At 44.8% G+C, this 71,699-nt stretch overlaps 1 protein-coding gene across 1 annotated transcript; it reads right to left on the bottom strand.

Annotated features, from left to right (window-relative positions):
• Positions 1–32,572: 32,572 nt before the first annotated feature.
• CASP10 (caspase 10) lies at positions 32,573–66,588 on the bottom strand. The gene is made up of 8 exons (XM_044241300.1): positions 66,379–66,588; positions 64,382–64,735; positions 62,542–62,635; positions 55,170–55,305; positions 51,390–51,502; positions 43,417–43,525; positions 40,785–41,277; positions 32,573–37,034 (listed from the first exon to the last, which is right to left on the bottom strand). The coding sequence occupies exons 2-8, from the start codon at positions 64,726–64,728 to the stop codon at positions 36,887–36,889; spliced, it is 1,440 nt and encodes a 479-aa protein (XP_044097235.1). The 5' UTR covers positions 64,729–64,735; positions 66,379–66,588; the 3' UTR covers positions 32,573–36,886.
• Between the last annotated feature and the right edge of the window lie 5,111 nt (positions 66,589–71,699).

The following is a 71,699-nucleotide window of genomic DNA, read 5'->3' as shown; positions in this document are numbered from 1 at the left end:
GAAGACTAAAACCCTTTGCCTACACTTCTGTACATATTGTTCTTTGCAAAGATTTTACAAAAGCCCTGGTTTCAACCACCCTTTTGAGTTACCAATCACTCAGCTTTCTCCTACTTGATGTGTTCTCCTGCATTTATAAACTGTTTTTCTCTTGTTCATCTGTCTTTTGTTGGTCTAGTTTTCTGGGCCCCAGACGGAGAACCTAGTAGGGTAGAGGGAAAAAGTTTCCCCTTCTCTACAGTGTCAACAATCATCTCACCGACAGAGCAGAGGAGAGGCAAAGTATCACGGCCAGGCCTGTTGTCTCTCCATCTTGTTTCTTTCTTTTATGCAAGGGCAGTAAAGGAAATTTTCCTGGTGGTTCAGACTGAAAGATCCCCCCGGGGCTCCAAGCACCCCGGAATGGACCCCTTCTCAGGAGGAGACCCCCGGACCCAAAAACCGAGCCGAGTCCACTGGTCAGATGCAAACAGCACGAGGTTTATTGAGTAGTCACAGGTACCTGCGGGCGATCAAGTCTTAGGAGGACTCGCGCGCCAGCCCTTTGTTCAGGGCCTTTTTATGGGGTTTGGGGAAGCGAAAGCATATGTACAGAAGCAGAAGCATGGTTACAAAGTTTTCATTGGCTGGTTTGAATGGAAAGGCATACTTGGTGCGCGGGAATACCCCTGATTGGTTTGCTCAGCATCCTTCATTTACATAGTGGGAAGTTACTTTTATTGGTCGTTAACAAAAGGGAAACAGACAGTATTGGCTAGATTTCAATCCTTCATTAGCATGTAGACTGACCATCGGCATTGGCCAAACTACAATCCCTTATTAGCATGTAGACTGACCTTTCAACATTCCTTGTAGTATCTTATCACTTTTTACAACATGGGAGGATTGTTTAAGGGAGTGGGAGAAGGGGGTGTTGGCTAAGCAAAGAGAAGGGGGAAGGAAGGAGAAAGGGAGGGAGAAAACCCTTTTCATTCCCCCATTTTCTTTTTGGCCCGAGTAAAATCTTTTACTTTACTAGGGGCTAATCTCCCGCTGCCCTATTGCATGATATTGTTGGGTTAATACCATGGTTTGGACAAGCGACAATCTATCTTTTATAAATTGGGTTAACCTGTTAATGATGCATGGGCCGAATGTTAGAATTAACATTAAGAGCATTAAAGGTCCTATTAAGGAGGTTATTAGGGAAGTAAACCAGGGTGAACGATTCCAAACTCCTTCATACCAAGACTGTTGAGATTCAAAGTCTCTTTTACGCTTATCTAGACTTTCCTTCAATTTGTCTAGCGTTTCTGTTACTACTCCAGTCTGGTCGGCAAAAAAAACAGCATTCTTCTCTGAGAGCAGCACAAAGGCCACCCTCTTTTAGGAACAGTAGGTCTAAGCCTCTTCTGTTTTGTAAGGTAACTTCTTTGTTGCAAATCTCAAGGACATTTGCAAACAAAGGGAGACTTCTGCCTTACAAGACTGTGATCTCTGCAATATAAACATTTGTTCTTCTTTCAGGGCAGTCAGGGGTGCCTGTGAAATGTCATACATATTACCAAGAGGAGTGGGTGGAGAGGGGGTGCAAGGCGCCAGCCCCTGCTCCTTCCTCAGCCAGCCTCCTGAACAATTTTGACCCTTAAATCTCTAAGGTGGTTGAAGGTGGAAGGTCTTATCTTCTGTAACTTCTTCCTGCTGAATAGGGGCGTAGAGCTGTCCCTACCTACTCGGGTCAACATTGATCAGTGGAGGAATGTATAGGGGAGTTATGAAAGGTGGAGGCAGCTGAATCCAGCGCTGACAGTGAAGAAGTATCCTTGCGCGTGGTAAGGATCATCTGCCGTGGTGAAGTCATTGCAGCAATGGAGTCTCGGCACCAAGTAGAGAAACATTGAACAAAGCAACATGTTAAGGTTAATAAGGCGATAAGAATGAGAAGCCCGAAAAGGAGAGTTGGCCATAGCCCTCCTCCAAGCCAGGAACTTAACCAATCACTAAAAGAGAGAGAGGGATCTTGTAGAGCCTTAATCTGGGCATTTATATTCTTTATTAATCCTGTGACATTTTTGTGATAGTCTGGGATGTACACACAACATTCTGTCTTGATAATTGCACATATGCCACATGACATCCTCTAGTCCCAAAGATGGAACAAAAATGGATGCTAAGTGATCATACCATTTAAAAAATAGATCGCATCCATCTTTGTTTTAAGTTGGGGAGATTAGCTGGAGTTGTAATGGTTTTAGTAATGCGCCCATGAATCCAGGCAAATCCTAAGGTACAGCGACCTATCCACCCTGGAAGAAGCCAGGGCCACAGGTTTGTTTCACATATCCACTGGGTTCCATTTGGAGCTGGCCATCTAATGCCAGGTCGCCTTGCCCAGTCAGTAGCAAACCAGTCAGTAGCCTGGAGTACTGTTACTTGGGAACACATTTCTAGTGATAGCCATCCTAGATATCGTGCGTTCTTTGCCCAAGTATCACTCGTATGATTTCTTTGTTCCCAGCATAAAACTGCCTTTTGACTGAGCCATCCAATCGTGGGTGTAAGCCACAGATATGTATCCCAGATTTGATATACACCATCTTTAGTATAGCGATAAGGAGGGTTTTGTAACTTAGGCCTATATTTGATTGGGGAGTTATGGCTTGATAGCAATCTCCTTTCCTTCCAAATAGCTCCATGGGCATGTAGTACCAGGAAAGCATATTTGGAGTCAGTATAAATATTAATTCTTAGGCTTTGGCAATTGGAAAGTGCTAGTGAGCACTACAGTATACCTAGCTTTTCTTATTCTTTCTATGAAAACTACTGTTATCAGAAAACCAAGTGTCATTCCTATTTTTAACAGGGGCATCTTAAATCTGGCCAAATAGAGTAAGCAAGATCAATACCTCTGAACAGTTTTGCTCTATAGAGAAAGAAGAACAGTGGTCAGGTTCAGGCATACAGGTAACTAGGTTTAAACTTTGACAAGTTTTAAGTATTATTTCTGGCATATCTGTAAGTATAGCCCAGTATTTAATAAGTCGGCCTCCATCATCCATTAGTGGCCTTTGGCTTCTAAGACAAATCTGGGCCTGATGTAAAGTCATCACTGTCAGGGACTGTCCCATCGTGAGCTTTGAGGCTCTTTTATGAGGGCTGTTCTAGGTTTCACTAAAGCATCTACTTGCAATTGCCCCTCAACAGAGGTGGCCTCTAGGATAAATATGACTAAGGGATGAAACCAATAAGAAAACCTTTGAGTGGGCCAGCCTTAACAATATCCTGACTACAGAGGATCACTGGCAAGTGAGAAAACTTGTCAAGAGATAAGGGGAGTTCCCCATGCATCATTCAATCCACTCATAAAGAAAGTGGGGTCATCCATTATCTCCATAAGTCCATAGTTAATCCTATGGGGTGTGGTATGCTGGCTTTTAGGCAATTTCATTATTCTAGCCACACACAAGGTGTTAGTTAAGTTATACAATTGCAGGGGAATCAATCCCATTTTTCCAGTTGTTTAATCATGTGCCGTGGGGTCTGCTAATATCCCCACAAAATAAGATCGACTATTGTGCAACTTCTCTGAAGCTTACCTCAAATTGTTTAGCTTAGGTAAACATTTAAAGACAATCAAATCTAGAATTTAACATCCATAAAGGTGTGTTACTGAAACAGAATTTTTCTCTCTAAAATAACCCTCATTTCCAGAGATAGCCAAATCAGGACTAATTCACTTGTGAAACAAGTCCAGTTTTAACAAACTTGGCCCATTATTTACATAAGCTCAGCAAGAACAGTGAGTGTGATCAATAGATCTTTTAGAATCTGCTTTGCTGGAACTTTTTGTAAGGAATCTCTAGGTTGAACTTTTAGTAGCCTCTCCCGGCCAGAAGCCAAGCCCTGTACTTGCCATCAGGTGTGCCTGCAATACCTGTCGATTTGGGCGAATTCCTCTTCTGAGACTGCACCTACCAAGGAGTGACATTCTTTACTCACCTGGTGAGGCTGCTGGGAACTCTGTAAGCAAGGTATCAGGCCAACTGTCCCAAGGGGCTTTATGGCTCCAGGTTTCATAAAGTCAACCTTAGTTCCTTTAAACTGTCTGGTCATATCTGAATCTTTTCAAATATGACATCCCAGTCAAAGCCTTGGTAAAATAACCAGTTTCCAATACTGTCCTGTTACAAGGAGAACAGATTCTTATTGAACTTATGCAAATGACTGATAGCCATGGAAGAAAGAATACTTAACTGAGACCTTTTGGTTTCAGAGGGTTCAGATAGAGAGAAAAGTTGAATGCTTTGAGCACTTTTACAAATGAGCACTTTTACATCTCTATAAGTTACAGATAACTAAGAGGAAGTATCCCTAGTCTGGAAGAGCAAACATTAGAGAGAACCAGCAATGTCTAAAATAAGAGACACAACACTATAATCTTTTAGTTCATTTAGTTCCATGTTACTAATTCTGGTGAATGCACCTTTAGTTAGTTTTGGAAATTCTTACCCATTTCAGTTTTAGGATTTTCAAGTATATCAAATATCTGTATTTGTCCTGGAAGTCCTTTATATAAATCTCCTTGAAGATAAAACTCATTTTACAGAAGAATTAAAACAATTATAAATGACAAAAACTCGGAATGTATATGGTTAGAGCTGAAGAGACGGGAGTTTACAATTTAGCTGCAAGGAAATCAGGTTACTTCTGTGACACATAACATTTCCATAATTACAATATCAAGCGATGATCTCTCAAAACCTTAAAACTTTAGGGAGTGCATAGAATCTCTAGAATAGTTATAGTATTTTCCCAAATGTAACCCAAGGTTTATCATTGGTTCAGTAGTACTTCATGAGCAACTTCGCATATCAAGGAAAAGCCTGAGTTAAAGAGATTTACAACTTAAATTTTGTCAACATTTATTAAAATCTTAGAAAGTTTTGAAGCACATGCCTAAATATAATTAGGGATGTTAAACACCTGATAAAACAAAATATAGGAACTGAGTTTTCTGGGCAGGCAAAGAGAAAACCATTTACATTTTCTTATCTGATCAATTAATCTAAGAAAACTTTGTCCTTTTAAACAAAGAAAACCAGCTTTTTTTTTTTTTTTATACCAGTGTCTTTCCCTTTTTAATTTTATTTTTAAGTGTGCAGTCTTAAGATAGGAGTTTTCTGGGTTTTTCTCCCATCATGAATGATGTCGCAGACAAAGGAGGGGGATCTTTCCCCTGCTGTCCTGCTCGCATCCCTCACAGGAACTTAGGAGCGTTTTAGCTAAGGCCTGTCCGAATAAACCCCAGACCAGGCTACTCCGTGGAGTAGATGACCGTTCTGCCATATGACGCCCTGCGAGACTCAGGGTGCAGCCCACTCAGACTCCGTAGCTGAAGCAGTGAAGCCATACAGACAGATTTACACAGTCAGGCACTCTTCAGATTCAAACAGGTTGGATACCCTCCCTTTTGGGTATCTCTGGCTAATGGGAGGTGATCAATCTCCCTTTTCATTCTTTACAGATTAGAGTGAATTTCTATGGTTACAGGCAATGGAGGATGACAACCGGGTGTTTTCGCAGTCTCTCAAGGTTGGGCTGCTTCCTTAATCTCTCAAGGCCAAATGGCCCTTATACTTTACTTGGAAGTATAATCTATGTGGAGGCAGGTCAGGAGAGTATTAAATCACCTTGGAGGCTGTTTTTCTTCCTTTTTAGTCTGTCCTGACCATATCTAAAATTCCTTTTCTGAAGATTTCCCTTCACAAACCTTTTACATCTTTCCTTTGCATTCAGGTTTTGTCCCAAGCCATTTTCTTCCAAACAACCATCTTATTAGGACCAAATTACCTTTTATTTTTAATAAAATGCATTTCCTTTCTTTAAATCTTTTTTACATATTACCTACTTTCCTACAGAGTTTCCCTTATTTTCATCAGTCTTAGTTACACTAAGCAGAATTTGATAGTCTTAGAAACCCCTTAATCTCTAGTTAAGACTAAGTATTAACCAACTGTGAACTGTTACAACAGAATTCTTCAGATGTCAAATTTATGAAACAGTTAAGTGCAAAACACGTTTACCAACAGATTTAAATACTCTTAGTTTCTTTGCAGTAAGAAGTCAAAAGCACAAACCTACATCCAGTAATTAACGACTTAGCATTTTATCCTTTAAGACCTAGATGTCCACAATTTAATTCCATTTGTCACCCAAGCAAAACTTTAAAACTTTTAGGTTACCAAAGACTTTGAAAGCTACTTCAGCAATTACCCATTAGAACTTTGAGACAGACAATTAACCATTAGTTTAGTCATTTCTTTGCTAACATATTTTAACAAGTAACACAAGCTTATTTGACCTTCAGTAAACTTCCAAGTTTCACATTTACTTAAAAGACAGGTCTTATCTTAATTAAACCAACAAACTTAACTTAGTTCCAATAGTGATTTACGTTCCACCTGGGCCCACTCCACTTTGAATGTTTACCTGAGACATGCATGGGAAGATCTGGAGTGGGGGTTTTAGGTCCAGGGGGTGTTCTTCTTGCTCCTTGACAGTGGAGAGAGGAGCCATGGTGCATGATCTAGAGGCTAGTCATGCAGGCTGCACGCACGTTGGTGCAGAAACACGATAAGGGGGAAACAGAGGAAAACAAAGTGCTGCCAGGAGGCAGAGAAAGGATTCCCGGTTTTGGAGCTCATAAGCCCCAACAGAGGAGCAGATGCCATGCTTGCCCACCAGCAAGGGGGGAGGGGTTAAGCAGTCCAAGTCGGGCCAGAGAACACAGGGAAACTTCCCCGAAACAAAGAGAGTTTCGGCAGCTGCTTGGGAATATTCCTTATGGTCTCTGTCTCGAGTTAGACCAACCCCAGTTGGTTCCAGTTATAGCCATTAACATGGGAAGTGAGTGGGGGAGAAACCCCCACATCTATTAGGAGAAACTCAGAATCTCTCCAGTGACCTAAAGTGAAACTTAAGGGGGTGGTAAGTGTTTGCCCCATTTTAGAGTCAAAGAAAACACCAAGGACAATAAGACACACAAAACAGTTAACAAGAAGGACGCTGCGCGATTTCGGTACAAAACCGAAAGCAAAAACTCAAGCGGAGATCCTGGGGGTCCGGATTCCCCCTCTCCAACCAAGGCCACGTATCTCTCTGATACAGGCTGAGCTCCAAATGCCCCGCTGCACCGGGGCCCAAATGTCCCGAAGGACCCAAATGTCCCGCCCGGCGGGACTACAAACGCCTCTGGAACGTCTTCCAGGGCTGCGAGGGAGAAGTCCGAGCCCGTCAGCTCCTTCTGGCCCTCGCCAAATACAAATGGATCCGCTCGAACCCCAAACCAAACGCATGCGCAAATTCACAAGTAACAGGTTCAGACGCAGCCACAGACGCAACGAACAGACACAACGAATAAAGTGCTGGCCAGCTTACCTCCTGACAGTGGGTCGGTGGTCCTTGGGTGGGGGGGTCTCGTATCCCGGGACGAGCCCCCAAATGAAAGATCCCCCCGGGGCTCCAAGCACCCCGGAATGGACCCCTTCTCAGGAGGAGACCCCCGGACCCAAAAACCGAGCCGAGTCCACTGGTCAGATGCAAACAGCACGAGGTTTATTGAGTAGTCACAGGTACCTGCGGGCGATCAAGTCTTAGGAGGACTCGCGCGCCAGCCCTTTGTTCAGGGCCTTTTTATGGGGTTTGGGGAAGCGAAAGCATATGTACAGAAGCAGAAGCATGGTTACAAAGTTTTCATTGGCTGGTTTGAATGGAAAGGCATACTTGGTGGGCGGGAATACCCCTGATTGGTTCGCTCAGCATCCTTCATTTACATAGTGGGAAGTTACTTTTATTGGTCGTTAACAAAAGGGAAACAGACAGTATTGGCTAGATTTCAATCCTTCATTAGCATGTAGACTGACCATCGGCATTGGCCAAACTACAATCCCTTATTAGCATGTAGACTGACCTTTCAACATTCCTTGTAGTATCTTATCACTTTTTACAACATGGGAGGATTGTTTAAGGGAGTGGGAGAAGGGGGTGTTGGCTAAGCAAAGAGAAGGGGGAAGGAAGGAGAAAGGGAGGGAGAAAACCCTTTTCAAGACTTTCATCTAAATGTCCCTAGGTAAGGACAGCTGTATCCCCAAATACTAGAGGATATGCTAGACATAGGCTCATAGTAATAATAAAAGACAGTGTGTTAGTCATGTCTTCTATTTTGCATTTTTGATGCTTTAACAGTTTGAGGCTTGGCTGATCCTAGAGAGACTACCCTTCCCAGAGTTAGTCAATTCCTAGAGAAAGCTTGCCTGTGAGCATATCTTTCATATGCAAATCAACTAATCCAAAGTCCTTATCCCCCAGTCACTTCTTTTATGAGACCTCTTACTCCAGGCCACTATTCCTCTGCCCCAGTCACTGGAGGCCAGGTACCAGATGACTGGGGACAGCCCCTCCATCCTGAAGGGACAACCCCTACATCCAGCCCTACATCCCCTTTCAGTTCGCTGAGATTATGCAAACTAACCCACCGGAAGCCTGATTGGCCTGTCTTACCCACTCCTTCCTATAAAAGCTCTTGCCCACATTTTCCCCTCACTCCCTCTGCCTCCCCAGCAGACTGGTGCTTTCCGATGTGGACCTGCATGGTATGCCCCTCCTCCTGGGATCTGTGAATAAAAACTCCTTCCTCGAGATAGTCATTTTCACGTCTGCTTGTCTTCCCATACCTGACTAAAACAAATCCCAGGTGCCCTTACCACAGACAGCCACACTGGTTTAACATTTTCAACCCCACTCTGTATAGTCTACAGGAGCAGAAGATGAAGTTCCTTGAGAGAGAATCATGGCAGAAGTTGTGAAAACTAATAAAAGGAAACCTCATGTAGAATGGAGTCAGGAGGCTGGAAGGGAATGCTCTCAGCCCTGCCACTCATCGGAGGCAAATCCTACAACAAGAGAAAGATCTTATACAAGGGTACTACGTTATTATCCCAGCATGAGGAAGGAAGGCTTTCCTCCTCCAGCAACAGTCCAGCCAGTGGGAGACTGTCACACTCAGCCAATGAGAAGTCATACTCCGAACTCCCAAGTTACTGCAATGGATTTTTCTGTTGAAACTGTCCTTCCTAACTCCTCTCCCTTCTTTCTTCTTTGAAAGAGTGGGCCTCTCCTTTGTTCTGTGGACTTGCCTATGGACTTGTCACAGCTTTGCTTGTTCTAGATTGCAATTCTCTGCTGAAAAGGGTTTTCTCCCTCCCTTTCCCCCTCCTTCCCCCTTCTCTTTGCTTAGCCAACACCCCCTTCTCCCACTCCCTTAAACATTCCTCCCAAGTTGTAAAAAGTGATAAGATACTACAAGGAATGTTGAAAGGTCAGTCTACATGCAAATAAGGGATTGTAGTCTGACCAATGCCGATGGTCAGTCTACATGCTAATAAGGGATTGTGGTCTGGCCAATGCCGATGGTCAGTCTACATGCTAATGAAGGATTGAAATCTAGCCAATACTATCTGTTTCCCTTTTGTTAACGACCAATGAAAGTAACTTCCCACTATGTAAGTGAAGGATGCTGAGCGAACCAATCAGGGGTATTCCCGCGCACCAAGTATGCCTTTCCATTCAAACCAGCCAATGAAAACTTTGTAACCGTGCTTCTGCTTCTGTACGTATGCTTTCACTTCCCCAAACCCCATAAAAAGGCCCTGAACTAAGGGCTGGCGCGCGAGTCCTCCTAAGACTTGACCGCCCGCAGGTACCTGTGTCTACTCAATAAACCTCGTGCTGTTTGCATCTGACCAGTGGACTCGGCTCGGTTTTTGGGTCCGGGGGTCTCCTCCTGAGAAGGGGTCCATTCCGGGGTGCTTGGAGCCCCGGGGGGATCTTTCACTGCTATTCCCAAATAAACGCATCTTTTGCTGGTAAAATAACTGGCAGTTTTGCTTTTAAGGTTAACAAAGGACAACTGAGGTGTGGGTAAAAAGGGGTCCAGTGGAAGAGAAAGGACTTGCACTTGTCCACAGTGTCCTAGTGAGGAGGGAGATGGGGGAAAATACTTAGTGTAAAGTTAATGTGATGTTGTGATTTACAATAAATATATGGTTTGGTCTTCATTCAGTGTTCCTGGCTCACAACTCCCAAAACTCCCAAAACATAAGAGCAATAAGAGCTTATTTTGTTATAATATTTGGGCCTTTGTTCTGAAATTACTTCAGAGCCATGAAGGTGAAAGGGTTGTCTTGTTATTCATAACAAGCCCCTTTCCACCACAACTGAGTTTATGTTAATCAGGTGACTTTTGGAAATCCCCTAAGGAATTTCCCCTAAGGAAGTTTCCCTTATATGAGGATGGGGTTGCTGGTTGCCAGGGGATCCAACCATGAATACAAGGTTGGAATTTTGAGTGCCATCTCTTGACCTCTGAGGAGGGGAGAGAGGCTAGAGTTTGGCTCAATCACCAATGGTCAATGATCTAATCATGTATACCTATGTAATAGATCCTCCTTAAAAACCAAAAGGACAGGGTTAAGATAGCTGTCAGGTTGGTGACCAGAATTCTATCCATATGCCAGGCCCCAAACTCTGCAGAGACAGAAGCGCTGGTGTTTAGGACCCTTCTGGACCTCACCCTGTGTATCTCTATATCTGACTGTTCATTTATTTCCTTTAATATCCTATGGAATAAACTGGCAATCTAGTGAGCAAAAATGTTTCTCTGAGTTTCATAAGCTGCTCTAATATGTCAGTTGAACCTAAAGAAGGGATTATAGGAACTTCCAGTTTATAACCAGTCAGAAGCACAGGTAAACAACCAAAACTTGCTATCGGCATTTGAAGTGGGGGGTGGAAGGAGCAGTCTTGTGGAACTGAGCCCTCTTAACCTGTGGGATCTGACTGTATTTCCAGGTAGTGTCAGAATTGAGTTAAATTTGTGGGACATCCAGTCAGTATCCATAGAAAACTGAGTTAATAGCTTGGTGGTGTGGAGAAACACACACACACACACACACACACACACACACAACAGAGTTAGGGAACTGTCCACAAACTACCCTTACTTCTGACACTAATTGCTAGTTGAGAGGGTTCCCCAAAACACCCTCAGTTTTGATCATTGAAAGCTGTTATACTTGTGATTGTGTTATTACATGGTTATGGCTGTGTGTATCTTATAGGAGATACAGATTAAAACTGACCAAGGGAACAGATAGATGGGGCCGAGTCCAGAAAGATTCCAAAAACGGAGCTTCAGTTGTCCCCTCCCAATTAGGAACATGCTTGAGGCAAATGAATTGATGTAAAGACTTAGAAAAAGCAAGACAGGAGACTCTACAGGAAATGAAGGTATAAAGAAGAGACAAATGAAAATTTTAGAACTAAAAAATACAGCAACTAGAATAAAAATCTCAGTGTTTCAGGCACCAAGCAAAGGTATTTGCAAACATTATCTTACTTTCTCTTCATAACACCATGAGGTGGAGAAGTGAAGTCTGTTGTTTGAGTTCACACAGCTGCTAAGAAGTGGAGTGAGGCCTCAGATTCAAGTGGATTTGTCTAAAAGCACTTGCTGTAGCCCCTACATTGTACAACTTGACTCCTGAAGAAACCATCTAAAATTCAAAGCATAAAAAATTATGTACAAGGATATTCACGGCAACATTGTTCAGAGTGGAGAGAAAGAAAAAAAAATGCCCATCATCAGGGTAATGACGGGGTGAATTACAGAGTGCATTAAAGTGAACTTTAAAAAAGTTCAACTCTTTATTACATACTTAAGTGGATCAGGGTGCTTGAAAGAAGATAAGATTGTGCCTCACTCCCCAGCAGGATGCTTGATGAATCACAGAATCTCAGAGGACCATTCTAGTAAGTCCACTGAAGTGGACTGCTCTGAGGAAGTTGCCGGAAGACCCCCTCTTGCAATTCCTGGTTTTGGGGGGAATGTGAATGTGAAGACTGGTGCCTGAATCCCATTTGCAACACAAAGAAGGTAAGACAATTATTGATGTTATCACTACTCAGCAGAGGGAAGCCAGGGAGGAAATGAGGTACAATTGAGGATTTTCTTATGGGACAAAAGTTGTGTGGCTCAAAATCTCTGGTTGGATCGCAACAGAATAACTTCTTCCCAGGGCCTTGATGTTGTGGAGTTCATCCCCAGGGCTGAGAGCTTGGGTAGGATGAGCACGATTCTGTGTTCCCTCTCAAAAGCTCCATCATAACTGGGGAGAGCTAGAATTCCTCACACATCTGTGCGTGACATTGTCACAAGTCAGATACCTGTCATGACAGTAGACTTGGACTGATGAGAGAGATCTACAGCTAAGTGGAAGGACTCCTGCCTGCTTACCTTCTTCCCATGCACTGCTCTGAGGGTGCGAGAGACCACAGCATGGGTGGAGAGTGAAATGACAAAGAAAATAGTCCCCTCCCCAACTGAAGGTCCCCTAGCTAGGATTCGCCCCTGAGGGTAATGGAGATCCTTTGACTTCTACTGAGATAAAAATCTTGAAATAGCGAAACTGAATTTCTAGTGGGTGAAAATGAGTCATAATTATGAAGTATTACTAAATAATATCCTTCTTAGAACCAGAAGAAAACCGAAAGCTGTGGGATCAGCCCAGTGTCAGGGCTGTCACAGAAGGTATCTCATACCAACACTGAAAGTAATGACAGGACACATAACGTTGTGTGTCAACTATCCTTTGATTAAAAGTGAATAAATCAATAGATAAATTGATAGATAAAGTGATGGGAGAAAAATAAAGGCAGTTCCTCTTGGTACACCAGTGAGTTCAGGCCAATCAATAAAATAAACATTAGTTTTGGAGAATAGGGGTTGGTGTAAAAAGATAGCATCTACTAGAGCTTAAGGGAAGGAGGGCAAGTAGGTGGGGTACAGGGGATTTTCAGGGCAGTGAAACTGAATGATACTGTGATGTAATTGACATTTTGCATTTGACACAACCACTGGAAGTGTACAATGAAAATGCATAGACTAAACCCTAATGTAAAATATGGACTTTAGTTAATAATAAGAGTAATAGTAATAATGTGTCGATACTGGTTTATCAGTGTAACAAATGTACCACATGGCAGATATTACTAATAGAAGAAAGTATGTGGAGAGAGAAAGGCTGGGGAAAGATATATAGGAATCCCGTACTTTCTGCTCAGTTTTTCTGTAAATCTAAAATTTTTAATTTTTTTTATTTTTAAAGATTTATTTATTTGACAGAAAGAGAGATCACAAGTAGGCAGAGCAGCAGGCAGAGAGTGGGAAGCAGGCTCCCCACTGAGCAGAGACCCCCCCGAAGCAGAGACCCCTGAGCTGAAGACAGAGGCTTAGCCCACTGAGCCACCCAAGCACCCCTAAAAAAAATTTTTTTTAAAGCCTCAGGGCACCTGCGTAGTTCAGTTGGCTCAGTATCTGACTCTTGATCTCAGCACAGGTCTTGATGATCACAATGTCGTGAGTTCGAGCCCCACATTGAGCTCCATGCTGAGTTTGGAGACTACTTAAAAAAAATAAAAATGAAAAAATTAAATTTATTCCTTAATTTAAAAAAAAAGTCTCACAGATTCATGATTCCTGGATTCATAGATAAAGATGACGCTGCAGTGAAGTGAAAAAAAAGATTGTCTTTATAATAAATAAGGACAGATCAACTGGATTCAGCCATATAAAAATAAAAGGAGCCTTTATCTCCTACCTACAGAAAACTCACATCCACATGGATCATAAACCTAAATAAGAAACACTAAGAGAAGGTCTTCATGATACTGAAGTAAAGGAAGGCTCTTAAATAGGATCCAGAAAGTACTGCACCATAAAGGACAGCCAGGTCAGCAAGAGTGTTTAGAATTACAAGCTTCTGTTTGGAAGCATGAAGGCCGGCCAATGCTAGGGGAAGAAATGTTGGGAAAGGGAGCGATCTTCCAGACACTTCTATAAGTGAAAGCGGTGTTGCAGAGCCGTGTAGCTAGAACAAGCTGATCACCAGAAAACACATAATGACGTCTCCCCTGCCTTCCAGCCCCTTTGATGTCATAGCTCAGAAGTGTAAAACTCTTCAAATGATTTTCTGAGGGGAAATTTGCATCCTGCCTCGAGGTGAGGATTCACTGACAGATTTGCTCAAGCTGAAAACCTGAGCCGATCATGTTGCCACTTGTGGTCATTTAGCAGCCACCTCAGTCAGCCGTGTCCCCGTCTGTGAAATGACAGAAATAGACATGCTGGTCTCTACCTCGGTTTTGGGCACAGAGCCCCTAAGCCCTTATCGATCCCAAGGCCTATGAGCATTAGGAGCGTCTTTCGTTCTAATGAGGTGACCTTAGGTGGGCTGCTGGGTGAAAGCTGGTCACCAGAAAGACTAAGCTGTGATTAGAAGCTTGGAGTTTTCAGCTTCACCTCCTCCCCCACCCTCCAGAAAAGGGTGGGGGGGGAGGGGCTGGAAGTGGAGTAACAATTGAGCATGACCTGAGGAAGCCTCCATAAAATCCCGATACGTGGGGGTTCTGGAAACTTCCAGGCTGGCAAACACATCCAGCCGAGGAGTGTGACGCACCCTAGTGCCGTGAGGACGGAAGCTCCAGGGCCTGGGACCCTCCCAGATGTCACTCTATGATCTCTTCATCTCACGTCGTTTGCATCCTCTAGCATATCCTTTAACTAACTGGTAAACCAGTTGAAAGTCCTTCCCTGAGGTCTGCAAGCTAGTCTAGCAAATTAATTGAACCCAATTGTTCTGGATATATGTCTTTATCTTGTTAATTATTTAAATAGTGGGGAAAGAGAAAAATAATTACTATGACTCAGGAAGTAGGGCATTTGGACCTCAAAAATTGAAGCTGTTATTCATTAATTGATTGTGCAAGGGAATTCTGAGAAATCCAGCAGCCGCTGGGGAAAGTAGAGCTGAGGGTAAAGGACAGAACCAGGAAGAAGGACGTCCAACCTGAGACCAGCAAGGACTCAGCTGGGTTCTCAGTTGTTTCCAAAAGCAACTCGCACTTAACATACTCAGTTTAGAAGAAAGTATCATCTGGACGTCCCAGTGGCCTAGAAAATTCTAGAATAAATTAGCTCTTTCCTAAAATCCTAAATAAGGGGCACCTGGGTAGCTCAGTGGGTTAAGTGTCTGATCCCAGTACTGGGATCGAGTCCCACATCGGGCTCCCTACTCAGTGAGAAGGCTGCTTCTCCCTCTGTCTCTACCTACCCCTCCCTCTGCTCGTGTCCAAGCTCTCTCTATCTCTGTCAAATAAATAAATAAAATCTTTAAAAAAAAAAAAAAAAAAAACACCCTTGCCAGAGGGCAAAGACCAGTGCTTCTTTCTGGGATGTGTTCCAAGAAACGCCTCCAAAAATGTAATGAAAGTCTAATAAAGAACATTTGACCAGTGTTCCCTGTGAACACAACTTCTGGAATTTCTGCAGGCAGAACAGACCCAGCAAATCAACATGAGAGGGTGAGAATCTGAACAGAAAATGAGACACTCCTTTTTCCATGTCATGGTGGCAGGAGGGGAGAGAGCACAGGCCGGCAAGTGAGGTACCCGAACTGCACAATTGAGCTCTCAGTCCAATGTCTAGCTTCCCAAATAAGGGAGTGAGGGAGTTAGACTAGACAATCTTTAAGGATACTTTCAATCCAAACATTTAATGAATACATAACAATATGCTTTTTTCTCATTTAGTGTCTTAATTTTCTTCTAGGATTCATCCCCTCCCCACCTCCCCTCTGGTAACCCTCCGTTCTCCACAGTTAAGTCTTTTTCTTGATTTCCTTCTCTGTCTCTTTTTCCTTTGTTCATTTGTTTTATTTCTTAAATTCCACATATGAGTGAAATCACATGATATTTGTCTATTTCTGACTGACTTATTTCACTTAGCATAATACCCTTTAGAGTGTTACAGATTCGTGTTGTTGCAAATGGCAAAATTTCATTTTTTTTTATGAATGACTAATATTCCATTGTGTATATATACCACATCTTCTTTGACCATTCATCAATCAACGGACCCTGGAGCTGTTTCTAATTTAGCTGTTGTAAATAACGCTACTGTAAACATCGGAGTGCATGTATCCCTTTGAACTTATATTTTTGTATCTTTTGGGTAAATACCCAGTAGTGCAATTACTGGGTCAAAGGGTAGTTCTATTTTTAAGTTTCTGAGGAAACTCCATACTACTTTGCTCAGTGGCCGTACCAGCTTGCATTCCCAGCAACGGTGCACGAGGGCTCCCCTTTCTCCACATCCTCGCCGACACCTGTGGCTTCTTGCGTTGTTGATTTTGGCCATTCTGACAGGTGTGAAGTGATGCCTCATTGTGGTTTTGATTTGTTTCCCTGATGATGAGTGATGTTGAGCATCTTTTTCTTGTGTCTGCTGGTCATCTGGATTTGACAATTATTTTTCAAGTTAGGGAATCTTCCTTCCAACGGAAGCTTCCTGGCATTTTTTTTTTTTAATTAAATCAGGAAGGGGTGTTAAATTATCAAGAAAAAATTTTTCAGGATGTTTGATGTTGAAATATAGGATTTTCCGGGGCGCCTGGGTGGCTCAGTGGGTTAAAGCCTCGGCCTTCGGCTCAGGTCATGATTTCAGGGTCCTGGGATCGAGTTCCGCATCAGGCTCTCTGCTCAGGAGGGAGCCTGCTTCCCTCTCTCTCACTCTCTGCCTGCCTCTCTGTCTGCTTGTGATCTCTGTCTGTCAAATAAACAAATAAAATCTTTAAAAAAAAAAAAAAGAAATATAGGATTTTCCTACCTCGGTTTCCTATTAATAAATTGCTTGTATTGGGTTTATAGATTCAGGGCTATGTGTACCTTACAAAATGAGTTGAAAAAAATCTTCTTTTTCCATATCCTGTGATTACTTCAACAACAGAAATTTTCTTATATATAAATTCACTGTTTATCTACTTTTATCACTTATTAAATGGATGTGAGGTATTGGCTTTGTTAGGCATATGAAATCTTTTTTTTTTTCTTTTAAAGATTTTATTTATTTATTTGACAGAGACAGAGAGCACAAGTAGGCCGAGAGGCAGGCAGAGAGTGAGGGAGAAGCAGGCTCTCCGCTGAGCAGAAAGCCTGATGCGGAGCTTGATCCCAGGACCCTGAGATCATGACCTGAGCCGAAGGCAGATGCTTAACAACTGGGCCACCCAGGTGCCCCTCATATGAATTCTTAATATGGATTTATTAAGCTTTTCTTTTCATTATCATATTTTTCCAATTTTGTTGTTTTCTTTTGCTTTATTTGTGAGAGGGAGAGAGTTTTTGTTTTTTTAAGATTTTATTTATTTATTTGACAGACAGACATCACAAGCAGGCAGAGAGGCAGGCAGAGAGAGAGTAAGGGAAGCAGACTCCCTGCTGAGCAGAGAGCCCAATGCAGGCTCGATCCCAGGATCCTGAGATCATGACTTGAGCCGAAGGCTGAGGCTTTAACCCACTGAGCCACCCAGGCGCCCCGAGAGGGAGAGAGTTTAAATTTTTAGCTATTGAAACCTGTTTACTTTATCTCTGGTACTGATCTCTAATTGGTGGCTCATGAAGATTTTTAGGGATACCAAAATGCTTTGTGTTTATGAAATTATAGCTATTATAAGTTCAGAAAACCTTTCCCTTTCTCCCTTCCAGGTTCTTTGACTGGCCTAATAATTAAACTGACATAAGATAGATTAACAGTAAAAGAGCACATTTCTTTTTTCTTTTTCCAAGATTTTATTTATTCATTGGAGAGAGAGGGAGAGCTATCGAGAGAGCACAAGTAGGGGAAGAAGGAGCGGGAGCAGCGGACTCCCTGTTGAGGAAGGAGCCCATTGAGGAGCTAGATCTCAGGCTCGGAGCCCATGAGCTGAGCTGAAGGCAGACGTTCAACCTACTGAGCCACCCAGACACCCTGAGAAGAGCCCATTTCTTACATATGGGCGCCCATAGAAACATGAGACTCCTAGGCAATCAGGTAAGTGAGGTTTATATATCATCCTGAGCTAAGGAGAACCAGGAAAGGGGTCTGGAGCTTCAAAGTGGAGGAAGACCGTTCCCAAGAAAATGAGCAGAGCAAATGTTTGGTAAAGAAATATTTGCTGACCATGCAGGTAAGTCTTTCTGATAGAAAAAGCTATTTCTGGTATTAGCTCTCTTCCCGGTACAGGCTCCCTCTCTAACATCTTTTAGGCAGTTAAGGAGGAGGTGAAAAAGAACAAAACAAAATGAAACAGAAGAAAGCCTCCTCTTGAGTCCCCTGGGCCCTGGCTGTCTTCCGCTGGAAACAATCCGCAAGCCAGAGGGGCACATTTTGGAATGGCTTATTCCATTCTCCTCAGTACATTCCGTTGTCAATTTCTCTAGCTGCGTGCAAGCCTAGGTAGATCTTACTACACAGAGATAAGAAATTCAATCAAAATTTTAATTGATTTTTTTATTTTAAATTTTTTTTTATTTTATTTATTTGTCAGAGAGAGAGAGCACAGTAGGGGAGCAGCAGGCAGAGGAAGAAACAGGCTCTCCACTGAGTAGGGAGCCCGATTCGGGAATCGATCCCAGCACCCCGAGATCATGACCTGAGCCAAAGGCAGACACTTAACTGACTGAGCCACCCAGGTGCCCTTGTATTTAAAATTTAAATATCCAGTTCAGTGATTTGATTTTGATATACAATGGAAAGCGAGAGTCTAGCTTGACTTTTTGTTCAAGTGGTTAACTAGTCGTCTAATACCACTTACTTAGTATTCATCATATTCACCGTGGATTTGTGCTACCCCTTTGCCTTTATGATACCTTTGCATATTTTAGGGATTATTTCTGGACTATCTACTCTGTTCCATTTTTCTCTTCATGTAGTTCTTCTCTTAGCCTTTTCATTACTATAAGTCTCTATTTCATCTGGTCAACGGAGAGTGTAAGTTTACTTTTTTCCCTATGTTGTTTTTCTTTTTTTTTCTCTTACATGGCCAGCATATGCTGTTTCACAGGGTGAAATAAGACGGAGGACAGGAGGCATCATTTCACGTCTGTCCTTCTCAGGGAGAATGACTGATGTTTCTCTGGGAGTAGAGGAGGAAAGGAAGAAGCAGGAAAATAACAGATCATGTGAGATGGTAAACAGGCTTTAAAATTCTTCTCTGTTCTTGAAGGCGATGGGTCTGAAGGAGAAGAGTAGGATTTCAGATCCACTTGTTTACGGCAAAAAAAAAAAAAAAAAGAGAGAGAGAGAGAGAGAAGTAAGCTGTATCAGGATATCCTATCTTATCTGTTGCTGTTGATAAGGACTCAATAGCTCAGCTCCCACGGGGTGCTGCTGGGGACTTATCAATAAAAACAGGGAAGGAGAGGCACTTGGATGGCCCAGTTAATTTAGCAACTGACTTGATTTTGGCTCAGGTCGTGATTTCACAGTCATGGTGACATCAAGCCCCATGTCGGGCGCCACATGTCGAGCGTGGAGCCTGCTTCATTAAGATTCTCAGTCTCAGGGAGCCTGGGTGGCTCAGTCGTTAAGTGTCTGCCTTTGGCTCAGGTCATGATCCCAGGGTCCTAGGATCGAGTCCCACGTCAGGCTCCTCGCTCTGTGGGGAGCCCTCTTCTCTCCTTCCCTCTGCCTGCCACTCTGCCTGCTTGTGTTCTTTCTCTCTGTCAGATAAATAAATAAAATCTTAAAAAATAAGATAAATAAAGATTCTCAATCTCCCTCTGCCTCTCCCCTGCCCCACCCTGCACACACTCGTTCTCTCTTCTAAAAAAAAAAAAAATTAGAGGAATTAACTATGGCCAGGGGACATTGAGACTTTAAATACTGAGAGTTTTGGGGGCACCTGGGTGGCTCAGTGGGTTAAGCCGCTGCCTTAGGCTCAGGTCATGATCCCAGGGTCCTGGGATCGAGTCCCACATCGGGCTCTCTGCTCAGCAGGGAGCCTGCTTCCCTCTCTCTCTCTCTCTGCCTGCCTCTCCATCTACTTGTGATTTCTCTCTGTCAAATAAATAAATAAAATCTTAAAAAAAAAATACTGAGAGTTTTTGAGGTCTGAGAGTGTTTAGTTTATGTGAGGCGATTCTGCTAATCTAGACAGTGCTCCAAAAACCTTGGGGCATTAGATCCTGCCACAGAAAAGGCAACTTTTATCTGCAGGGGTGAGAACCTTGCAGGGGTGAGAACCTTGCAGCAGCCCAGCAGCACAAGGCACATTCTATCTCTCTTTCAACTCCTCTTGACTGAAGCAATAGTGTGACCAAGCTATTAATTTGGAGTACGTTGTTTCCTTTTTGGCTTATTAAGAGATATCATCCTGTATGATATATCGGCTTGTAAAATTTCCACAGGAAACCTATTTAAATGAACTATTGACAAAGACAGTGTCCGTCTCTGATCTTTAGGTTTGGAGAAGAAAAAAGTAAGTGGGCAAAAAAGAAAACCCATGTAAAGATCAAAATGATTTAAGCTGTAGTTTATGACTCTTGGGCCTCTTCACTATGGACAGAATATTTCCATTAAAGGTTTACGTTAAAAAAAAAAAAAACGGCATGACTCATTTCTAGTCCCCTGATTCTCTGTTTTGCCTCCTAGGCCCTGCTAGATGTTTTCATAAAGCTAGAGAAAGGGATTCTACCGGAGAAAAGAAATCAGACACACTGAAAAGACTCCAAATAGTTAAGAACCTGACGATGAGGAGTGCCTGGGTGGCTCAGTGGGTTAAAGCCTCTGCCTTCGGCTCAGGTCATGATCCCAGGGTCCTGGGATCGAACCCCACATCGGGCTCTTTGCCCAGCAGGAAGCCTGCTTCCCCCCCTCTCTCTCTGCCTGCTTCTCTGCCTACTTGTGATCTCTCTCTGTCAAATAAATAAATAAAATCTTAAAAAAAAAAAAAAAAAAGAACCTGATGATGGAAGTTGAAGACTATCAAGATTTAAGTAGAGACTGGAAATAACTGACACTTTTTCAACTAAATTCATTCTTTCATTGAAAAATCATGTCACTATTTTTACTTATTTTATGTTGTTTTCATGCTTCGATTCAGAGGGTAGAATGTGCCTTGAAAGAGATCCAGGTGAGTGTTTAAAATCTTTGTTTTCTTCATTCCCTCATTTCTATCCCTCCTCATTCCACATTCACTTCTTTTTAACTGAGATATAACTGACTTGTAATAACTAATGTTAGTTCTTGTAATAACTTGTAATAACTAATGTTAGTTGTAACAACTAATGTTATTGTAATAACTAATGTTAGTTCTGAGTGTATGACATAATGATTCAATATCTGCATAGATTGTGAAATGATCACAATAAGTCTAGTTTACATCATTCACTTTTGCTAGACATGCCTTACAAAGGAGAAGCTCAGTAGTTATTTTTTATATTTTTGCCATGTGAAGGAAAGCTTGGGAGTTGTTGAAAAGCGAAGACCCACCAGCGTAATTTAGGTTAATTTAAATAGTCATTCCTCAGGGTGATGGGTACTAGGAGGACAGTGATGTGCCCTGGCTGTTCCGTAACTAATGAATCATTGAGCACTACATCGAAAACTAATGCTATACTATACACTGGCTAGCTGAATGTAATAAAAAATAAAAATAAAGAAAGTAAATAAATAGGTATTCCTCCCTTCCCATATAGGGGCTTGCTAAATTCCTTTATGTTGTCAAGTAATTAAAACTCAGAGGGTTGTTTTGGTCATGAGTGTCCTTATTCTGCTCCGCATCGCTTGCATTTATGAACCAAATATGCCAGTTCAAAATATAATTCAAAATGACTAGTTAACTCAGAAAAAAAAAAAAAATCTGCCATTTGGATCTGAGTCCCTTTGACTAGGGTGCATAATTCTTCCCTGGCCCCCTTACCAAATAAGGGGGGGTTGGGTGCTCCTCACTTCCCCTGGATCTCAGCTCCCCATCGGTCTGCCTACCCCATGTCTGATGCTCCAGTCAAACCAAAGGCAGTCACTGTCCCCGCCTGAGAACTGTCCAGATTCCTTCCCTTTTCCCACCCGCTATAGACAATTAAATTTTAAGAACCTCATTCAAAATTCTGATCAGTGAAGATTTTTTTTTCCTGACTATCAAAGTATTATGTACTCACCACTGATGATTTTGAAAATGCCCAATAAATAAATAACATAAGAGTTCAGCAGCCATCCCTTTACCCATAGGTATCAACTTTGTGTGGCTGTATAGGTGTAAAGTCTAATGGATCATATTGAGTATAGCTTTTTGGTCAACTTTCTCCCTGAATTTCACCCCAGCCTCCTTTCCCTCTGCTCTCCTTGAAAAGACTAACCCTGACCAGAGTCTGTTCCCCAAGTTTCTTCCTTCTCTCCTCACATGCTTGGTTCCCATCTGCTTGACTGGATCACAGGCCATGTCTGAATGGAATTCTCATGTTGACTTGCTGCCCTCTGGTGAGTTGATTAAAGCATTTATCACAAACACTGGGACGTTCACTCTGGCAATGAACACTGACATGAGACGCCTGCGTTTCTTGGATATAATTCTTCTGAGGAATAGGATCTCTGATTTCAAGTGCCAGGAATTTGTTATTGGCCTGGACAACAGGAAAATACTGGGGAAATTCCCAAATACTTGGAAACTGAGTAACATATTTCTAAATAATCCATGGGTCAAAAAAGAAATCAAAAGGAAATTAGGTCATATTTCTGAATTGAATTAAAATAAAAACAAAATGTATCAAAATTTGTGGGATGCTGCTAAAGCAGTACTTAGGGGAAATTTATAGCACCAAATGCATATAGTACCAAATGCATATAGGAAGCAGGGGTGGGGAGGAGCAGGGCAGGATGAAAAGGAGCACATAGAATAGTTTGGAGGTGATGAATATGTTCACTCTCTTACCGTGGCAGTGATGTCACATATATGCATAGATATGTTAAAATTTATCAAATAATATACTTCAAGTATGTGCTATTTGTTATTTATCAATACATCTCAGTAAAACTGTTTTAAACAGAGGTGGGGAGGGTGACTGGGTGGCTTAGTCGCTTAAGCATGCAACTCTTGATTTTGGCTCGGTCATGTCTCAAGGTCATGAGTTTGAGTCCTGCTTGAGACTATCCACTTGGTGTGGTGTCTGCTTGAGATTCTCTCCTCCTCTCTCTGCTGATCTCCCTGCACATGCTCTCTCTATATATAATAAATAAAATCTTAAAAAAAACAACATGTGGGGCCCCTGGGTGGCTCAGTGGGTTGAGCCGCTGCCTTAGGCTCAGGTCCTGATCTCGGGGTCCTGGGATCGAGTCCTGCATCAGGCTCTCTGCTCAGCGGGGAGCCTGCTTCCCTCTCTCTCTCTCTCTCTGTCTGCCTCTCTGTCTGCTTGTGATCTCTCTGTCAAATAAATAAATAAAATCTTTAAAAAAAAAATGTGCGTAGTGCCTACACTATCGGACAGTGCAGATGAAAAGCAACCACTAAAAGAAAACCAAAAGAAGGGGCGCCTGGGTGGCTCAGTGGGTTGAGCCGCTGCATTCGGCTCAGGTCATGATCTCGGGGTCTTGGGATCGAGCCCCGCATCGGGCTCTCTGCTCAGCAGGGAGCCTGCTTCCTCCTCTCTCTCTGCCTGCCCCTCTGCCTGCTTGTGATCTCTCTCAATAAATCTCTCTCAAATAAATAAATAAAATCTTAAAAAAAAAAAAAAAGAAAAGAAAAGAAAACCAAAAGAATAGATAATTAACAAGCTAGTAAAAGGGTAGTTTAGACTTTCCAAAAAATTACTTAAGTTACCTAAAGGAAGTCAAGAAAGTAGAGAAAAGTGAACTGGTGACACAAATAGAAAACAACTAGAAAAATAGGAGATTTAAAGCCAATTATATCAATAATTACAATAAATGAAAACTCCTAACACTGTCCCCTGTACCCGCCCTCTCTGGGGAAGGATCTAAGGTTGCTAGTTGGCCACCAGGGTCAGGGTTCCCGAAGCAGGTGGTTAGGGAAAGGAGCCTCGTCTTTCACCATCTGGGAAGCAGCTGGGTGTGGTGGACTCAGCCAGGACTTTGGAATCAGACCTGGATCTGGAATCCAACCTTGACTTTGTCTTGCTGAGGATCCTGATATGTTCTTTTTTTTTCTTTTTCTTTTTTTTTTAAGATTTTTATTTATTTATTTGATAGAGAGAGATCACAAGTAGGCAGAGAGGCAGGCAGAGAGAGAGGAGGAAACAGGCTCCCGCTGAGCAGAGAGCCCGATGTGGAGCTCGATCCCAGGACCCCGAGATCATGACCTGAGCTGAAGGCAGAGGCTTAAACCACTGAGCCACCCAGGCGCCCCTGGATGTGTTCTTTTGCTACACTCTGCCTCATTCTTTTCCTGTGGAAAATGGAGATTAATGGGGCACCTGGGTTGTCCCACTGGTTAAGCATCTGCGTCCAGCTGGGGTCATGAGCCCAGGATGCCAGGATGGAGCCCCGCCTCGGGCTCCCAGCTCAGCAAGGAATCTGCTGCTTCTCTCCCCCGCCTCTCCCCCAGCTTGTGCTCTCTCTCTCTCTCTCTCTCAAATGAATAAATAAAATCTTTTTTAAAGAATAACAGGGGCGCCTGGGTGGCTCAGTGGGTTAAGCCGCTGCCTTGGGCTCAGGTCATGATCTCAGGGTCCTGGGATCGAGCCCCGCATCGGGCTCTCTGCTCAGCAGGGAGCCTGCTTCCTCCTGTCTGTCTGCCTGCCTCTCTGCCTACTTGTGATTTCTGTCTGTCAAATAAGTAAATAAAATCTTTTAAAAAAAAAATAGGAATAACAATGACTTCTCCGCGAGGTTGCTGCGTGTTGGGGAGGGCGTGGTGAGAAAAGCAGCGTCTGTGGCGTTTGCATATATTGCCTCTCAGAGAGCAGATGCCCCAGACATGCTCATTCCTTTGCCCTCCGGCATCCTGCAGGCAGCTACTAGCCACCTTTTCCCCCAGAAGCTGTGGAGAGGAGGAGGGCAGAGAGCTCGGGGTGGGTAACCAGCCCGGATCAGACCTGACGTCACGTGGCTGGAACCGTGTGACTTGGCTCAGGCCGTGCCAGGAATGCCCTCCTCCCACCGAGAGTTCTCTCTGCTTGCGGGCACAGTTGTCGTTTATCAGTTATTTTTGTTTCTTTGGAAAATAACCCACTCCCCGAAGAAGCCCACTCACATATACAGAAAGAAAAAGCAGTCATTTATCACTGTAGTTATGTACTGAAGCACTGACAAAAATAAATGAGTAAATAAGTAAATGAACGAATGAATGAATGAATGAATAAATAAAAGCATCTTCCCTTGACCTCTTCAATACGGACTTGAGAGCTCACACTGTTACTCTGATTCTCTGCATCTGTATCTCTCCCTCTAAAGCCAATACGATTCTTTTTTTTTTTTAATTTTTTTAATTAGCATATAATGTATTATTAGCCCCAGGGGTACAGGTCTGTGAATCACCGGGTTTACACACTTCACAGCACTCACCATAGCACATACCGTCCCCAATGTCCATAACCCCACCCCCCTCTCCCTACCCCCCTCCCCCCAGCAGCCCTCAGTTTGTTTTGTGAGATTAAGAGTCTCTTAGGGTTTGTCTCCCTCCCGATCCCATCTTGTTTCATTTATTTATTCTTTTCCTACCACCCCAACCCCTCTATGTTGCCTCTCCACTTCCTCATATCAGGGAGATCATATGTTAGTTGTCTTTCTCCGATTGACTTATTTCTCTCAGCGTAATACCCTCTGGTTCCAACCACGTTGTCACAAAAGCCATCACGATTCTTGGTCAGCCACATACCAGTCGCGTGACCTTGGGCAGGTCACATTCACAGCTTGGCACTTCCATGTCCTGACATTAACATTAATGTTACTATTAATTCCTTTGAGGAATTTGAGGGTTATTGCAAAAATCAAATGAGTTAATACATGCAAAGGACTTAGAACAACCCCTGGTGTACAGAGTAAATACATAAGAAGTGTGAACAGGCGCACAAATCATATATGCTATTTTGTTGGCAAAAGCAGGGTCAGTATACCATGCCACAATCACTCCATGCACTGCCTCTCAGCTCCAAAGCCATTCTCCTGCCACCTGCTTGGTGACCCTGCAGCCACACCCGGTGAAAATGGCTCCTTCGCCGGCCGGAACAAGCTTCGGTGTTGCTCCTAGAGAACACTAGAGAGCAGAGGAAGGGCTTCTTTTCCAAGTTCAGCATGATTTTCTTCCTGCTTTTCAGGCACAGTTGCAGCAGCTTGCAGAAGACCTAGAGGGGCTCGCTCCCGGGCATTTTGTCAGTGCGCCAGCAGGAAGCCTGCTCACCAGCCTCCGTCTGCACGCGACTGAGGACCCCTGGCCCACGTGGGAATGGCCACGTCCTCAACCAGTTCTGACTCCCAGCCTTAGTGGGGTGGGGAGGAGTCTCCCAAATGTGTTCCTTCCAACGGTACTCTCCCGCAGCCCTAAAGGGATTTTACTTTCGGTAGTTGACTTTCTTTTACTGGTTAATAATGCTTCCTATTAAATTTTTTATTTTAAATTACAAGTGTGGTTTCTGTCTCTGAACTCTGAATATTTATGTCAGAATATATATGGCTTATAGTTTATAAGCCATAAACTATATAGCTTATAGTATCCTTTTTAGTTATTCGGATACAATGGGCAGCTTTCTCGTCTTCCCGAAGGTTATTGTTTCTCTTTTAAAGAAGTTTTTGTGGCTTTGATTATACAAAAGATTTACACTTTGATGTAGTCAAATGTATGTCTTTTCCTTTGTGACTTCCAGCTTCTGCGTATTGCTTAGAGAAACCTCTGGTCTTTTTTTGCCTATATGTCTCTTAATGCCTTTATAGTTTTATTTTAACATTTATATTTTTGGAGTTTTGTGTATTTCGAGTTTCATGTATGGTCTGAGGTATGCATCTAATTTCATTTTCTGGATGATGGAGAATCCATTGTCCTAATACAGTTTTTTAAATGTATGTATCCTTTCTTGGTCATTTTGTTATGTCATTTTTGCCAAAAAGTTGCCTTTCTTCTCTCCCCAACCAGATTACAATTTCCCAGAGGGCAGGGACATTCCTTGCCTCTGCACGTTCTCTAACCACCTGAGACCAGGCAGAGCCGGGTACCTGTTCGTTGACTGTGTGGCCAGTGAGAAAGCTGAACGGGAACTAGCGTATTTCTAGTGCAGCAAAGCTGCAAATGCAGAGCTCAGAGCTAAGAATTAATAAGGGCTGTTCCCCCAGTTTCAGGAATGAATGTGTTTGTGGTCTGTGTTTTAATTACTGAAGAATTCTGGCAGAGCACTATTTTAGGGTGGAGCATAGGAAACAAAGGAAGGGTAAGATCCCGTTCCCACCCTCACGAAGTCTGCGATCCCTAAAAGCCCGTCAGCAGGGGGCTCTTTAGATGGCCCTGCCGTGCGTGTAATGGCACACAGGCAGCCATAAAAAGGAACAAGGAGACCTATGTGTTCGGATATAGAATAGGCTCTCTGAGCTACCTTAAATTTAAAAACCCAAGCGCAGAACAGTCTGCTAGCATTTGGGAAGGGTGAAATGAGAGAAGGACACAGACACATATGTGTTCGTGTAAGAAAAAAATATCTCTGTAGGATACTCCACACACTGGAAACAGTATCGGGGGCACCTGGCTGGGTCAGCCGGAAGACCATGCGACTCGGGATCTCAGGGTCGTGAGTTGGAGCCCCCTATGCGGTGCTGAGATTACTTACACAACAACTTAAAACAACAACAATGACCTCTACGGAAGGAACTGAGGATTTGGGGGACGGGGGATCCGTGTGAAATCTACTTTTCCCTGTGTGTCCTTCTGCACTGTATAAATGTTTTACTACAGGCTTGTATTATATTCCCAAATTTTTAAAAAATAGAGGAGTTTTTAAAAGATGAAATGCAATAAACACATAGACCCATGAAACAAAAGTGTGAGCAGCAAGAGGGAAGAAGGGTGACAGGTTTGAGATTCTCTACTCCACGGTCCACAACAGACAGGCGATCCTGGCAAAGGGCCGGGCACGTGTCTTGCTCTGGGGCACAGCAGATCACAGGTCCTGTGGCTAGTGGGTGGCCAGAGGAGCAGGCCTCTGGAAAAAACTGACATCAACCACTTCCCTGCCTGTAGGGGAGGGGGTGTCGAGACATCTGTGCAAAGGCCGACGGAGGCAAGGAAGTGGTTGAGATCTGTCTGTTCGGGCCAGACATGCGTTCTGTGACTGCCACTGAATTCACTTCCTTGTCCTTCCCAGAAATTATAACTTCGTACCGAACACGGACCGAAAGAGGTGGGGAAGCTTGCTGAATGCACTCATCCCACGGAGGGACCCCAGACCTACGGAAACAGTGCCGGGAGCCCGAGGAGGTTGGACCTGCCTAACATCTACACGCAGCCGTGCTTTCGATTACTGGAAGAATGAATCAGCTTTCTTGTAAGTTATAGAGCTCTTTTAATATTTGATCGTAATCTTTAACTTAGGCCAAGCCCATTTTTTTTTTACAGGCCCGAAACTTGATAAAATTGTCTTCTCCTGCACATTTCTCAAGCAGAGAGGACAGGCTCCCGTCTCCAAGACCCGAGGTAGGGTGCCGACGACTCTCACAGGCCTGCCCCCTGTCTCTCAGGAAGTATTCACAAGAGCAGCGTGGCACAGCAGGAAGGACAGGCCCCGGGACGTGGAGATCAGCCACAGGGAGTTCAAGTTTGGTTCTTCCACATTTTGAGTCACATGATCTTGTTTCTTGCTTCGCTTCTCTGAGCCTTGATTTTCTGATCCATATAATGGGCCCAGGAACACCTCTCTGTCACTCCCCCACAGTCATTTATTTTCAGCATTGGCAGGCCACTAGAGCCAAGGGCTGAAGCTGCTAATTGGGCAGCAGCGAGAAACAGCCCGCCAAACCTGGCTCGGGGTCTTCTCGACGGGTGGCCAGAGCTGGAGGTCCAGGCAGGCGGGGGCAAAGGGACGGGGATGATTTCAGGTGGTCGGATAAGCAGAAATGTAGGACAACCCGATGTAGTCTGGAGCTGCACACTGAGTTTCTGTCACCCTGTGCCCGTCTGTGGTTTTGGTGGTGGTTATTTCTGTGGCAGCAATAGAATTCGTGTTGCCATGGCAGGAATGGGCGTCCGCCTTTTAGAGCCATCATTGCCACATGTCTGTTCTGGAAAAGGAAGCAAGCCTGCAGGTAGGAAAGCCCGTTGTGATGCCTCCTAACCTGGCCTTTCAGGTCATTCCAAAGCCGGGGTAGGAGAGGACAACGGTGTTGGTATTTCTATTTCGACATAGACGGTATGTGCCTCCAATGTAAACGTCGCCCACCCCCTGCCAAAGCTGGATGAGGCTGAGGCTGGGAGGGTGAGGATATGGGGTCCCCAGGGGGGTAGGGGTGCGGTCCTGCTTCACGCAGATCTCTTCTGATCCATCTTAAGCCCCCTCTGCCTACCCTGATCCCATCCTACTTGCCAGCCAGTCTGGCCAACTTGCTGGACTGTAGAGGGTTTTGCTTCCAAAGGGTCCCACCTTTAGAAGGTGATCAGGGAGCAGGAGGCAAGCTGAGCACAGCGCACCAGCTGACACCCCGCAAACCGCGCCCCCCCCCCCCCCGGCTCCCAGGTGGGACATGTGTGACATTCCTCGGGTGCTCCTGGCTGCCCTAAAGCTAAGGGGCGGGAAAACCCAATGATTAACTGAGAGGGATCCCAGGCCCAAGAGCCAGGGGTCTCCCTCAGTTTACAAAAGGTCTTAGTGATTTAGAAGAGAACAGCATTCTTATCCGGAATCTAATTTCCAGAGACCCACAGACTCAATTTCCTGGAGCCCCTAACATCACTCACCCACCTGATGGGGTTTTGGAGCATAGGTGAGGTTCGGTAGCATGTGGCCCAGAGCCCAGGGCCAAGAAAGAATTCTTGAGACGTCTTTGGAGCAAAATGGTGGTTTATCAAAGCCCGGGGACAGGACCCATGGGCAGAGAGAGCTGTCCGGGGGTTGGGGGGGGTGGATTATATACTATGGGGTTGGTGAGCTCACACTCTACTAAGGAAAAGGGGAGTTTTAAAAGGATTTTTCTATGCTAAAGAAGACTCCCAGGATACCCGGAGGCCTTGCCATTGTCAAGTTAAGGTTGTTTTTCCCTCTAGCAAGGCAGTAACAGGAAGAAGGTTGGGGAGGTTCCTGGCAGAACTTTACACTCTGCCCCGCCTGCTTCAAGTATCTGCCAATGGGCTGCAGGTTATGCGGACATTTCATTGCACCTACATTTCCTTCTGGAAGCTCCGCTATTGGTAGAAGTGCTTTGTTCTTGCAGATTGCTAAGACATCTGTAACCTGCGGGAGACTCGTGAGGGCAGGATTGTGATCTGTATACGTTATTTGTTTTTCCTTTCCTTGTCTTTAGGGCAGCCAGGAGTCTGAGGAATGTCACAGGTATCCCATCTGGGGGAGGGGGTTGTGGGGCATCCGCTTCTGCTCTGTCCTCAGCTTGCCTCCTGCTCCCTCACATCCACAGTAATGTGGGAACAAAGGTAGATGGAAATGTAAATAGAATAAAATTTCCTCATAAACAGCAGCCCACTGACAAGGACCCGTGATAGGGTACAACATTCCTACTGGAAACTCCCAGCTGTCTTAGGGTTAATACTTCACTAGAGGGGAAACAGCCCTAACCCGACAATGGCAAGGCCTCGAATATCTTGTAGGTCCTCTTTAGCCTATAAAACTTATTTTGAAAATCTTCCTCTTCCTTACGTCCCCCAATTCCCCTCATAACCCCCGGACAGCCCTCTCTGCCTGCAGGTCCTGTCCCCAGGCTTTCATAAAACCACCATTTTGCACCAAAGATGTCTCAAGAATTCTTTCTTGGCTGTTGGCTCTGGACCTCACCCCACCGAACCTCACTTATATTCCAAAACTATATCAAGACCAGGGGAAGGGCCTGAAAGTTTGAGGTCTCCCACCTGGGAGGTGGGCCGAGGGCTGGAGGGCTGAGGGAGGTTGGGAGCCCCGTTTTCTCGCTCCCTTTGAACCGAGAGCCATTCCTGCACACGTGGCTCGCACACGAATCCTCCTCTCCGGGTCTGATTCTGAGCACGTGACACAGGATCTGCATGATTCAGGGGTTTTGGTTCTGTTTTCGTTTTGGCTCTGAAGGAAGAGAAGCTCCAGCATATTTTGGGCGCTGATGGGAATGATTTGGGCAAGAAGAGAGAGTTGATAGAGCAGGAAAGGGAGGAGGGCCTCCGAGAGTGGCATCCTCGAGTGAGCGGGGTGGGACAGTCCTGCACGTGAGAGAAACACGGACTCTTGGGAGAGGCACAGACTGGACTGTGCAGCCGCTGTTGACGGGAGAAAGCAGTAAACAGGGTCAGGGTGCGATCAAAAGACTCGGTGGTGGAAGATGGAACTTCTATCAGATTCCCTCCCTTATGGGGCGCCTGAGTGGCTCAGTGGGTTAAGCCTCTGCTGTCAGCTCAGGTCATGATCTCAGGTCCTGGGATTGAGCCCCGCATCAGGCTCTCTGCTCAGCAGGGAGTCTGCTCCCCCCCCCATCTACTTGTGATCTCTCTCTCTCTGTCAAATTAAAAAAAAAAAAAAATTATCTCCCTTAGTGAAGCCACTGAGACCGTCAACGTCAAGTGAGGTGAATGGAGGGTGACAGAGGTCTGAAAATTCTAAAGAAAGTGTCAGACAGACGGAGGAAGCAGAGGGGGACATAACCAGGAAATGTTACAGGATTGCTGAGAACCACCGAAAGCCTGTTTGAAGTCTATGGTCATTCGTTGTCAATGAAACCGGTCTGCAACACTTATATTTTTTACACCAACCTCAACCAGGAATTCTAGCACAAACTGGGGGTAAGCAGGCATATGAGATCACCCAGAGCTTGGATCCTGGCCCACGAGGAGGACTGCAGGAAAGGCAAGGGTGTCAAGGTGGGTGTGACAGAGTTGAATGAGGACACCTGGGACTCGGGTTGGATAAAGAGGAAGGGAAGAAGTGAGCGGTGGTGTTGACATTGGAGAAATGGCAGATAGGATCCATGGACTAACAGAGGTCCCAGGGGCCCTGAAGACTGTTGGGGGCAAGGTCCTAGAGAAAGTGAGATGGGGGGGGGGGCGCCTGGGTGGCTCAGTGGTTAAAGCCTCTGCCTTTGGCTCAGGTCATGATCTCAGGGTCCTGGGATAGAGCCCCACATCAGGCTCTCTGCTCAGCAAGGAGTCTCATTCCTCCTCTCTCTCTGCCTGCCTCTCTGCCTACTTGTGATCTCTGTCTGTCAAATAAGTAATAAATAAAATCTTTAAAAAAAAAAAAAGTGAGATGGAATGGCAGCAGGTAGCTGTCAAAAATGTCTGCAGCTGAGGTTGTGGGTAGAGGTAGATACTGGTAATGACAGGGTTTACTGGACACAGCACTGGAAGGACATGGTGGTTAGGCTGATTTCAAGGTGGTGGGGAAGCTCGGGGACAAATGCAGAGTGAGATCATGGGAAAGTGTACGCCAAAATGGAATCATAAATGAATTAACTCTTGTTTGTGTGTTCTTCTGCTTTCCAAATACTCCACAATGTGCATATGTTACTACCAATGTACGAATCAAAGATACTACTCAAACGTAAAAAGGAAAAAAAATCCCTTTATTTATTGGCCACACAATTACTACTATTTACAAGGAACCATTCACAAACCTCATAGTTATTCCCATTGTAGGGTTGTACAAATATTTCCAGGCATCTCACAGAATCATTTAAAATGAGATCAAATGAGAGATCTGAGTTTCACAGTGTATGTGCTTTGTTTCAAGAAATGCTTACTTTAAAATACACATGTATTTGTATTTGCTGTATTTGCATCTGCATTAAGAAATCCTTTCAATTATCTCTGGGATTCAGAGGTGGGAGCACTGGGCATTTGGTGGAGAGAAATGCAGGCAAAAGTTATCCTGAAAACCTCTTTTGTATTCTCTTTGGGCAATGTAAAGATATCACTTGTACAAAAATAGATTTAAAGAGTAAAAATTCATATGATTTCAAAATTCCAACAGAGGAAAAATCCTTTTAAAAATTCACATATGCAAAAGTTATGTTACAAAGTGGTTGTTTATACTGGCAAATCAGTCTTTCTTTAAACAAGGAATTTCTCCTCCTACTTTTAAAAAAGGATTTCATTTTCAGAAATGTAGCTGCTGTTGAAAGATACAAATGTGTCTTGCCCACAAATGTGATATTCTTACCACATCCTTAAAGGCAAACTACAGACTTGTGAGAAGAGCCAGACCCTACCAGAAACAAAGTAACTCGTCACAAGCAGCATGTGCTTTATTGGAAGATAGTTAAGTAGGTTGTAAGCAGGTTCAAATCACAACAGGGAAAAGGACAATGAGGGCTGGTCTCACAGTGAAACCAGATGGCAAGGATGCAAAACAGGAGATATACACGATTCCAAGTCCTTCCATTTGACACCGAAGCCTGGACCGTGGGTTCTCTAGCAAGGGTCCTTCCAAACTCCCAAAGCCATGGCTTTGTGTGTAGTGTGAGTTCCCTCCACTGAGTTAAGCAGGGGCAGGGGGATGGTGGACTAGGTGTCTGTCATGGCTCAAGAGGATGGACTGGAGCTTGTTCCAGACAGATTAACTACTGGTACCTGCCAACAGGTCTGAGAACCTTTGGCCCTGAACCCTAATCTATGATACATTAGAGAGTTCAAAGTAAAGTTCATCACTTCCTGGGGGCACTGGGATGCAGGCACAAAAGTTATTTGTCCGTGCTAAAATACAAAGTGATCATACAGAAGAGACAGGATCCACCTAGTAACTGAAGATTATCACCAAAAAAAATTACAGCATTTCAAACGGCAGGTGGAAGGCTCATAGACCCTGAGAATAAATCCACAAACCTCGAAGGACCTGAGAATTCCAGGCTAAGAACATGACTAACTCACTCAGAAGGTATCGGTCCAGGAAGATTTTAGGACTCAAGTACGGCACAAAATTCACCTACAAAACGAGGTCGACTTCTCATTTGGTCTCCCACCATGCAGACCAGGTCGTTGGAAGGGGTGCTGTTCAGTGGTACCCCCCGTAGTGTTATACTGGTCACTGTCTGCTCTGACGATCAGTAACCACACTGTACCTGCTGCCTGTTGGCACTACCTGAGCCCTGGCTAAGGGGAGCCCTGGTGATATCAAACAGGCCCACGAGCATGGTAAGGCCCCACAGCAAAGGCCAAGAGGATGCTGTGGTGACTAGTATCTCTGATAATAAACACCAGTAGTAGTAGTACTATTAAATAACTAACACTTGCATAAGATTCTATAAGTTCTTCATCTGGTTTGGTCGAAGCCAAACTTTTGAGAGAAAGGAAAAAAAAAAAGAAAGGAGAGAAAAAATTAATTATAGCACTCGTAGGGTGATCACAACAAGGCAAAATGTATGAAGACCTCACTCAGTTTGCGCATTTCATTCGTCCATGTCTGGGCAGACTGTGTCTACAGCCACTGCCATATACCTGGGACCAAATCCCCTCCTGTGTTTCGCTCTAAATCCCCAGACACACGACACACAGACACACACAGACAGACAAGGGACAAGTGCGTACACACTCCATTTAGGAGAAAACGACTGAAGGATGGGGGCGCTCCTGGTGTCTGCATCTGCCCATCTGATTTGCGGTCATCAACGTCTAGTGACGACTCAGGGCTTGCCGGAGAGCTCTGAAAAGCAACTTGTGGGCTGAATTTAACCTTGCATTAGGCTCTAAGATCCAGCACAACAGAAATATGGAATAGACCCACGGGACTGGGGGGACCTTGGCATCAAACCCCAAATGTTGCTGCTGAAGGAGAGTTCCTTAGTGTTTTTCCCAGCTGAGTTCAGAGCCAAGAGCTGGCCTGTTGCTGCAGGGGACACTGTGAATCGGTGAGGACAGAACCAGTGTTTCCCTCAGAAGACCTCAGTGGGGATTGCTAGAGTGACTTGTTGCAACGATTCAGCTGGAATTAGACGCCAAGGAACTCAAATTCTGCTGTTTCCATGAATGTTACTGCCACCTAAAGGTCTTCTATGTACCTCTGCACGTAAGTGGAGAGATACATAATATATTTATTGTAATATACATATATTATATATTCCCCTAAATCCCTATCTTAAATAGGTCATTTTTCTCTACTTCATAGATAAGGCTCGAAAAACCAGCTGGATTTAGTGTCTCAGAGCAAGGGGGTCACAAGACCAAAGGGAAACCCCAGGCTTCCCTGTCCGGATTCTTGACTTTTTGTTTTGAACCACACCATCCTTCACTCGCAGAATTTTATGAAATGGCTAAAAACTGCATATATTCAACTGGGCAAAGATTAATCACCAGCCGTTAGTTCTGACTTGTATGAACACTGGTTCTGGAAGATCATTCTGATCTGATTTGGGCTCCTTTCCGTGGCGAAGGAGCCCATGTAATGATTTGCTCCATCCACGTCATTACAAGTATAAAAAACTTATATGACTATTTCTCCCAGAAAATACCCCACAAATTAATGCGACTTCCACAGGATTCACTACAAAATCGGGCATCACTGAGAGTGATGTGTCCTCATTCCCTGACATCTTTCATGAACCTCTGCATATCTAAGGAAACATTCCTAAAGCCCTGCTGGGTCCCATGACATCCCAGTTCCCTCCAGTGGGAAATCAGATCCTGTAAACAGTAACAGGGACCGTAGTGAATCTCTTTGGCCTCCTGAGGCCCCAACTTCTTCGTCTGGAAATAAAGGCCTTAAGGAGAGGACGTTCACCCTCCCTCCTTCAGGAGCTGCAAAAGGAATTCCTCTTGAAATTGAAAAAGAAAAAAAAAAGTTCACATAAATAAAGATATTCAAAACCTTAATGTAAAAAATATCAGGGCTTCTAAGTAGAAGCACACGCCCCAAGGCACAGCCAGACAAGTCTCTGACTGAGGAGCGAACGACAGCCCCGTGGACAGCTTCCGACCGTCAGGCTGCCGCTCTCCTCCGGAGATCCTTTGGGCCGGAGGAACAGAGCACGTGGGTGACGAGGAGGGGCCGTTGACCGCAGTCAGCCCAGCGCGGCCACCGAGACACCCCGGCCAAGAGGGACGCACGACAGTGCAGACCGAGTCCGGATTCAAGCCTCACAGGAAGCTGGCACCACGCATCTGTGCGTTTTTTGACAAATGAGACGAACCCATCCCCTCCTTTGCTTTAGTCGGCTTGACGTGAAGGTTCTGTCACTGGCATCCGAGACGTTCTGCCCAACGTGGGGTCAACCTCACGGTGCAGAGTCTCTGCTCCCAGAGTGGTCGAGTGTGTGTCTCTTCATTCAGGCGGTCAGCACTCTGGAGCCGAACCTGCACCCACGCCGAGGGCAACAGCTCGTGCAGGAACACCTTCCTTACACTAAAGCAGGAAACGGGCCTCGTACGGGCCAAATTTCCACCTGGGCAGGTGTGCGGGAGAGGAGCCTTAGGAAGGGGAGAGCCGTGCGTGCTCTCTACCAAAATCCAGGGTCCAAAACAAGGCCATGCAGAGCGGTGTCATGTAGATAGTAATCGAGCTCAGCTAAGGCTAAGGACAGTGGTTCTTGGAGCTCAAAGGAATCTTAAAATGTACCTCGTTCCACCTTTTCCCTCACGGATGCACAAACCAAGGCCGAGCTGCCTTCTCTCAGGGCACACAACTAAAGCCAAGACTACCATTCGAAGCTTCAAGAAAGAAAGTGTTCTAACACTCAGGCTTGTCAAAAAGAAAAAAGAAAAGAAAGAATTTGCCATGTCAGAAAATAGGGTATTTCCAGTTATTAGAATGACAGACAGACAGAGGTCAGCTCACCGTCTGTCACAGATTCCTATGAGGGGCAGGAGGTTGGAATGGCTGACCAAAGCTTCCTTTCAAGTCGAAGAGCCAACGGAACTTTCTCTTACTAAAGTCTTTCCGGGGGCACAGGGAACACTAGCTTCTTCAGTAGGGTGAAGGCAGGTTGGGGCATCTGTTTCCATTTTCCTTTACTGTCTGCTTTTTGACTCACATCATGGTTGACAGCGGTGAGGATGGACAAGATATCTTCATTTCTGCAGGCAGATAAGGAAAAAATATTTGCAATCAGGAGACAGAAATCACATCCTAGGAAGGTTCTAGAAAGAACCCTAAAGCATGGGGCTTCTTCCTAGCTTAACAGGCCAAGATTCTAACCGGCATCCTGCCACATATAAAGCAATGCCTATTTCAAAGTTGAAAAAAGAAATGCTAAATTATATGAAGTTTTCGGCTCTACATTTAGTATTTAAGAACACTATCACAGTCACATCTTGCATTTTCATACTTTAAGATTTTATTTATTTATGAGAGAAAGCAAGGAGAGGGAGAAAGAGAGAGCGAGAGCACACGCAGGGGAGCGACAGGCAGAGGGAGAGGGAGACGCAGGCTCTCTGCTGAGCATGGAGCCCAACGTGGGGCTCGATCCCAGGACCCTGGGATCATGACTTGAGTCAAAGGCAGATGTTTAACAGACTGAGTCACTCAGGCGCCCTTTTTTTGTCTTTTTTTTTTCTTAACAGCAATCTACACCCAATGTGGGGGTTGAACTCATGGCCTTGAGATCAAGAGTCTCATGTACTTCTCACTGAGCCAGCCGGGAGCCTCACACACTACATTTTAAGGCACTTGGTCCACAGAGGAAGTCTGTATATAGTTATATGTATTTTTCCACATTTCTCCTCCAAGCTGGTGGATATTTAGAGAGAGATAGATGATACATAGATAGATGTTAGATAGATAGATAGACAGACAGACAGACATAAGGATGGATAGGCGGGTGATAGAGAGAGACCCCACTATTAAGAATGCCCTCTCTGGGGGCGCCTGGGTGGCTCAGTCGGTTAAACATCTGCCTTTGGCTCAGGTCATGATCCCGGGGCCCCAGGATCGAGTCCCCCATTGGGCTACCTGCTCAGTGGGGAGTCTGCTTAGATTTCTCTCTCCTTCTCCCTCTGCCCCTCCCTCTGTTCATGCCCCCCCCTCAAATAAAAATCTTTTTTAAAAGTTCCACTGCACGTTCAGAGGAAAAGGCCCACTTCCTGCTGGGAGGAGGAGACACCCCAGAGGAGGTGGCTTTTGAGCCTGGGCTTGCAGGATATTTAGCGTTTCCCAAAATGTTCCAGGGCTGGGCCATTCGTATCCTTGGAAGCAAAGCACAGGCTCTGGAGATAGAGCTCAGGGGTGAATCATGGCTCCCTCCCTTGGTGACTGCGCGGCCGCAGGCAAGGCGGCTTACCTCACGCTACATTCCCCGTGCCTCGGTGTTCCCAGCTCTACACTACGGACTCTGACAGGACCCATTTTAGGGGCTGCATGAGAAGAAACGAGGTGATTTCCAGCACATAGAACCCTGGCCACGATACGCCACTGACCATCCTTTTTACTGTCGTTGGTGTTACTACCACTTTCTCGCACGATCCTACTTTCAGGCGGGAATGCAGGCCCTGCCCTGTTGTCAGTCCTCACATCCTGTCTCCCACCGGCTGGGCCCCCCTCCCTGACTCGTTCTGCGGCTGACTCCTTCCAGTCACTCGGTCTCACTTACAAGATCACCTCTACCGGGGCACCTGAGTAGCTCAGAGGGTTAAAGCCGCTGCCTTCGGCTCAGGTCATGATCCCAGGGTCCTGGGATCGAGCCCCGCATCAGGCTGTCTGCTCAGCGGGGACCCTGCTTCCCCCTCTCTCTCTGCCTGCCTCTCTGCCTGTGATTATTGTGATCTCTGTCTGTCAAAAAAATAAATAAAATCTTAAAAAAAAAAAAAAGAATCACCTCTACCAAGAAGCCTTGCTCAATGGAGAAAGACAACTATCATATGATCTCCCTGATATGAGGAAGTGGAGATGCAACATGGGGCCTTAAGGGGGTAGGAGAAGAATAAATGAAACAAGATGGGATTGGGAGGGAGACAAACCATAAGTGACTCTTAATCTCACAAAACAAACTGAGGGCTGCTGCGGGGAGGGGGTTTGGGAGAAGGGGGTGGGGTTATGGACATTGGGGAGGGTATGTGCTTTGGTGAGTGCTGTGAAGTGCGTAAACCTGGCGATTCACAGACCTGTACCCCAGGGGATTAAACTATATTATATGTTTATAAAAAAATAAAAAATTAAAAAATAAAAAAAGAAGCCTTGCTCAAGAAGCTCGCTACTCCATTCTCCATCTTATCTTCTCTGCTTTCTCCACAGCAGATATCCCTTCCTGAAGTTATCTTATTAATTTAAATAGTCATTGCCTTCCATTTTTTTTAAGAATTTTTTTTTAAGAATTTTTTTTTTTAATTTATTTGAGAGAGAAAAGAGAGGAAGGGGCAGAAGGAGAGAGAGTCTGAAGCAGACTCCCCACTCAGCACGGAGCCCAGCACGGGGCTCCATCCTGTGACCCTGAAATCACGACCTGAGCTGAGACCAAGAGTCGGTAGCTTAACCCACTGAGCCAACCAGGTGCCCCTCCCTCACGTTTTCATTATCTCTCTTCCTCTCACCAGACAGTAAGCTCCATGAAGAGAGTCTGTCTCCCTCGTTCATAACCGTACCCCAAGTTCCTAGCTCAGTACCCAGTACAGTAGGCATATAGTAAGACCTAGATAAATACTGCCCTGTCCCTGAAGTCACAGGACATTGGTCTTCAGTGACTATGGTGGGGATGGAGGGAATAGCAAAGAGAAAGAAAAACTAAAGGTGAGTCAAGATTCCAATTCTGAGGGGTGCCTGTGTGGCTCAGTGGGTTAAGCCTCTGCCTTCGGCTTGGGTCATGATCTCAGGGTCCTGGGATCGAGCCCCGCATCGGTCTCTCTGCTCAGCGGGGAGCCTGCTTCCCCCTCTCTCTATGCCTGCCTCTCTGCCTACTTGTGATCTCTGTCAAATAAATAAATAAAATATCAAAAAAAAAAAAAAAAAAGATTCCAATTCTGAGTTTCTAGTTCCGAATTCCCAAAAGAGCACGGTGACCGTTCCTAGAAATGGGGATTCAGGAGCACGAGGCTGCTGGGGAGGGTTGAGCAGATCAATGCAGGACTAGGCATACTGAGTATGAGCTCCAAGGGCCACACGAGGCCGGGATGTGTGGCATGCTGCGACAAAGCAGCTTCCAGGGACAGCTTAAGCTGCCAAGTACTACAGAGGGAGAGAATAGGGTCCAGGTGCTAAACACGGTGAAGGTCCATTTCCAGAGTAGCAGGTAGGAAACACAGGGCAGACCCAGAAGGAAAGCTGTCAGGGTGGCGGCAGATCAAAGGTATTATAATGCAGAAGGCAACACGGAGGCACTCAGTAGATATGAGTCACTCACAAACGAACAAATGAAAGACCCTCCTACTTTACTCATACTGTTCCCTCTGCCCAGCATGCCTCTCATCCCAGTTAGGCACCTGTCATCTCTAGAAGCTTTCCCTGATCCTTCAGATCTGGGTGAGGTCCTAGTTCTTTGTGTCCCGGTAACACCTATGCTTTATAATGTGCGTTGGGAAGGCTCTTCCCCCCATTTATTCTTTCTATCCCTCTAGACTGTGAGCAACTTGAGGGCAGGGACTGTATTTTTTATTTTTTGGTTTTTTTAATTCTGTATCTTCCTTTCCAGTTATATGCTGGTGCTCAAGACAGGTTTGTTGGATGGACAGATGTCTGGATGGACGGATGGATGGATGGATGGATAGATGGATGAATGGATGAGGATGATGAGTGGATCAATGGATGGACAGACGGATGGCTGCATGGGTGGGTGTGTGAACAGACAGACGAATGGACAGATAAAGAGGTAGATGGAAGGAACAACTCAGAACTCTCACCTTGGGACCAAGCTCTTCAGATGATTACACAAAGACTGGATATACCAGCTGCCGTTCTCCACATGCCGAAGGGCTAGGTAGCCAGGGACAGTGGCCAGGCCGAGAAGAAAATCCGCCTCATTGGGAATACTCTTCCGAAGGGAAGGGGCCACATGCTCAGGATTTACAGCATCTGCTTCAATGTATACAGGAGGTTGTATCTCTTCCCCCTGGCAGGCCTGGATGAAAAAGAGTTTGGGCTTATGAGCCAGACTGGGACATTTCTGGGCTGTGAAGTGAGACATGATCTCCTGAATGGGAACGAGGAACTCATCCGAAGAGTAGACAGCTCCGTATTTCCCATGGCTCAGAACACAGAACACGAAGCAGTCTCCGTCAGCATGGCCCGGATGGCACTTGTATTCCTGCAGAACCTCGTCTAGACGTCCTTTGGTCACGTTGTTATACACACATACGCTGAACCCAAGCCACTCAAACACATGCTTCAAGTGCTCTGTAAAAAAAAAGAGGAGAGAAAGGGGAAATGATAAAATGAAATCGAGTGGAATGAAATAAAACGAAGGGACGAAACAATACGGGTAGTTTTATAAAATTGCACAGCAAAGAGCCTGAAGCTTGGAGTTTTTTGTTTCCATAACAGTAAAATTTTACAACTTACCACCTGCCCCTTTATAGTACCCATGGGGCTACTGCAATGGTCCCGAGAGCAAGCAGAAGCACGGATTTCACCCTATGTCCCAGATAAGGAAGCCAAGGCCCGGGACTCTCCCACAGTCACCAACGGGTTCGTGGAGGAGCCAGGGCTCAAATAGGTTTTCTCCAGCAGATGCATCATGCTTTCCCCCCAGCCATGGAGTCCTACGTGGTCAGGGACTCTTGTCTGTCTTTCAGCAGGTTGATGACACCCCTGCTATGGTCCAGATGTTTGTAGCCCATAAAAGATGCTCAACATCACTCAGCATCAGGGAAATAGAAATTGAAACCACACTGAGATACGATCTCACACCTGTCAAAATGGCTAAAACACAAGAAAAAGACATGCTGGCAAGGATGCGGAGAACAGGGAGCCCTCCTACCCTGTTGGTGGGGATGCAAACTGGGGCAGCCACTCTGCAGAACAGCATGGAGGTCCCTCAAAATGTTAGAAATAGAACTACCCTGGGTCGCCTGGGGGGGCTCAGTCGGTTAAGCATCTGCCTTCGGCTCAGGTCTTGATCCCAGGGTCCTGGAATCAGAGTCCCACATTGGATTCTCTGCTCAGCAGGGAGTCTGCTTCTCTCTCTACCCCTCCCCCTGTTCCTACTCTCTCAAATAAATAAATAAATAAATAAGGACCACCCTATGATCCAGCAATTGCACTACTGGGTATTTACCCAAAGGAGACAAAAATACAGATTCAAAGAGATACATGTACCCCAATGTTCATAGCAGCATTATCAACTATAGCTGAACTTTAGAGAGAATCCAAATGTCCATCAGCTGAAGAATGGATAACAAAGATGTGGGGTGTGTGTGTGTGCGCGCACGCACCCATATATACATGCAATGGAATATTACTCAGCCATCAAAAAGAATGAAATCTTGCCATTTACAACAACAAGGATGGAGCTAGAGGGTATGATACTAAGTGAAGACAGTCAGAGAAAGATAAATACCATTTGATCTCACTCATAGGTGGAATTTAAGAAAGAAAACAGATGAACATAAGGGAAGGGAAAAAAGAAAAAAAGGAGAGAGGGAAACAAGCCATAGGAGACTCTTATAACTAGAGAATAAACTGAGGGTTGGTGGAAGGAGGTGGGCGGGGGACGGGGAGATGGGAGATGGGAGGGCATTTGTTATGATGAGCACTGGGTGGGGTTTTTTTGGTTTTGTTTTTAAAGATTTTACTCATTTATTTATTTGAGTGAGAGAGCAGGAGAGGGGAGAAGGTCAGAGGGAGAAGCGGACTCCCTGCTGAGCTGGGAGCCTGATTCGAGACTCAGTCCTGGGACCCCGGGATCACAACCTGAGCCAAAGGCAGTCGCTTAACCAACTGAGCCACTCAGGTGCCCCTGAGCAGCAGGTGTTGTATGTAAGTGATGAACCACTAAATTCTACTCCAGAAACCAATACTGCACTGTATGTTAATTACCTAAGATTTAAATTACAAAAAGTCTGTGTCCCCCCAAATTCATAGGTTCAAATCCTAACCCCCAAGGTTAGGGGATGAGGAAGCGGAGCCTTTGGGAGGTGATGAGGTTGTGAAGGTAGAGCCCACAGGGAGACTCCAGAAAGCTCTCTCACCCCTTCTTGCCAAGTGAGGTTGCAGCACAAAGACTGCGATCTAGGAAGCAGGCTCTCACCGGGCATCAGAATGTCAGAGCCTTGATCTTGGACTTCCCAGCCTCCAGAACTGTTAGAAATAAATGTTCATTGTTTATAAGCCATCTCATTTATGGTATTTCGTTAGTGCAGCCCAGGTGAACTATGGCACCAGGGACATACAAGAGGCCAGAGACATTTACAATATTTATAATATCATCCTTACATTTAAATGGAAGATTAAAAGTACAGAATGAAAATGTGAAAATAAAAGAGTGCTTGTAAGATCCCCAACTTGCATTTGATACACTATTCCAGATGTTCTTACCAGCGTCTTTATCAGTCCCTGGTCTGTCGTCCATTGAGGTAAATGAGTGGTTATTGACAACCACACAGTGGCCTCTATGTTTCCGATTCATCCTGTACACACCTGCCTCCTTGAAAGAAGAAGAGACAGAACCGCTTATTAGGAAATCCGCATTTTAAGGGTTCCATGTTTCTAACCAGCCAAGCCAACTATCAGTACCAAAGGCTGAGCACTCTCCAGGGTTCTGATCCTGGCCTGGAATTAATCACGGAAGTCTAAGGGAGAATGCCAGATACTGATTAAAATTCAGACTTCATTTGGTTTGACCCCAGACTGTCAACTAGCAGTGTCAAATAACAGAATATGTGTTTTAACTTTGGCAAATCAAGAGCTTATGCAAAACATCTTCCTTTCTGGATCAGCCAAGCGAAGAAAGAGTAAGTAAGGATCTAACGAGATAACAAATCTATTAGATGCTTATCGCTTGTCGGCTGGTAAGATCCTGGAGTAGTCTGACTCCTCTGAAAAGGGAGAGATCACAGTGAGAAGTTGGGAATACACGCCATTATGTTCGAAGGCTGTCTGCTTAACAGCCTGTGACGACAGATAAGCTGAGCGGGCTTCGGGGGGGGTGGGGGGCTCTGTGTGGCTAACATGATCTCCTAAAAACATGGCATGTCTCTGATCCAAGCAGAAAAGAATCAGCTTCAGTTGACAGAAAAGAAAATTCCACCCGGAAATAATTCAAAGGCTCTATGGGGCTGTGATGGTGACAGCACTGCCTCCGCGGCCAAAGGTGAACTCACAAAGACAGGAAGAACAGTGACGGGCACAGCCCTGAGCCCTCAGAGTCATTAAGGGATGGACCCTCGGGTAGAGAAGACCCGAAGAAATCCTCTAAAACCTCTGTTTCAGAAGGGAGAGCGCTGGCAGATGCTCCCAACATCTCCTGGAGACCAGGTTGCTCTGTCGCCTGGAAAGGGAAGTTCTCAGACTCTTCAAATATCTGTCCCCAAACATTTAGATTTCCTGACAGAGGATGGGCTAGGAGTCGAGATCCCATGAATCTACTCAAGTGTTTCCAGTTGAAAGTCTTGGTGGGGGACAGCATGGATACCAAGAAGCTGCTCGAACACCAAGAAGTTCTGAAAGAGGGGAGACAAGGGAAATGCAGAGACCCAGTCTGGGCAGGTCGAAAATCAGTCCACAGCCCAGGGATTAATAGAGTCACATCTTGGGCACTAGCTAAGCATTGCACTGTTTTGAAGTGTTTCTGCAACCTCCTTGGTTCCTCTAAATAAGAATCCGCCCAAGAGATGAGGCCAGTGACGAGTTGTCACATGACAGTACAGGAAAATGAAACTTGAAGCTTTTCTTCTCCCACACCCTGCAAGTTTTGAGTAGAATCCAGCAAGCTCTGCCCCGTCCTCTGGGGCCAGGGTTAATTATTAACTACAGTTGAGGGTCAGTCCTCGGTGCACAGCTCAGGCTGCATAAATTCAGTTTCCCCGGACCATAGAGCACACCAAAAGGGAGCCAACCTGTGCTTGTACAGAGCACCTATGAAATCCTCCTCACATTAAGAGAAGGTAATGCTCCAGGGATATCCCAACTTCCAAACCACAGAATTGCAAAACTGAAAGAAACTTTCACTTTTCAGAGAAGGGACGCCATTGTCTGACCTCCTGGAGCTAGACAGAGGGAGAGCTGGGTCTTCGGAGGGGGGAGCCTTGGAGTCGGACTGCTGGGTTCAGACCCCAGCTTCAGTCCTTTCCAGTTGTAGGACCTTTGAGGAAAGTACTAGACCTCTTGAGTCTCCACTTCCTCATCATTAAGCGATAATAACCATGGTACCTGTCTCCAGGTGACTAAAGGATTCAATGAGGTAAGCCCTAGAAAGTTCTTAGATCAGGGCTGGCACATGACAAGTTCTCAGTAATGGTAACTCCCATCGAGCCTGTACCACGCAATCTCCTGCTTAGGCAGAAAGCAGAGATTCCCAGGAAAGCCAAGGGTTTGGACTCTGAAGTTTACATTTCCAGAAAAAATAAAATAAAACAAAATAAAAAATGGCCTCTGATCATCAGTACATATCACAGAGCGACTACACCAAAAACCTGTTCATAAGCCATTCAGCCCTGTAGCCGATTCTGGAATATCTTCCCTGAGATCATGGTTTTTGGGCAAGGATTCAAGGCACTAAAGACACCAAGGACCTCTCTCCCTCTGAAAAACACAAAGCAGCATCTGGAGCCACACGCCAGATGTTTCCACGGAGTCAGCATCCTGCTCTGTCATGCGGGCCTGTGGGTCTCAGCCCTAGTAGGGTTTTCCATCCCTCATTCCAGAGGGTGAGTTTATTCTGAAGAGTAGGCGGAGAGCAATCGCCTGCATTCCCCAGATGTTATTGCGCAAGGTCTCAGACCCAAAACCACCCTGCCCCCTCCATCCTCTGCAGAAAAGCCTGAATTGACTTAAGAAATGATTCCTCGACTCATTTGTTAACTCTCTCCCAAGTCACCTCACATTGCTTGGTATATATCGGATGTTTCTATTCCTACCATTCTGATCCAACTTACGTGAAGTGTATTAGAAACACCTACCATGACTCTTTGAAGGCTGATCTTGCCGGGAACCCTTCTGTTCAGGAAAACAGGAAATGAATGAGACACAGGAAATCTACAGCTAGGACGAAGGCCTAAAAGCCGGACTCGATCCAGAGAAGGAAGGGTACCTCATCCCCAGCCCCAGAAAAGGTCAGGAGCGGGTGACAAATAGAGAGTCGATGCTCTTGCTTTCAAAGGCGGGGGTTCACCAAGACACAGCGCCCAAAATACGATGTACGGCACATGCACAAGGATATTTATTCACTGCAGTATTTGGAACAACTAAAGACTAGAGAGAAGCCGAATGTCCAGCAGTAGAAAGTGCAGGAAAGAGCTGTGGTCCATCCGCACAGTGGAGCAGGATGGAGAAGACACTGCACACTTATCCACGAGATACTGTGACGTGAAGGAAGTGAAGCAAGGAATAGTATTTTCATGGGCTAAGGAAGGGGAGACATGGTTGTTTTTTTGTTTGTTTGTTTGTTTGTTTCAGAAGTAACAGTAAGATAACTTTAAAAAAAAAAAGGCAATCTTGGGGAGGGGAAGGGGGGCAGGAATAGAATGTAGCCTCCTATGAGTTTAGGCTCCTGACAGTTTTGCCCTAAGTCCTATGTCATATTCTCCATCTGGCTCAGTGGGTTAAGCCTCTGCCTTCGGCTAGGGTCATGATCTCAGGGTCCTGGGATCAAGCCCCGCATCAGTCTCTCTGCTCAGCGGGGAGTCTGCTTCCCGCCCCCCACCGCCTGCCTTTGTACCTACTCGTAATCTCTCTGTCAAATAAATAAATAAAATCTTTAAAAAAAAAAATCGATCATTAGATATAAAATGGAAACATCACTGAGGGCTCTCACCGTTGGTGTGTGATCTTCCCCACCCACTCCAGCCCAAGCCCCTTGCCCTCAGCCTGCAACAGAAAGCCCAGAGGTGCTCTGGGGAGGGGCCAACGCTGTCACTGGCCATGTGGTGGGCAGCCCTAGGAGACTGTCTGAGGTGACCGGCAAGTCACCCCCAAGTCTCTCAGGCTGCCTCCCTCCTGGAGTCCTTCGGGCTTTTGGCTGCAAGAGGGGAATTCAGCTTCAAGCCAGACCGGAGAGCTGCACGCCTCCCTGCCGGACTGCACAATACCAGAATTCCCCGACTCTGAGGAACAAAACTGCAAAAAAACTCAGTTTCACTTTCCAAAACACGTCCGGCCATTCTTTCTCCGACCCGCGTTTTCCTTCCTGAAAAATGCGAGAGTTTCTCTCGGTCACATCCGGGGCCAAACGGGCTGCTTACTGGCCTTGCCCACTTGGTTGTGAAAGCCCTGAATGGACTTTCTGGGATTTGGGGCAACACAGATGCCGCCCCAGGCTCTGTCCCAGGTTTTCTGGATTTGTCTCCTGCCTTGTGCTCATAAAATCAGCCAGAACAGGGATGAGAGACAAGCTTTAAGGTCTGCCTGGCTAATTTCTCTGACAATGTCGCCCCTTCTGCTGACACCCCCAAATCTCTGTGTCAGAGAGGAAGGAGTGACCTGTGGCCTGGCCACATTCACACTTCTTTCCACTGTTTACAAATAATAAGGGTCCAATAAAGCCTTAAAAGGAAGCTGTTGTTAGGTCTCAACAGAGAGATGTGCCTCCCCAAGAAGAGCCTATGCCACATGCAAAAATAGTGATTTGGGGGCGCCTGGGTGGCTCAGTGGGTTAAGCCACTGCCTTCAGCTCAGGTCATGATCTCAGGGTCCTGGGATCAAGGCCCGCATTGGGCTCTCTGCTCAGCAGGGGGCCTGCTTCCCTTCCCCTCTCTCTGCCTACTTGTTATCTCTCTCTGTCAAATAAATAAATAAAATCTTTAAAAAAAAATAGCGATTTGGTTTTTTAATGTTCAAGTCATTAATTGGGGGATGTTATTGAAATATACTGATTCGGTTTTTAACATTAAATTCATCGATTAGGGGATGTGATGCCCTCATTAAATGCAATGGTTGGCAGTGCTCTTTTACATAAGGAAACCGGCCAGGTGCAAGTGAAACTTGGTATGATTCACCAAGTTCCATTTTATCCAGGGGCAGGAATGCCTAGGTAATTTTTAAGACACCTTTCAACCCCGAGAGTCTAGGAAAAGGTCTGTAATGTGAGGTGCTGCCTCTCCCAGCACCTCCAACACTCCCAGCTCCATGTGGGCTAGCTCCCTTCATCATGCCAACGCCAGAGTCCAAGGTCAGCAAAACAGCTGCATTTCAGATACCAAGGTTGAGCCACACCCTTACAAACGACTGAATCTCTAAGGCAAACAGCAAAGTCCTGTGTGTGCATGCGTGTGTGTGTTTTCTACACTCACATAAGTATCTAAGCATACACAAAACTAGTTGAAAAAGTAGGTGAGAAGAAGGATTAAATTTCGTGAGCAGAATAAAAACTTCTGGGGGAGAAAGGAGGGCTCTTATAAAGTGGAGAAAATACTGGAATTTGAAAATCATTGCTTTGCAACCACCAAGATAAATATTGACTCACACCAGAACCACCAATGGATACTCGATCTAGCAGAAATCCTTTTTTTTTTTTTTTTTTAAGATTTTATTTATTTGACGGAGATCACAAGAAGGCAGAAAGGCAAGCAGGGGTGGAAGCAGGCTCTCCACTGAGCAGAGAGTCTGATGCGGGGCTCGATCCCAGGACCCTGAGATCATGACCGCAACTGAAGGCAGAGGCTTAACCCACTGAGCCACCCAGGCACCCCAATCTAGCAGAAATTCCTAATGTTGAGTGGGGTATTTGTATGGTCTCAAAATGTCTCCCCACTACTTGCTTATTAGCTGCAAGGGAAAATTAGTAGCTATAAAAAACTAACTGCACAGGGGCACCTGGGTGGCTCAGTGGGTTAAGCCTCTGCCTTCGGCTCAGGTCATGATCTCAGGGTCCTGGGATCGAGCCCCACATTGGGCTCTCTGCTCAGCAGGGTGCCTGCTTCCCCCTCTCTCTCTGCCTGCCTCTCTGCCTACTTGTGATCTCTCTCTCTGTCAAATAAATAAAAATCTTAAAAAAAAAAAAAACTAACTGTACACAGAAGAAATCAGACAACTTCTTGACCAAACAATCAAAATGGGGGGGGGATGGACACCACTGCCTCCAGATGAGATGGGTACATCATTTAGGTAATATCCTGGGGAGAATATATAGCTTGAAACAAATCATGGGCAAACCACACACCAAAAATGAGGAAAACTCCATTTTTTTTAAATAAAAGATGGTAGTGGGGGTGACTGTATTCTTCAAAAATGTTAATGTCATAAAGAAAAATTGTAGAAATGTTTAAGATTAAGGGAGACTACAGAGACATGATAACACCATAATGATCCCAGATGAATTACATACTAGAGGGGAAAAAAGCTACAAAGGATATTACTGGATAACAGACAAAATTGGAACATGGCACCTGAATGTGATGAACAGGGGCACCTGGGTGGCTCAGTGGGTTAAACCTCTGCCTTCAGCTCAGGTCATGATCCCAGGGTCCTGAGATCGAGCCCCGCATCAGGCTCTCTGCTTAGCAGGGAGCCTGCTTCCTCCTCTCTCTCTGCCTGCCTCTCTGCCTACTTGTGATCTCTTGTCTGTCAAATAAATAAATAAAATCATAAAAAAAAAAAAGAATAAAAAAGAAAACTTCCACAAACCACCCAATTAAAAAATTGGCGAAGGGCTTGAACACACATTTCTCCAAGAAAGATAATACAAATGGTCACCAAGCACACGTAAAGCCGCTCAACATCACTAATCATTAAGGAAATGCAAATGAAGAACTAGCGTGAGATACCATCTCACACCCACGAGGATGGCGACCATTAAAAGAAGAAGAGAGCAAGTGTGGGCAAGGATGTGGAGAAACTGGAATTCTTATGCATTGCTGGCAGAAATGGGAAAAAATGCTGCTGCTGTGAGAAACGGTATGGCGGTTCCTCAAAAACTCAGATAGAGGGGCCCCTGGGTGGCTTCATCATTAGGCGTCTGCCTCCGGCTCAGGTCATGATCCCGGGGTCCTGGGATCCAGCCCCACATCGGGCTCCCTGCTCGGCGGGAAGCCTGCTTCTGCCCCTCCAGCTTCCCCTGCTTGTGTTCCCTCTCTCACTGTCTCTCTCTCTCTCTCTGGCAAATAAACATATAAAATCTTTTTTAAAAAAGTGATATAGAGAATTACCATATGATCCAGCAATTCCACTTCTAGGTATGTACACACGAGAACAGAGAGCACGATCTCAAAGAGATATGTGCATGCGCATGTCCACAGCAGCATGATTCACAAGAGCCAAAGGATGGAAGCAACCCACGTGTTCACGGAAGGATGAAGGGATGAACAAAACACAGCACAGACACACAATGAAATTTGAGTCCGCCTTAAAAAGGAAGAAAATTCTGACATGGATGAACTATAATGAGGACATTATAGGAAGTGAAATACGCCAATCACAAAAAGACAAATACTGTATGAATTCACTTCTACGAGGTAAACAGAGTAGCCAAATTTAGAGAGAGAAAAAGTTGAAGGCTGTTCCCCAGGGGCTGGTGGGGGGCGGGGATGGGGAGTTATTGTTTAATAGAGATAGCGGTTCAATTTTGCAAGACAGAGTTCTGGATATTGGTCATACAACAACATAAATGTACTTAACAGTATTGAATTGCACATTTAAAAATAATGACGATGGTAAATTTTATGTTGTCTTTTACCACAATTAAAAACAACAAAAAAATTCGAAGGCCAAGATAATTTCCCTGAGGCTAACTGATGTTAGCAAAAGAAAACTGCCCAAAACTGCTGGGAAGAAATGTAAATCCCAGGGAAGACCGTCATATGTGTCTCTCAAGGATCATGATCACGTTGTTAGGAAACAGACTGCAAATCTTGCCTTGTTTCCCCTGTACTCACCCTTCTACTGCCGGGCACCACAGGAACCCGAATCTTGTCCTCTGGAAAGGACAGACTACGTTAATTTGTGGAGCTCCGTGCAAGATAAAATGTGAGGCCCCTTATTCAAACATTATTAAGAATTTTAAAACCGTGATCGCTGATGATTAAAAAAGCATGGGCCGAGCGGGGATCACACAGGCTGTAATTTCAGGACACTGGCCTTGATCGAGTGGCACAGATAAGAACAGAACCATTTCACAACAATCTGGTGGTGTCCCAGAGTCCATTCAAGCCAGCCAGCCAAAGCCATTGTCAGATTTTCAGAAATTCTGGCATCGAATTGATGTCATGTGAATAACATGGAATCAGCCGTGGTGGGAACATTTACACCAAACAGTACACATCAGGGTCTGTCTCTCTCTCTTTTTTGGGGGAGGGGGGTGTGTGGAGGGTGGAGAGAAGAGTTGGTCATTTACGTTGACCAGACACCAATGAACCTACCGGTAAGGCTTCTAACAACGGTTCCACGTTATAACAGGGGAACGTTTCTTCCTCTCCTTGGGGCAATGACACAAGTTCCTTGTCTACCACACGTGTGGGAGGAGCCTGGGAGGCTGCAAACAGAACCACAGATAGTAAGACAAAATTCAACACCTGACTAGGAGCAATCCAAGATAACTGCTCCAAGATAACCAAGCAGCAACAGAAATCATTTTCTAGGGACCTGAAGATTTAATTTAATCTTATTGTAATTATGATACATTATTTTTATTTTATTTTATTTATGTATTGTATGTTTTATTTTATTTATTTATTTGACAGAGAGATCACAAGCAGGCAGAGAGGCAGGCAGAGAGAGAGGAGGAAGCATTGGCAGTGAACTGCTGAACGGAGAGCCTGATATGGGGCTCGATCCCAGGACCCAGGGATCATGACCTGAGCTAAGGCAGAGGCTTTAACCCCCTGAGCCACCCAGGCGCCCTAATCTTTTCAGTTCTTTAGTCCTTCATCCTCAATGGAAGAATTAAAGCCAAGCTCTTAAGACTATAAGTCAATACTGAAATATTACTTGATATCTAGGATATAGTAATAAACATATGTTTGATCTCTGGCCTCTTTTTCCTGGCACAGAGCTCTTAAAACTCTTGGAATCTCTGAAGTGCTAAGTGTCTCTTGCTAATAAGAGGCTAAGGAGATGACTGGGGCTCCTGGGTAGCCTCTGGAGGGGGACAGGCAGGGTGCCAGAGGAATGAACAGGGGTCAGGGAGTTGGAACTTTCGACCCCACACTCAGACCTCAGGGAAGGCAAGCAGGGCTGAGGCTGAATTAATCATAATGGCCAATGATTTAATCAATCGTGCCTCTGCATGAGGCCTCCGTGTAAGAACCCCTACCTGAAGGGGCTTGGGGAGCTTCCAGATTGGGGAGTATGTGGAGACGCTGGGAGGGAAAGCCGGAGCCGGCCTGGAAGCTTTATGCTCCTTCTCTCACACCTTGCCCTATGCATTTCTTACCTCTGGCTGTTGCTGAATCCAATCTTTTTAATAATAAATAATTTATGGGGCACCTGGGTGGCTCAGTGGGTTAAGCCTCTGCCTTCAGAGTCATGAGCTTCAGGTCATGATCTCAAGGTCCTGGGATGGAGTCCGGCATCGGGCTCTCTGCTCAGAGGGCAGCCTGCTTCCCCCGCCCCCTCTGCCTGCCTCTCTGCCTACTTGTGATCTCTGTCAAATAAATAAATAAAATCTTTAAAAAAAAATTAATTCTGGGGCACCTGGGTGGCTCAGTGGGTTAAGCCATTGCCTTCTGCTCAGGTTATGATCTCAGGGTCCTGGGATCGAGTCCCACATCGGGGGGCGTCTCTGCTCAGCAGGGAGCCTGCTTCCCTCTCTTTCTCTCTCTCTCTGCCTGCCTCTCTGCCTACTTGTGATCTCTCTCTGTCAAATAAATAAAATCTTTAAAAAAAAATTAATTCCGTAAGTATACAGTTTTCCTGAGTTCTCTGAGCTGTTCTAGCAAATGACTGAACCTGAGAATGGGGTCATGGGAACCCTCAGTTTGTAGACAAATCAGACAGAAGCCATGGATGTTCTGGGGACACTAACTTGCGACTGTCTGAAGTGGGGGGGGCAGCCTTAGGGCACTGAGCCCTTAACCTAATTTAGTTAAGGTCTGTGCTAACTCTGGTTAGTGTCAGAATTGGATTAAATCACAGGACGCCCAGCTGGTGTCTGCCGAGACTTAGAGAATTGGCTTGGTATGGAAAAATCCTAGCCATCTATGTCAGAAGTGTTCCGGAAGTGTTGGTGTAAATAGTAGCAGAGGAAAACAAATTTGTTCAAAGAAAGAAAGATGAAAAGTGGAAAAAAGAATAACAAGTTTGTTTGCTTGTTTTCTTTCGACACCCAAAAGAGATCACACAACAGGCAGGTTGTAGAAAAGAAAAATCAAAATCCGAATTCTTCTGATATAAAGCTCAGGTCTCAAGACCCACTGAGGCATTTACTACACGAACACTAGAGTGCCTCCTCCTGAGTTCAAGGATCCAAAATCACCTGCCCACTTGTGTTGTGTATTTTGTGGGGGATACTAACTGCACGAAAATGGCAGTGTGATCAGAAAAAAAAAAAACAACTCTCTGCATTCAGTGTTCAGTGAGGATTCTAAATGTACTTTTACCATCAACTCCCCGTTTTTTTTTAACCTCTCACTTGATAACTCTGGTTAGAAGAATCATTTTTATTCTTCCAACTCTTACTTAAATTATGCATTTATTCATTGCTTCGGTTATTTTTTGAGATTTTTATCAATTTAACAACAGGGTATTTTGTTCCTCAACTCATTTTGCATTTATAGAATTAACTTTTTTTTAAGATTTTATTTTTTATTTATTTGATGGAGTGAGAGAGAAAGAGCGCGCGCACAAGCAGGGGGAGTGGGAGAAGCGGGCTTCTCAGCAGGAAACCCTATTTATAGAATTCTTAGAGAGGAGTTCCTTTCAAGTAGTTTCGTTTTTAAGCAAAGACATTTGCACAGCAAACTGACTCACTGAATTAAAATATGGATGCGGTATAAAAGCTTCATGAATATACTCATGCAATTTTTAAAGATTTTATTTATTTAACAGAGAGAGAGAGCACAAGCAGGGGGAGCAGCAGAGGGAGAGAGAGAAGCAGGCGCCTGGCTGGGCAGGGAGCCCAATGCGGGGTTCGATCCCAGGACCCAGAGATCATGACCTGAACCGAAAGTAGATGCTTAACTGACTGAACCACCAAGGCGCCCCCTATACTCGTGCAGTTTTATTTGTAGCTCTTGTTTAACAGTGGAGAAGCAGGACCTGGGAGAGCACAAACACTTAGCATATTGATACACAGTGAGGCAACCAGGTTTGATTTCCACCTTCTGCTATCACCTTTAGCGATACTGCCTTTACAGGACAAGTTTAGGAAAAAAAAACAAAAATAAAAACCAAGGGAAAAAATTTCTTCTTCTCGTAATTTCTGAGACGATGAAAGTTTTTAATGACTTTCTGACAAACATATTCAGAGCAACATGTTTTATTCTAGGCCCAGCACGCATTTTATAGGAATTACTTCATTTGATCCTCGAAACACCCAAGAGGTAGGTACTGTTATTATCCCCACTTTACAGATGGGGAATGTGAAAGAAGCGATCCACTAAGCCATTAATAAGCGGAGTTCTGGCAATCTAACTCCACAGACCTCATTCTTAAACCCTGTGCTATCCTGCGTTGTTCTTTTCTGTTATTTCATTCAAAACGATTTCCTATACTCTCACCCCCATGTAAGAATGAGGAAAAGACATTTATCTAAAACTACTTCTCTTCGCTAGAATATAAGCTCCAGGAGAGCCAGGGCTTTTCTTTATATATATTGCTAAGTCTCCAACTTCAACAACTGTGCCTAGTTCAGAGCATGCCTTTAATAAATATGTTTTGAATGAACAGATGAGGGGGAAAGTTCTGGCTTTCCTAAGAGAATATGTTCAGAGTGACAAGCAAACATGATAGAGGACCAATTAGTTTAAGAATTCCCACGGTCTTGGTCGCCGGGGTGGCTCAGTTGGTTAAGCATCTGCCTTCCGCTCAGGTCATGATCCCACGGTCCTGGGATTGCTCAACAGCGAGTTGGCCTCTCCCTCTCCCTCTATGATCTCTCTCGCTTTCACGCTCTCAAATAAGTAAATATAATCTTTAAAAAAAAAAAAAAAAAGAATTCCCATGGTTTTGTGCAAGAAAGCAAGCAAGCGTAAGCTAGTTACCTTTCTCTCTTTTATATTTTTCTATCTTTCTCACAAGGTTAGGCACAACTCTTCTGCAGAGATCCTCCAGTAACTTCAGATTATCTTCATCTATTTGACCTTGTCTCTCCAGATATGCCAGGAAACTTAGCGAGGTCTGCAAGAGAATCAATGGAGTCACATTTACTTGCCTTCTGATGATGCATTCATTCCTTAAAGATTACCTGTATGGCCTCTAGTCACCAGATTTTGCAGTGATGAATAAGGAATGGTGCTTGTCCCTGAGGAGTTCAATAGTATGGGGGGAAGAGGTATGACCAAGTAAATTATCTATATTAATAACAAATACCAAATATACATAACTCACTACATACCAGGCAGTGCTTGCTTGACCTCAAAAACAAGCCAGTAAGGCTAGATACTATATAACCCCTAGTTAATTTAATCTATTGAAAATAATTTAAAATATTTTAAAATATTGGAATTTAAAAATATTTAAATTCAATTAACATAAAATGTATTATTTGTTTCAGGGTATAAATCCCCATTTTAAAGATGAGATAACTGGGGTTCAACAACTTGTGCAGTAAGTGGCAGAGCTGGTATTTGAACCCTGGCAGTCTGATGTCAAAGTCTCTCTTACTGGTCCTTTGGCTACACGGCCTCTGACTCACATCTGTAAATGATACACTTAGATTAGGATGGCAACAAAACAGAGGCACCAAAGAAACTAGGGGCAAATAGTATTTTTTTTAAAGATTTTATTTATTTGACAAACAGAGATCACAAGTAGGCAGAGAGGCAGGCAGAGAGAGAGGAGGAAACAGGCTCCCTGCCGAGAAGAGAGTCCTCGATCCCAGGACCCTAGGATCGTGACCTGAGCCGAAGGCAGAGGTTTTAATCCACTGAGTCACCCAGGCACCTGAAATAGTCAGTATTTTAAAAGAAAAAATAAATCTCTTAAATGCTTCTGGAAAAAAAGGACAAATTGGCTAGTATTATTTTATTTTATTTTTATTTATTTTTTGGCTAGTATTATTTTAAGATTTTATTTATTTATTTGACAGAAAGTGATCACAAGTAGACAGAGAGGTAGACAGAGAGAGAGAGAGAGAGAGAGAGAGAGAGAGAAGCAGGCTCCCTGATGAGCAGAGTCCAATGCGGGACTCGATCCCAGGACCCAGAGATCATGACCCGAGCCAAAGGCAGCAGCTTAACCCACTGAGCCACCCAGGCGCCCCTGGCTAGTATTATTTTAATATTGAATTACATGCAGGGTGGAAAGCACCACAATCTTTTAAAAAAATAGGGCTTCTCAGCATATTAAGCCAGTTATGAAGACATATATACAAATGAACTCACATTAGAGCCCACAGAACGGAGTAAGTCATCAAAAGTAAACCTCTGAACACTGTCTCGCTGTGTCCACATCAACAGGATGGGAACTGGGAAGAGGTCTCCAGACATATGGAACCGTTGAACAGCTGAAAAGGGAGTGTGTTAAGGAGCATTGAGAAGGAGGCTTGAGTACAAACCCCGAGTAAGAGCAAGGTCATGACTGGAACAGGGGGCTGGTATGGGCCCAGGCAAACACGGACAGACACACAGTATGTGAGGAGTTTAGCATGTGTCCCATGCATCAAGGAGTGGCCGTAGTAGTTTTTAAGAATAGTAATGTGAACGCATTTGTTTTTGAGTAGAAGTCTTGAAACAGGTTGGGGGAGGAAGGGGATTAGAGAGAAAATATTGGCAGTAAGATTAAACACTCTGGCCAAGAGGGGATCCAGACCTGGTCCGAAGCCAGTGTGCTGGGAAACGCAGAGGCAGTACTGGGTTTGAGAAACATTTCTGAAATAGAACTTGGTGAGTCGTGGAACTCAGTCTGAGGTGGGTGATGAAATGAAGAAAGAATAGAAAATACCACTCATTTATTCACAGTTCATATAGGCACAAAGCAGGCTTCGCACAAGCTGTGCATGGAGGGGATTCTTGAAGGATGACTAGGTCTTCGTTGCCAACATGGAAAAGGACATCCCTTTGCCATGATGGCAATGGAAAAGAAAAGTCAAAATAAACCACATGCGGAAATGAATGTGAAACTAAAATCCTGGTTACGAGGAGTTTTGTGTTGCCTTCAGCAAGAGGTTTCTCTGTTAGGAAGGAAGCTAATGTCACTGAAGTGTCCTAAATCGTGACCCAGAGTTGAGTTAGCGGAGAAAGAGAATGCGGAGAAAGAGTATATACAAACTATCCTTTCAAGAAGTTTGGCAGTAGAGGGAACCAGGGAGACCGAGCAGTAACATAGGATGAGGAAGGGTTCCAGAGAGATTATAAATTTTTTTCAAAGATTTTTATTTTTAAGTAATCTCTACACCCAATGTGGGGCTTAAACTTACAACCCCAAGATCAAGAGTCAAACGCCCTACCAAAAGAGCCAGCCAGGCACCCCAGACAGATTATAATTTAAGAAATTCCAGGGGTGCCTGGGTGGCTCAGTGGGTTAAGTCTCTGCCTTCAGCTCAGGTCGTGATCTGAGTCCTGGGATCAAGCCCTGTTTTGGGCTCTCTGCTCAGCAGGGAGCCTGCTTCCTCCTCTCTCTCTGCCTGCCTCTCTGCCTACTTGTGATCTCTGTCAAATAAATAAATAAAATCTTAAAAAAAAAAAAAGAAAGAAAGAAATTCCAGAGACAAGGAGGAGAGCCAAAAAGGCAAAGAAGAGTATGTGTCCTCCAATGCAGTCCTAGCACTACCCATTGCTTGGCGGGAAGTCAAGCAGAAGACAGAAAGGGGTACAGAAAGATTCCTCCAGAACTGATCAGCTGGGCAAAAGGCTCAGAGAGGAACCACCACACAAAGTTCTGCGGTAGGTCACATGCAAATGAGCTCTTACTGAACCTTAAAACAGAAACCCTACTTTTTTTTTTTTTTAAGATTGTATTTATTTATTTGCCAGAGAGAGAGAGACAGAGAACACAGGCAGGCAGTGGCAGCAGAGGCAGAGGGAAAAGCAGGCTCCCCGCCGAGCAAGGAGCCCGATGTGGGACTCCATCCCAGGACGCTGGGATCATGACCTGAGCCAAAGGCAGCCTCTTAACCAACTCAGCCACCCAGGCATCCCAACAGAAACCCTATTTTTTTTTTTTTAAGATTTTTATTTATTTATTTATTTGACAGACAGAGATCACAAGTAGGCAGAGAAGCAGGCAGAGAGAGAAGAGGAAGCAGGCTCCCCGCTGAAAGAGAGCCCAATGCGGGGCTCGATCCCAGGACCCTGGGATCACGACCTGAGCCAAAGGCAGAGGCTTTAACCCACTGAGCCACCCAGGCGTCCCAACAGAAACCCTATTTTTGACAGCATCCTACCAGGAGGAAGAAAAGGGACTAAGACATGATTCTAGAAGCAATGATGGGAGTTCTTCATACTGTGAACACTGTTTATGACATGTTTGGTCAATGACACCTTCTACACACACACACACACACACACACACACACACACACACGATCGAAAAGAACTCTGTATTTTAAGAACACCACTCCAGTGAATACTAGCAGGAAGTGCCTGAAAGCTCTTGTTCTGCTGCGTTGCTAAGCTCGTAGATTTGGGTGTGGTTTCCTTTACATCCAACATTCATTTGATTACTGCCCAGAGAGCAGATTTCCAGCATGTTCTGGAACAGGTGAAGGCAGCCAGATGCCTATGAATTTGTAGGAAAGTTATCAAAAGGAATCCTAGAACACCCTACAAAGGTCATTTTTCTAACTCGAGAGAGACGGTGTGAATTTAGAACCCTTCCTTTTTGACTGAGGCAAGTTCAGACCCTCCCCACCCAGCTGTTAAGCAATTGATTTCCGGGACAAAATCTTTTGCAATCGTAGCAGCAGATAACACAGCCTCATTAAGCCCTGGTACCAAAACTCCTCGGCGCTGCTTAGAGATTGTCCTTTCTGCACTTCAGGAACACCCAATAGAGATCAGCCTGGATTTTCTAAGGTATATAACTCAGCCACAGTTCTCACATGAAGAAATAGATCTCCTCTGGAATAAAGCTGAGATCATTTGGAGCTCAAGCAGAGTACTCTTCCTGAATCTGACGGGCTATTCTCACAGTTCTATGCCACGGGGAAATACAGTGATTGTTCCTTTTACTGCTGTGCTGAACGAGAAAAGCAAAAATTGTTTGGCTACGGGAGCACAGGCCTTCATTGACAAAAGCTAATATAGCAGGGGGCAAAACGTCAGAATGCTTCTGGCCACAAACCACAGATGCCAGTAAGCTAAGGTCTAAGACCCTTGGAGGAAGTGCAGGAAGAAATACACTCCCCCCGTTTTTCCTAGTGCAAAATCATGGCTTGGTGTGGAGCACACCAGGAACTCCTGCCTATCTCTTCATCCCCACCCCCCGCCCCCACCCGACATGGGAAGTAAGAACTTCTGTTTATGACACACAGAGAGATTTTTTTTTTTTAAAGATTTTATTTCTTTATTTGACAGAGAGAAATCACAAGTAGGCAGAGAGGCAGGCAGAGAGAGAGAGAGAGGGAAGCAGGCTCCCTGCTGAGCAGAGAGCCCGATGCGGGACTCGATCCCAGGACTCTGAGATCATGACCTGGGCCGAAGGCAGCGGCTTAACCCACTGAGCCACCCAGGCGCCCCCACACAGAGAGATTTAACTAGAGGGAGTGGTTCCGTTTATTTTTATAAACCCAAGACTGGGGAAATTGTGAAAGACTGCTCTATTATCAGAATAACTCAGAGAGCTTTTCAAACTATAGGAAATCTAATGCTGAGACATCTGGCCTCTGAATCCAGCTGCCGGTTTCCAGGAAATGCACAAGACCTAGGAGCGAGCTGAACCGTACCCAGCGCACGCCATCAGCAAAACTCAGACTGGGGGAAATCCTACCCACCAGTTGTCCTGGGCTTCTTCAACAGATCAATGTTAAGACAAAGAAAGAAAGGGGTTGGAGGGAGAAGAGTTAAACCCGTAGATTAAAAAACGCTCAAAAAAACTGTCCAAGACTAAACTTGACATCTAGGGTTACACAAGTAAATGATAAAACCATAAAGAAACATCAGAACGTTGCTACTATAAAAGCCCGGATAGTGGTTCTTCTAGGGGATGGGAAGGGGTTGTGACTGGAATGGGGTCACTGGGGCAGGTTTCTAGACTGACTGGCAAAATTCAAATTCTTGACTTGGATGATGATTTCTAAGGATGCGAATTATAATAATTCATTAATCTGTATGTTTGTTTTATGTCTTTTTTAATACTAGTGTCTTGTTGGGTTTTTCTTAAAGAACAAAAAGATAAAAGGAAAAGGGGAAAAGTATAAAAACAGAAACAGAAATATACCAGACCTCTCAGGGGCTATTTAAGGGAGAAAATCAGTAGATTCTGACAAATGGTAAGTAAGAATAAGAATGTTCGCCATCGGGGCGCCTGGATGGCTCAGTGGGTTAAGCCTCTGCCTTCAGCTCAGGTCCTGATCCCAGGGTCCTGGGATCCAGCCCCGCATCGGGCTCTCTGCTCGGCGGGGAGCCTGCCTCCTCCTCTCTCTCTCTGCCTGCCTCTCTGCCTACTTGTAATCTCTGTCTGTCAAATAAAATAAATAAAATCTTTTTTAAAAATTGGATTTAAATCATCATCTTTAAAAAAAAAAAAAAAAAAAGAATGTTCACCATGGATCTCTGCGCATCCCATCGAGGTGGCTTAGTTCATCCTCCTAATCTCGCCAGTCATCGTAAAAACATATAAACAGAAAGGGTTCAGGCCATTTTCTCAGAAAGAGAAAAGGAAGACTGTATCATCCCATTCGTTTATGCTTTCCATGATTTTGTAACAGATTCTACAAGCTTCTGGACCCATAATGATGAGTGAAGACTCAGTCCCCAACCCCACAGAACCCACAACCAACCACTGGGGGGGAAAAAAAGGAGCCTCAAGTGATGACTAATCAAAAGACACAGAGGCTAAAAACCCTGAGGGCTCAGAAGAGGCAAAAAGACCTGGAAGACCGTGAGCAAGGTAAATAGAATGAACCTCCTCAGCTCTACAGGTCAGACATCAGGAAACATATTTAATGAATTACTCACATAGTCCTCATTTGACCTACCCCACATAAAACAGCTTCCCACTCCTCAGTGATTTTTCTACAAACCAAATTTACTTGTCAATAACATAAGGAGATCTCAGGAGAATGTGATATGGGGGAGGCAGGCTATGAATGCAAGGTAGGCTCGGGAGAACGTGGGTGATATTCACATTCCTAAGTTGCGTGGGGGGAGGGGTTTGAGGCTGTTCACTTAGTACTACGTTTCCTAACTTCCGTACACATTACTTGTTTTTCAGGGTGTTATCAGATGTCACATAACTTAAAACCTAATAAACATAGCCATTGAATAGCGCAATTGTAAAGTGATGTTAAGGGGGGAAATTTGAAAAGTGGCCCCTTTCCCAACTTAACTAACTTGCTTGTTACAAGTTGATATTAGAATCAAAAGAAAAACATATAAAGTTCTGAGGCCTGGAAGAGAGAACTGTTGCTACTTTCTTACTCTTAAATGTGACCCCTATAGCAATATGGTTAATAGACAGCAATTATGTTATTATTAAAACTACTACTATTAGTTCAAAACACCTGTATAGCCCTCTACAAAGCACATCCTCAAACATATGTCTCATTTGATTTTCACAATAACCCTACACGGGAGATAATGCAAAGTTCCTCAAAAGAACACGCAGGGTCAGGGCACCGGGGTGGCTCAGTCGGTTGGGCGGATCATGATCAGATCCCGGGGTCCCGGATCAAGCCCCACACTGGGCTCCCTGCTCAGTAGAGAGCCTGCTTCTCCCTCTTCCTCTGCCTGCTGCTCTGCCTACTTCTGTTCTCTATCTCTCTGTCAAATAAATAAATATATTAAGAAAAATCTAAAAAGAAGAAAAAGAACACACAAGGCCCCTATGTAGATCATCAATGCCCCATTCCCACTCCGCCATGATTTCCCGCCTCCTCATTTCTACACGTTTCTCTATGGAAAAACACAGTGGGTGCCAACAGCAGTTAACCACTTATTACCTGATGACCAGGTGCCAAATTTTACCCACATCATGTTGACTAATTCTCCCAGCAGTCTCAGAAGGAAAGGATGGGATTGTTGACAATATGGCACGTGAGAAAACAGAGGCTCAGAAAGCTTCCATCACTCACCTCCCATCGAGGCGTTAGAACCGGGACTAGAATCCAGGCCCACCAAGCACCAAAGTCAATGTTCCCAAGCACTGTATGACATCATCTTCAGCAAATAAAATCCCTTCCTGAAAACCCCAGCACATTCCCGACACGGATTACTGCAGAGCTCCCAAATACCCGACTCTCTATGACCCACTTACCATCTGGATTTTGGGAATCGAGTCCCCCTGAAGGAAGATCATGTTCTTTAAGTTATCTGAGCTGATGCTTTCTGACAGTTCGTAGAGCAGCTTTCTAAGACATACATCCAGAGAGACAAACAAAACCTCAGACTTGCAGAGAACAGTACAGTAAATAAGTGCGTTTTTACAAATACTCTTTCTCACGGGAGTGATCACAGCCCATGAGTAGACAATTTGGAATCCCACTGTATAGATTCAAAACTAAAACTCTGACCTTTAAGTGGCCTGTTACATTAGGTTAACACAATAAGGGGGCATCGGGGTGGCAAAGTCAGTTAAGTCTCTGACTCTTGATTTCGGCTCAGGTCATGATCTCAGGGTCGTGAGATCCAGCCCTGCATGGGGCTCCGCACTGAGCATGGAATCTGCTTAAGATTCTCTGTCTCTGGTACCTGGGTGGGTCAGTGGGTTGAGCCTCTGCCTTCAGCTCAGGTCATGGTCTCAGGGTCCTGGGATCGAGCCCCGCATCGGGCTCTCTGCTCAGCGGAGAGACTGCTTCCCCCTCTCTTTCTGCCTGCCTCCCTGCCTACTTGTGGTATCTCTCTCTCTCTGAATAAACAAATAAAATCTAAAAAAAAAATAAGATTCTCTGTCTTCCCTTCCCTTTGCCCTCCCCCTCCACCCTTCCCCCCACGCCCATGCACACGCATAGGCATTCTCTCTCTCTCTCCCAAAAAATAAAATAAGATTACAAGTAAAACAAAATTTTAAAAGATAACACAATAAGGTGTAGAGGCAGGCTCAAGAATCAACTATACTGTGTTACATATCTGAAAGTTGCTAAAGAGTGGGTTTTAAAAGTTCTCATGAAAAAAAAATTTGTAACCAAATGTGGTGACAAATGTCAGATTTTCTACAGTGATCATTTCACAATACATACATATAGCAAATCATGATGTTGTACACCTAAAATTATCATAATGTTATAGGTCAATTACATCTCAATTACAAGTAAAAAATCTTAAATAAATAAAAGTGTGTTATCTAAGGTCTGGCCCATGATAGACCTGATGCCTGTATGTCACCCCATACAGATACAAAATACAAAAAAATATAAAAAACATATAAATACAAAATATCTGTATTTTACTTCTCTGGGTTTTACCCAAAAATGTATGAAAATTTAAACAGGACATGGCATAAATGATGTCCTTCCCTACCCCAGAGACATATCTTTTTTCATTTTGTTTATCTGGCCACAAGAACTCAGGCATTCCCTCTTCTCAAGTGCCCAGTGACTCACAGGAAGGGCTGTCCGGGAATGAGGAGGGTAAAAGAAAAAAAGTGAGGGCCCGCCGTGCGGAGGCCAGCTTCCTCTGGCAGTGAGAAGCCAACCAGAAAAAGCCACTTCCAGGCCCAGAGTGGGGCTTTGAAAAGCCCCACTTCGGGGGCGCCTGGGTGGCTCAGTCAAGCATCTGCCTTCAGCTCAGGTCATAATCCCAGGGTCCTCGGATGGAGCCCCCCATCGGGCTCCCTGTTCAGTGGGAAGCTGCCCTCTGCCTCTGCCTCCTGCTCCAATGCTTGTGTGCTCTCTCTCTCTGTCAAATAAATAAAATCGTTTTTTTAAAAAAAGTGAAAGCCCCACTTTGAAAACCTCTCATCTCAAGAGTACCTGACCCAGAGAGATCTGGTTTAGAAGCACCGTCACCCAAGGACGGAGATAAGAAAAAGGGCATAATCCCAGCCTCCTTTCAAAGCTCAGTGGCCTGAGTGAACGCTACCTAGATGGAAACCCCCCCGCCCCCCCCACCCTTGCCATCCCCCACCTCACCGTCTTGATCACAGAGGCCCTCCTCACCTGAACAGAGAGACCCTCCCTCGGGTGGGCAGCAAACTTTCCACTTGCTCCTTGGTTTGGCTGAGGTAGCGCAGCAACGATTTCTGCTTGATCAGGTAGAGGAGTTCCGCCAGGAAGAAGGAGTCTTCCTCGCTCAGCTGCTCCTCTGCCAACAGATGATCAAAGATGTCCGAGGCCGAGCTGGCCTTCTCCAGCTCCTTGTGGGCGATGCAGTCTCGGCAGAGAAACTTCAAGGCCTCCACATCTTGGCTCCCCAGCTTTGAATCAATAGTCAGAAGCTTCCCCCGGAAGTTTGATTGACCATTATCATCTGAAGAGAAACTCAGACTTCGACCTTGAGATGCCATGGCCAGCCTGAAGGAGACAGAGGTAGGGCAGACATGAGAGAGGAAGTATCCTCGGAACGCCAACTTCCCAGGCCTCCTCTGTTGCAGGCATGAGACGGTGCCCAAAGTGCTGAAAAATAAATATTCCTACGAATTCCCTTCAAAACCCAATAGCCAAAAAAATGAGCCCCACACTTGCGTGGTGACCCTTCTGGAGGTCTGGAGGGAGGTTTCTTGGGAATCTAATTTACCTTCACGTCTCCCAAATCATAATGGCCCTGGTGAGAGTGAGTCAAAAAAGGGAGGATGACAAAGCACAATGGCTCCCGGTTAGAACGCTTCACTCACTCCCACCAAAAGGCAGAAACAGCGCTTCGACTCATGCCTTTCATTTCAGAAATAAAGCAGTCTGGGGGTTTATAGTTCAGAAGTGTCCATTAATCTAAGACCAACCACAATGGGACAGGTCCATATAGCACAAAAAGAGAAGCCACAATCCTAGACCCCAAAAGAAAGGGTGGTTTTAGATAAGAGTTGCTCAGATCAATGAAGGAAGTCACAAATCACTAAATGAGTATTTCCACCTGCTCAGTTCATAAAGTTCATATGGTATTTTCTACACTAAATTCCATTCTAATCTGAGGAGCAATGAACTAATAAAATTTTTCACTGTAATATTATTCGTTCTATAAGGCCTCAAGGCATATATTCTCTTTGCAAGACTTGGCTACTTAGAAACAAGAAACCACTTTCCAAAGGAAGGAGAACATAACAAGAAAACATCAATAACAAAGAGCACCTATTTCTAGGTGGTATAAACACAAACACTCTAAATTCTCTTTTTGTCTCCTGAGTTTTCCAGATTTTATGCAACGAACACGTTACTTTTATTGCTAGAAAAATTAAACAGAGGAGCGTCTGGCTGGCTCAGTAGGTAGAGCATATGACTCGATCTCAGGGCTGTGAGCCTAAGTCCCATACTGGGTGTGCTGCTTACTTAGAGAAAGACGGAGGCGGAGATGGAGAAAGAAAACGGAAAATGGTGTGGGTTTTTTTTTTTTTTAAGATTTATTTGAAATCTTTTTTTTTTTTTTTTTTGAAAGAGAGGGTGAGAGAGGGAACACAAGCAGGGGGAGTGGGTGAGGGAGAAGCAGGCTTCCCGCTGAGCGGGGAGTGGGAAGTGGGACTCGATCTCAAGACGCCGGGATCATGACCTGAGCCTAAGGCAGACGCTTAACGACTGACTCACCCAGGCCCCCCGGAAAAGGTATTTTCAATGTGATCATCCATGGGGTCTTGCCTTCTAGGAGTAGCCTGTGATACCAGAAACTCAACCAATGGCCTCTCGGAGAGGCTTCCTAAGGTATTCTAAGGTATCACACGCTCGCCCTGCAGTTTCCCCCAAATTCCAACCTCCCCTCGGCTAGACTTCGTCTAACTTGAGGTGGCCAGACACTGTCTGCATTTATGGACTAGCAAATTTCCGCCCATGAAAGTCTGTGTTAGAGCTTTCCTGGGGCTTTTTAAACCGTCATTTCCCCCGGCACAGCTAGTAAATGCAGGCGGCGACCGTGCCATCAGCCACGCGAGGTTCTGCAAGTGTCTGTGACTAAGGCAAGGACCGAGGCTAGAGTGCCAGACCTCCGCAGGGGAAAGGGGCTGATCGCATACCTTCAGGTCCAACTCCCTCGATCCTCTGGAAGTAAATGGTTCCGGGGGAAATTGCCTGAAAATAAAGTTTTTAAAAAATTAGAATCTTCTGCGTAATCCAAGTTCCAGGGAAGTTGTCACTTGCGCGGGAAGAGAACTCAGGACTTGCTGCCTCTGCAAGCGAAAAGTGGACGGTCCGGTTCGGTAGCTTTGTAACATACTTCCTGCCTACGTCACCGCTGCCCGGCCGCCTTCCCCCCCACCCCCTCCCGGTGTAGACGAACACTGGCAGACAGCGCCTCCTAGAGGCAAGAGCCACGACTTTCCACGATTGGACTGCTCGGGACTTTCCCAGGCTATACCGAGGGCTCCTGCAAATGAACTTTTGAAAGGCCTTAAGAGTTCTAGGCATTCCCTTGGATCACTGAGGTTGATGAATCAAAGAAGAAAGAAAGAAAAAGAGAGAGAGAGAGAGAGAGGAGAGAGAGAGAGAGAGAGAAGGAAAGAAGGAAGAGAGAAGGAAAGAAAGAGAAAGAAGAAAGAAAACAAGAAAGAGAGAAAGAAAGAAAAGGAAGGGAAGAAGGGAAAGGAAGGAAAGAAGGAAGAAAAAAGAAAGGAGAAAGAGTTTATTTTCCTAACCATCTCCTTCCCCAAACTCACTTAACCTTTACAAATAAAACGCAAAAAGCTCAGGAAATAACTCTTTCTCAGCCATCTTAACTCTTTCTCAAAAAAATTGTATGTGCAGGGACGCCTGGGTGGCGCAGTTGGTTGGACGACTGCCTTCGGCTCAGGGCGTGATCCTGGAGTCCCGGGATCAAGTCCCACATCAGGCTCCCAGCTCCATGGGGAGTCTGCTTCGCTCTCTGACCTTCTCCTCGCTCATGCTCTCTCTCACACTCTCTCTCTCAAATAAATAAATAAAATCTTAAAAAAAAAATTGTATGTGCAAATACAATTTTAAGACAGAGAAAATGGAGGTAGAGCTGCACTATAGGCCCATTTGGAGATATCTGCAAGGAACTCATTAGCAGACAAAACTGATGAAGTCTTTGGCCTCACAGCACTTTCAGTGCAGCAGGAAAGAGACGTTGAGGACATTATTTCTAAGAATAAAAACTACCTAATACTTACATGGCAACTACCATGTGTGAAGCACCATTTTTTTCACTTAATCATCCCAAGTCTCTAAGATACATATTATCAGCATGACCCCTCTTGTAAGATGTGAAAACTAAGGCACAGAAAGCTTAAGTAATGTGTCCAAGATCACATGGTGAACTAATGGGAAAGCCAAAATTTAAACCAGTGAATCTAGCTCTAAGTCACTGCACTATAATTCAGCAAATTCAGATGCACAGAGCTCTGAAAAGAAGTACAGAATCTTAGAAAGATATTTTATCTCTGAAAAAAGTGATTTATGGGGGCGCCTACGTGGCTCAGTGGGTTCGGCTCAGGTCATTATCTCAGGGTCCTGGGATCGAGTCCTATATCCGGCTCTCTGCTCAGCAGGGAGCCTGCTTCCCTTCCTCTCTCTCTCTGCCTGCCTCTCTGCCTACTTGTGATCTCTCTCTCTCTCTCTCTCTGTCAAATAAATAAATAAATAATCTTTTTTTAAAAAGTGATTTATGATGTTTTATTAACAAATATATTAAGTCCCATTTTCACATCCTTGGCATCATCCAGAGAATTTCTATGTTTAAGAAAGACAAGCTCTACCACTCAGCCATAAAAATGAATGAAATGGGGGGTGCCTGGGTGGCTCAGAAAGTTAAGCGTCTGCCATTGGCTCAGGTCATGATCTCAGGGTTCTAGGATCGAGCCCCACACTGGGCTCCTTGCTCAGCAGGAAGCCTGCTTCTCCCTCTCCCTCTGCTGCTCCCCCTGCTAATGTGCTCTCACTCTGTCAAATAAATAAATAAATAAATAATCTTTAAAAGAAATGAGTGAAACCATTTGATTTCACTTATATGTGGAATCTAAAAATCAAAACAAATTAACAAACAACACAGTAACAGACTGTTACTGTGGAAACTGTTGGTGACTAGAGTGCGGGTTGGGGGACACCTAAAATAGGTGAAGGGGACTAAGAGATACAAACTTTCAGTTATAAAATAGATAAGTGATGGGGATGTAACGTGTAATGTAGGAAATACAGTCAGTAATTTTGTTATCATTCTGTATGGTGACATGGTAACTAGACTTAACATGGGACCATTTCATAATGTACAAAGGCATCAAATCACTATCAGGTACACCTGAAACTAATCGGATATTGTATGTCAATGGACTTCTTTTTTCAAAAAGCCTGCAACTTAAAGCGTACTATGAGCAGAACAGTTTAATGGATTTAATAAACTAGTCAAAAGATACACCTCTTTGGTTCTGGAAAAAGTGTGAAAACCCCAAATGTGGCTGTGAGTGTTGAAGACATGATTGTGTGTATATGACTTCTCTAAAGCCCCTACTGACAGGCTTGAGCGTGGATATAGGGAGTTCCACTTATTATTGGAACGTATGCCATTTGGAAATATTCTTTACTATTACTAATCATAAATAAATGGCTCAGAGAAGAAAGGAAGGAGGAAGGAAGGAAGGAAGACAAGTCCTAGTGGCGATGGCTGCACAAGCAGGTAAAGATACTTAATGCTATTGAGTCATACACTTAAACATCGTTTGAACAGTAATTTTATGTTATGTATATTCTGCCACAATTTTTTATTAAAGATTTTTAGTTATTTATTTGAGAGAGAGAACATGAGAGGGGAGAAGGTCAGAGGGAGAAGCAGACTCCCCTTGGAGCTGGGAGCCTCATGTGGGACCTGAGCCTAAGGCAGTCGCTTAACCGACTGAGCCATATAGGCGCCCACAATTTTTCTTTTTTTGGAAAGACAAAGACACCCAAGCCCTAAGTCTTAGTCTTAGTCTTTGAGGCGTTTCAGAAGGTAGTTTGGGAAAACTATCACTCCACACCCTGTCCGTAAAGCCACATTAGCTTTTTCAACCTTTTTTGTAAATTTAATTTTACTTTCTCAGTGTTCCAAGATTCATTGTTTATGCACCACACCCAGTGCTCCATGCAGTACGTGCCCTCCATGATACCCACCACCAGGCTCACCCAAACCCCCACGCCCCTCCCCTCCAAAACCCCGTTTGTTTCTTAGAGTCCACAGTCTCTCATGCTTCGTCTCCCCCTCTGATTTCTCCCAACTCACTTTTCCTTTCCTTCTCCTAATGTCCTCCGTGTTATTCCTTATCCTCCACAAGTAAGTGAAACCAAATGATAATTGACTTTCTCTGCTTTTCTTCTTGTAGAGAAAATCTATTTTCTCTGCAAATGATAATTGACTTTCTCTGCTTGACTTATACAAAAGTTGGGTATTCATGCTACAGTATTAAATATTTAGCAAGCCCCTCCTATGTGTACAGCACGTACTGGGCACAATTAGAAAGGAAAGGTGAATAAAACACTTCTGCTTTCAAATAATTATGGCTACCCCCCGGCTTGGCCCCTTCTTTTCTGATGAACTGTCTTTAGTCCATGTTATTAGCTCTACTCAGTAGGTGAGGAAATCAAAGTTCACAGATGCAAAGGACCTTGCCATCATCCCAAAGCTGGGAAGAGATGGGGATTCTGGGTCTCTCTGATTCCAAATCCCATGCTCTTGATCCCAAGGCTACGGGCCGCCCTTACCTCTAGATGCCATGGTCTCTATAACCACTGGCCAAGGGTGTGTTGATGCAGCAATGGGGCTTCACCTAAGTGCCACGGGGTCCCCAGGAACAAGGGATGAAGATGCCTTGGGGAAGGAGCAGGTGGTATTTGAGCTAAGCTTGGAAAGTAGAAGTAGAACAGAGACACATGAAGTAAACCTTTAACTTTTATCCTAGGGACCCAGCGGAAACACTGGAACCAAGTTCTGGAGGTGAGATGGTGCGCCATTTTCCTTGTAGTCAGTATTTCATACTTCTTCCAGTTTAGAGCAGAGTAAGTGAGGACACGCTAATGGTAAGTTGAGAGTGGTGGAAAGGACAGACATTTCTTACAGCACCTTTCCTGATTGGTTGCCGTCAACGGGGTCTACATCAAAATCTACGCCAGTCAAAACCTATAAAGCCTTTTACAGTGATGGGAGTCCGCCACTGCCCTGGGGACCAAAGGGAAATACTGGACTGTTTCTCTGTAGTTCTGCCTTCAGAGTGCCTGGTGGTGGTGGTAGTAGGCTTGCCTGTATAGCCAGGCTTTGGTCCAAGTTCTCCACCCTCTAAGTTTATAAAGGGGAACTTCATAAGTGTAGACTCGTGACCTAAAAAATGAACACAGGTGATGGGGAAGATGAGTAGTATGCCAGCTGGAGAAGATCTCTGTGCCTTGAAATTTTCAGTCCCCCCTGCCCCAGGGCCTGAGATAGCAGGTTCTTTTGATTAGTCATCCCTTCCCCAACTTCCAGGCCCTCTCCCTTCACTGACGCCACACCTTCTCCGCATACTCCAGACCTTGCCAGAACCAGTTTAATTCTCAGTATATGGGAGCACGGTGAAGCCAAGAACGGAAGGGGAAAATGTTTTTTTAAAGGGGGTCGGGGGGGTACCTGGGTGGCTCAGTGGGTTAAGCCTCTGTGTTCGGTTCAGGTCATGATCTCAGGGTCCTGGGATTGAGCCCCACATTGGGTTCTCTTCTCAGCGGGGAGCCTGCTTCCCTCTCTCTCTCTGCCTGCCTCTCTGCCTGCTTGTGATCTCTCTCTCTGTTGAATAAGTAAATAAAATCTTTAAAAAAAAAAAAAAAAAGAAGTGAAGGGGAAGACTCTCTCTGGTAAGGATCCCAGTAGAGATGTCCAAATAGTGAACTGGCAGGAGACTGTAGCTAGACAAGTAAAGTGTGACCCATTTTGGATTCACTGTACTACCAAGTGATCTGTTTTAGTACCAAAGTGGTTAAAAAAAAGAGAGAGAGAGAGAAAGCCGGTGAATTTCCAATATTTAATGTAGAAAAGCTGAAAAATGGAGAAACACAGAGTCACTTGTGGTCTAGAATTACATTAACATTTTAGTATATGGGGCGCCTGGGTGGCAGAGTCAGTTAAGGGTCAGACTCTTGGTTTCGGCTCCGGGGGTGACCTCAGGGTGGTGGGAGGGAGCCCTGCCCCAGGCCCCAAGTCGGGCTCCACACTAAGCATGGAATCTGCCTAACACTCTCTCTCCTTCTCTTCCTCCCCCTCAACGCACTCTCTCTCTAAAATAAACAAAGAAATCCTTCAAAAAGACTATTTTAGGGGCACCTGGGCAGCCCAGTCAGTAAGCGTCCGACTTTTGATTCCACTCAGGTCATGAGCTCAGGGTTG

Source organism: Neovison vison, chromosome 3 (genome assembly GCF_020171115.1).
Source record: "Neovison vison isolate M4711 chromosome 3, ASM_NN_V1, whole genome shotgun sequence".
In the NCBI taxonomy this organism is placed as follows: Eukaryota; Metazoa; Chordata; class Mammalia; order Carnivora; family Mustelidae; genus Neogale; species Neogale vison.
Note: the sequence above shows the minus strand (reverse complement) of the source record. Positions and strands in the feature narration are given on the sequence as shown.

What these genes read in the sequence shown, in the direction of transcription:
- CASP10 (XM_044241300.1), bottom strand. Translation starts at nt 64,728, where the DNA reads ATGGCATCTCAAGGTCGAAGTCTGAGTTTCTCTTCAGATGATAATGGT. An exon ending in CGATTCCCAAAATCCAGATG is followed by an intron (nt 55,306 to 62,541) that starts GTAAGTGGGTCA and finishes ATTCTCTTGCAG; the next exon opens with ACCTCGCTAAGTTTCCTGGC. An exon ending in CGTTGTTAGAAGCCTTACCG is followed by an intron (nt 43,526 to 51,389) that starts GTAGGTTCATTG and finishes TCTTCTTTCAAG; the next exon opens with GAGGCAGGTGTGTACAGGAT.